This window comes from Natator depressus, chromosome 11, assembly GCF_965152275.1.
Source record: "Natator depressus isolate rNatDep1 chromosome 11, rNatDep2.hap1, whole genome shotgun sequence".
NCBI classification, from domain to species: Eukaryota; Metazoa; Chordata; order Testudines; family Cheloniidae; genus Natator; species Natator depressus.
The window spans coordinates 5765350-5837438 of NC_134244.1; the positions used below are offsets into that span (position 1 = coordinate 5765350).

General features: G+C 43.3%; 1 protein-coding gene across 1 annotated transcript; it reads right to left on the reverse strand.

Annotated features, from left to right (window-relative positions):
- Positions 1-15057: 15057 nt before the first annotated feature.
- GYPC (glycophorin C (Gerbich blood group)) lies at positions 15058-54077 on the reverse strand. Its single transcript, XM_074967061.1, has 3 exons — positions 53872-54077; positions 25118-25168; positions 15058-19572 (listed from the first exon to the last, which is right to left on the reverse strand). The coding sequence occupies exons 1-3, from the start codon at positions 53903-53905 to the stop codon at positions 19376-19378; spliced, it is 282 nt and encodes a 93-aa protein (XP_074823162.1). The 5' UTR covers positions 53906-54077; the 3' UTR covers positions 15058-19375.
- Between the last annotated feature and the right edge of the window lie 18012 nt (positions 54078-72089).

Here is a 72089-nt window from a genome sequence, read left to right on the forward strand (position 1 = left end):
GCTGCATCTCACATTAACCTATGGACTGCACACAGTTATTCTGCTGAATCAAATTTCTTATATGTCCATTAATGTCTTGCTGCCTATTTATACAACTTAGCTGTCAAGCCTAAAAAGCGGGTCATTTATTAGCACACAGTTTCTGAACAATATGTAAAAATATCCAATCAAAAGAATTTTCCTGCTAAATTTGTTCCCCTTTGGTCTGATGTATCTATTGTGGTGTCGTACCCAAAGTACCTGTTCACTTTACACTGTTTCATTTAGAACAAACAGATTCTCAGAAATGAATTGGCATTTATGGTTACATGCTCTCATTATGACACTCAGGGCCAAACCTTCTTTGCGTCACACCTGCGCGTGGCATGGGTTTCATTGGGACTACTCATGTGAGTAAGGCAAGGAGGACTGCTTAGCTGGAACCAACTGGTGATTGGATAGGTTGAAAGACAAGCTATATACATAGTTTGTAGGTCCAGGAATTGAACTTTGTATTTGTTAGCAAGAGGCAGATATTGTAGTAGCATGAATCATGGGACTGGAAGGGACCTCGAGAGGTCATCTAGTTCAGTCCCCTGCACTCACGGCAGGACAAAGTATTATCTAGACCAGGCTGACAGCAGCTTGTCTAATCTCCTCTTAAAAATCTCCAATGACAGAGATTCCACAACCTTCCTAAGCAATTTATTCCAGTGCTTAACCACCTTGACAGTTATGAAGATTTTCCCAATGTCAAAACTAAACCTCCCTTGCTGCAATTTAAGCCCATGGCTTCTTGTCCTATCCTCAGAGTTTAAGGAGAACAATTTTTCTCCCTCCTCCTTGTAACAGCCTTTTACGTACTTGAAAACTATTGTTATGTCCCCTCTGTCTTCTCTTTTCCAGACTAAACAAACCCGGTTTTTTCAATCTTCCCTGAGAGGTCATGTTTTCGAGACCTTTAATCATTTTTGTTGCTCTTCTCTGGTCTTTCTCCAATTTGTCCACATCTTTCCTGAAATGTGGCGCCCAGAACTGGACACAATACTCCAGTTGAGGCCTAATCAACATGTAGTAGAGTAGAAGAATTACTTCTCATGTCTTGCCTACAACACTCCCACTAATACATCCCAGAATGACATTTGCTTTTTTTGCAACAGTGTTACTTTGTTGACTCATATTTAGTTTGTGATCCACTATGACCCCAAAAACCCTTTCTGCAGTACTCCTACCTAGGCAGTCATTTCCCATTTTGTATGTGTGCAACTGATTGTTCCTTCCTAAGTGGAGTTCTTTGCACTTGTCCTTGCTAAATTTCATCCTATTTACTTATGACCATTTCTCAAAATGCTCATACAGCTACAAAGTTTTTCCTGTATCAGGGAACATTTCTCATTAGATTTTTTTAGTTACCCTTCCCTAAATTAACTCAAAGCATTTCACTTTCCCTCTCTACTCTGCGTGCATGTGTTTGAATGACATTTTCTTTTCCTCAATCCCCTTTTACTTTGGGTAGCTACTGAATCTGTTTCCTTCTCCCTTATCTGAACCAAATAGCTGGGAAGACAAACCCCTTTTTGAAAGCTCTCCCCAGCTGAGGCTGTTTGCTAAACAGGAGAGTATTTGCAGCTAAACAAGCCACCAGGCTGGAGGATTAGCTGTGTGTGTGCTGAAAGCCTGCTCAAGGAGTGAAGTCCAGGTGCTGTGTTTGATTGCAAACCACAGGTGAGCTGTAGGAGTCTTGCTTTCCTGATGATAGCAATATTCTGAGGAATGCAGTTCAGGTGTCCAGTAACTGGGTTGGATTTAAGAAGCAGGACATGCTGGGTGTTGAGGACCATACATAAAAAGTCTCACCAAGCTGGGAGCTAGTCTCTTAAACCCAAAGTAACTCTGAAGGAATACTGATTGCTTTTTAGCCTAGTGTGTTTTAGGTATAAATGTATTTGCTTTGTCTGAGGAGGTTAGTGATTGAAAAGTCCCTTTGTCAGTTTCATCTGTGAAACACAAATAATTCCTTTGTTGTCATTAGCCCTATTTGGTAGTGAATAGAGACTTTCTTACCTTTCTCTAGATCTCCTAACTGTACATGCTTAGCTCCTGAAAGCAATGCTTGTTAAAAGCAATGGCTAGCTCTGACTCTCATTAGTCAGTAGCTAGTGAGAGGAGTAGTCCTATGACCTTCAAAGACAGGGCCCAGTTCTGCCCTGGGATGTAATGATCAATGCAGGGACCTTTGGGTTGATTCTGTTCTCAATTATACCAACCTAAACTGGGAGTAACTCTGTCAAAGTCAATTGAGCTATCACAGTATGAGACCAGAATCATGTCCTTTGTGCATCTGAGGACAGAATTGCGCTCTAGGGCATTTTCTCTTCTAAAAAACCTTCCCCAAATCACCTTTGGGCTGCAATCTTAAAATCACTTTCACTAAGAAGTGAAAGATAAACCTATTTTAGGGGAGTTCTGCTGTCTGGTGGCTTATTCATTATCAAATTAAAATTTTTAAAGAAAAAAACAGTAGAAAATGAATTCAGCGATCTGTGTAGTGACTGCACCTGGTACTGTATCAATACACAGATTGCAAAATGCAGGGGGAAAGATGTTAGTAGAAGACTCTCAAATGTAAAATCAGATTAAAAGTGATGTCTCAGCCCGGGGGCATTCAGGTTATAGATGAGAAGTTGGACCAAATTTTATTTTCTAATCTCTTGTGGCTAGCATCACATTTTAGTATCTTTTTTTTATCTGCCTGACACAATCCCTGTCTATGCCATGTAAACACTGCTAAGGATTTCCAAGCATTATAGACCCATCCAATAATTCATAGATCTCATGATTTCAGAGACCGAGTTAAATTACATTGGACCCTTAGCACTGGGCAGCAAGTTAAATGACATTGGATCTTTAATACTGTTGTTTTCCAAAATAATGACTGTGGCAGTTTGGATTCAAAATAATTTGATTGATAAAACCTGCATTTTTTTTTCTTTATCATTTATATGTCTGGTTTTCCATTACTGGAAGTAAGTTGTTGCTGTTTTGTGTCAAAGATTGACTTCAAATCAAGATTGGATGTTTTTCTAAGGGACGCTCCCAGTCAACCCCAATTTGGGCTTAATGCAGCAATGGACGCATGAGATTCCTAGGGCCTGTGTAATGCGGGAGGTCAGTCTAGATCATGGTGATTCCCTTCAGGCTTTAAAATCTATGACACAAAGCTCTCAAGGGCTTGATCCAAAGCTCTCCAGATATGCTCATGCTCCACAGACTTCTAGTGATTTCCACTAGCTTTCAAATAGTAAATAGCGCATCAGTAAGTCAACCATTTCCAATGGGCACAAGAAGTCTACACAAAATATTTTCTATCTAGAGAAGTATTTTCCCCTTCATAAACTTTCACGGGCTGATGGTAACTGCATTGCCAGAGCCATCTTCAGACAGCAAAAGCCAGCCTGTTATGTATGCAGAACTAAAATTACATATTTCAAAGGCTTATGTGAAAATTGCTTTGAGTGTTAATTACCCAAATGATTCAGCTTTATGAGAACCTTTCTTACGCAGTCTGGTATGTCTCATAGCTCCCAGCCTGCCAAGCCTTACTGGACAGCAAGCTGTGCTATCTCCCCAGATGTTTGAAGATGATTTCCCCCACCCCCGCTCCAAAACCAAGAAACCCTTAAGAAATTGTTTAATGAAGTAATTGATGCACAATAGTTGATTCTTTCATTTATTCCACAAAAAGAAAAAAATCTCAACAGAATGCATGAAAGTTTGTTTTGGCTTTTAATTACTGGAGCAGATTGTCAGATTAACTGTGCCCAAGAAAGATAAAACAAAAGCCAGAGTTTTGGCAGGTTTAAGACTCTCTGCCAAATATAATTTAGAAAGGGTCCAATGATCTCTGCATTCAATGGATGTTGTTTACTTGTGGTGCTTGAGGCCATCTAACCCTCCAACCCACCCTTTGCAACCAAAATTGTTGGTGGAAACAGCCATAATCCCATCCAGCCTAAACTCCTAGATTCAAATACCCCCAAGCTTTATCTATGTTCTGATCCACAGCTGAATTTTGCAGTAGACTTATGGGGCTGATCCTGAGCAGGAGTAAATCAATGCAGTGCTTCTGAAGTCAGGGGAGCTCTGTTGAAGTCCATGGAGTTACGCCAGTTTACACCAACTGAGGATCTGGCTTCACATTTCTATTAAGGACTGAACCAAAGCTTTGCATCTGAACAACAAAACCCACTGAGGTTCAGGTTCTTTGCTTGCAGTGGACATCCACATTTGCCCTCTAACTGTAGAAGTGCTAAGATGGGAAATTTAAAAGGGGAGATTTTCTAGACTTGTGGGGATAAAATGTTTGAGAGCTGTTAGGATATAGATATTCAGGCCTGTCTGCAAAGGCCTGTACTTTAAGAATTTAGGTGTATTCTTATCACTTGGCTAGTTCTAGAGGTATAAAATAAAGAATCAAAATCACTGTCTGCTCGTGTAAGGGCCTTCTCTTTCTGTGACAGTCTGAGGCCCTGTTCTTAGGCTAAGGCTTTTGGCTAAGCAGCAGAGGCAGCCATAAGCTAGGAAGCGACCGGTCACATCCTCACATTCCAAACTAGTCACATTGAAAGAAGGTGCTATTGGGCTGTTAGGAATACAATCCTGTCCTGATAATTCCTATCACCTCCAGAGAAAGGGAAGTGCCTAGAAAATGTAAAAGGAAACAGCATCCTGTCTGGCAAGAACTCACTTATCAATACTGGGATGTGAAATCCTCACTTCTGTATTGTCTTGTCATTATAGTTCCCACTTTGCTATTGTTTGTCTGTATAATCTCTGTCTGGTTCTGTGAATGTTCCTGTCTGCTGCATAATTAATTTTGCTGGGTGTAAACTAATTAAGGTGGTGGGATATAATTGGTTACATAATCTGTAGTCAATGAGGAAGTGTGTGTGTGTGTGTGTGTGTGTGTGTGTGTGTGAGAGAGAGAGAGAGAGAGAGAGAGAGAGAGATGGGAACAGGGAATGGGGGTAAGGAAATTGGAATCATGTTTTGCTAAAGGGGGAGATGGGAACAGGGAATGGTAGTAGGGAAACTGGAATCCTGTTCGGCTAAAGGGGGAAATGGGAACAGGGACACAGGTGTAAGGCTCTGTGGTGTCAGAGCTGGGAAGGAGGATACTAAGGAAGGAAACTGGAATCATGCTTGCTGGAAGTTCACCCCAATAAACATTGAATTGTTTGCACCTTTGGACTTCGGGTATTGTTGCTCTCTGTTCATGCGAGAAGGACCAGGGAAGTAAGTGGGTGAAGGAATAAGCCCCCTAACAAGAGCCACAGTTTTTGGTCTTCACAGAGTATGTCTGCACTATGGAACCTATGCCAGCAAACCTAAACCGGATATCCCCCTCGGGTAGTTGAACCTGCCCTGACAGAAGGCATTTTTCTGTTCATGTAGGAACTAGCTATACTTGTACAGAATCTGTGTATAGACAAAGGCCTCAGTCCTAGGACAGAACCCCTAGCCCCTGCATTTGCAACGTCTCAGGGCCTGTCTACGCTTATAGCGACACAGCTGTGCCTCAGTAGTGCTTAGTGAAGATGCTTCCTACGTTGATGGAAGAATTTCTCCCATCAGCGGAGGTACTCCACCTCCCTGTGCAGTGGTAGCTGTGTCAGCAGGAGAAGCCCTCCCATGGACATAGCACTGTCTACACTGGGAGCTCGATCAGTAAAGGTGTTGCACAGGGGTGTGGATTTGCCCTGCCCCTGAATGATGTAGTTATGCTGACGTAAGTTTGTAGTGTAGACTAGGGGTCATTAACCCTGTTGGTTGTGGCTTCCTGGCTGGCCTTTTGAACCTGGGCCATTTGGCTCACAATCCCTCTTTAAGGACTCTTCTGGGAGTATCCAATATTCCTATGGAGGATTCCTCCTACCTCAACAACTCTTAGGGACTGGCCATTGCATAGCCCCTCTGCAGAGCGATGAACTTGATTTGGTAAATGGGGGTCTATGGGGTCTATTCTTAAACTTAGGTCAACCTAACTACATTGCTCATGGCTGTGAAAAATCTCACGTGTTTTACAGTTCAGGCGTGAAACAGTTTGGGGGTTTTACTGTAAAACGTCACAGTAAAACATTCTCATCAAAACATTCGCTCTCTGCTTGCCGAGGTGCTGTTTCTACATTTCAAGTATGATTCACAAATATTAGGAGGCTTTTCTCATGGGAAATACTGTTTACTATAAATCAGGAATCTTTGATTTATAGGGAGACAATGGGGAATGGAGTAAATGCTCCAGAGAGGGAATGGCAGCTTCTTTCATAATGATTTTGCCCGGAGAGTCACTAAGGCAACCTCTTTGCTGGAAAATGCTCACCTCCAACACACTTTTTCTTATACTTCTCCGTGAAGTGCATCTTCTTTTAATCACAAAGGGCTTTATTGAGCAGACGGGACCTGTGTGAAAAGCAGCATGACAATAAAGCACAGGCTAGCAAAGGTCTAGCATCTGCAAAGGCAGCCATGGTGTTTTCCCTGTCCTCCGAGCAGGGTAAGGGCTATGTTGGGTTCATGCAATTTCCCAAGCACATTATGCAGCTGGGTGGAGCCGCACAAAGATGATTTTCTAGCTTCATTGGAATAAAAATATTTATTTATTAATTAATTCACCACTGTGGGGAGGAAGTGAGAGCAGAAGGTTCACATTCTTATTTTAACACTGCTAATTGGCAGAGGAAATGGCCTTAGTGTTTCTAAGAGGGCTGTGTTCTGATGGGCAAAGATTTGCCATGTACCCCCTTGTATTTGTATATGTGTGTATGAAGTGTCTCTTGGCTCCTGACCAATACAGCCTGATACTGGCTCCTCACCAGAGTATTTAGCCCTTTCGCTCAGACTGTAAAAGCTCTTGCTCTGAGCTCATTCATTCTTCATTCAGGCCTCTGTGCCTGGATATCATCACATGGGGAAAAAAAAAAAAAAGATTGCTTGAGCCCAGAGTGTCACTCACAGTACAGTGGTCTCTGCCCCTTTGCCAGTCAGCAGCGAGATATAATAATCTACTTGACTCTTCCCTTTCTGTGTTTGAAACTAAGCTGTGCTGGTGATGGACTGAATAGATGTTAGCTGAGCAGAATTTCCGAGCCCATCACTGTATTTAAACATAATATTCAGGGAATATTAGAAAAAGCTATGGAAAGCCCCAAGCATCACACTTCTGTTTATAATACAAGAATTTATGAATGGAAAAGAAAAAGAAGATATGCACTGTAAAGAATGTTGTTTGCCATGTTGTCGCAGCCATGTTGGTCCCAGGATATTAGAGAGACAAAGCGGGTGTGGTGGGGTCTTTTATTGCACCAACTTCCGAAAGAAGAGCTCTGTGTGAGCTCAGAAGCTTGTCTCTTTCACCAGCAGACGTTGGTCCAATACAAGCCATTACCTCCCCCATCTTGTCACTGTAAAGAGTGGCAGGAGGTACAGTTTAATAGAAATACAATATAAAGTGCAATTTGGATTAAACGTGACCATTGTAAAAATGCCATTGACCACTCTATTCGGTGCTAGAGGGGGAACGGATGATGTTTCCTGGTAACATAGTGCATGGTATTGGGATGCATTTTGTCAGCATGTGTTAAATTGGGAAGGATTCCAACTGATCCTGCTAGCAATTCCCTTGAGAGATTAGATTCTTTCTTTCTAAGATACTGGAAAGCTGTTACATCTTGCTGATCATTATCCAGCCAACAGGAAGTAGTGTACTTCCACTCAGCCAGGTCCGACAAGACCGTCTGTGGGAGATTTGTTTTTGTTTTTTTTAGCTGAAATAGAAACATTAATCAAAAGCTGTCCTGGAAGCAGGTTGTTTATTGTAAGGTCTGGACCCTTTTCTTATCCAATGCAATCAGAACTTTCCATCCTAACCCCCTGTCCCAGCCCTAGTGATAGAAGCAGTGGGAAGTGCATCATATTAATGTATTAGACGTCTCTTCCGAATTAGCTCCGGGCTGGTGGGAAATCCAGAAGTGTGCATTTATTTTGGAGAGTAATACATTTTGCAGAGTTGAATTCCGTTGCTACCAGGGGCCAAGTGTTGTTGCAAACAGTGGTTTTCAGTTCCTTTCCTTTTGATACTTTTCTTCTGCTTTGTTGTACAAACCTGGGGTAAGCTTGTCAAAATCAATGGGGTTAAAAAAGGGATGAATTTGGTCCAATGGACCTTTTATACAGTTCCTGGCACACAAGCCACAAACAAGGGGCCAACACAACACAAGACTCTGTTTTGACTTACTCTCCCTGCAACCTCTCTGATTTCAGTACAGGTCAACACAGAATTTGGCTGCTAGTGCATCTCCAGGTGTAAATTAGGTACCATGAAGATGAGTGATATACTTCAGCCCTGTGGGCAGGAACACCCATGGGTAGGCAGGGCCTGATTTGCATACTGGGCTTGCACATCAATGGAGCATCCAATGGCCACTGTTTGGTGGGAACACTGTTCTTGCACTCTACCAGTCCTGCACTTGGTGGGCACTGCATGGGGATGAATGTCTGGATGGAGGTAGCATCATCAGACCTTCCCCACTGACTCCAGGGATGGTACAACTTATTGACACACAGCTTTTTCAGATACCACAGCCCATGGAGCGCGACTTCTCCACCTTACCCAGCACAGCTGTGCCTCTGAAGGGCTATAATTTGGCCCAATTAATGTATCCCATGGAGCAATGTGTTGGAGAAACATGGGTTCAAAATAAGCAGAGGGCAAACAGAACATATGGTATGTAATGTCAATAATGTGAACCCTGAAGGAAACTAGATGGGCAGACTATCAAAAATGCAGTTTCAAGTATCTGGGTACCAGAATCTGGGGAAATGGAGGATGAAATTAGAGCTAAGATTAAAACATACCTCGCTCAAATATATAAATATAAATATAAATATAAATATATATACAGAGAGAGAGAGAGAGAGAGAGAGAGAGAGAGAGAAGTGGTGTAGTATAGGACAGGAAAATAGCAGTCAGACTGAAAAAGGAACGTCTATAAAATGGGGGTCTGTCCAGTTTTAATGTCTGACCTTGTGTGATGGGCAACAAAGAAGAAAGATGAGCAAACGATCTTTTCCACAGAAATGCCAATGTTGAGTTGGGTGTGTTGGGTAAGCAAGAAAGACCATGTGAGGAAAATGTATGTTTTGAGACATACTCCCAAGAACACCCATAAATGCAAAAAATGAGGGTGTCCAGGCTTTGGTGGTTTGGTCATGCGAAGTGCAGTCCTGAAAACTGCGTGTGAAAGGGAGTCCAGAAGATCAAGATTGAAGGGAAAAGATAAAGAGGCTGACCCAAGAAGAAGTTGTGGGATGTGTGACGGGGCAAGGCCAGATGGCTATAGAAAAGTAGTGGGAGATAGATATATTAGCTCCAGGCTAAACAAATCCCTGGTACCAGGATAAGTGAATTGGCAGCTGCTCCAGGTCAATTAAGACACCTGGGGCCAATTAAGAACTTTCCAGAAGGCAGGGAGAAGGGTTACGTGGAGGGTCACAGTGAGCCTCTGAGGCTAGCGAAATCCGCTAGGAAACGCAGGACCCACGGAGGCAAGGACAGAGCTTTGTCACAGATGTTATAAAGGACGACGTTAGCATCCAGGGTGATAGAGGATATGGTATTGAACAGTGCACTTTGGAGAGAGAGAGAGACTCAAAGAGCAGACCACATTTGATGGGATTAACAGGGGAAGATGAAGAAAGTACCCATGAAATGCCTGTTAGATTCCACGGGAGTCTTTCCATTAACCCCAATAGTCGCTGGATTAAGCCACCTATTAAAGAAGACTTGCACAAAAAAAGCTACAGTATGTCTTATTACAGATGCATCCTCCTATTAGCCTTTACTTAGGGATATTGTAAATTCACCTTGATATTTTACATAAGGCAGAAAGAACAAAGCAGACACCTTCAGACTTGGTATGGTTTAGGTGGATGGCATGTTGTCCACCACGGATAATCAGTCACATTTTATAAGCCTGTCTCGGTTGGAGTCCCTGCACAAACTTTTTCAGAATACCTGAGGTCTATTAAATATACCAGCATGAATATCCACAGTGAAGACATCAGAAAGGTTGTGTTCTTTCTCTTGGCATTATGAGTTGATTTCTGATTTGAAGATTGAATCCTGCGTTGGTCTAAAAGCTTCTATCAGTACACCACCTTGCTCCCCAGCATTCTGCCTCTTGAGTTTACTCACCTGATTAAAGAGGAAGGCTGTCTTAACTAGAGTTCCTTTCTTGGACTTGCACTCATAAGAAAACAACATAATTGGCAATTCTGCTTTAGCAACAAACTCATTCTTCCCCAAAGAGTTGCAGATATATAATAAAAAGAGAACAAAAATGGGGAAAGACGCTCCTTAGATACAGAAAGTGACAATTTTATTTAAAAAGTATACTTTGTTTTAAATTTCTTTTTCCCCATTCAAAATATAGTAGATTAACACCAGCAGTTGATTAGTAGCTTTGTTGACTAAAAACATAATAGTCTGCCTTAACATAAGTATCAGAGATAGCCATGAAGTAGAGGCATATATGAGTGAACTCTGATTGTTCTATGATCGTCTTTGTCAGGTTAAAGTAGGTTTGAATTGCAAACATTTATGTAAATACCACTTCAAACCCTTGCCGGCAGATATATATTCTTGAAACAAAAAAGAACGATGAAAGAAAACACTAAAATGTCCTGAGTGCTGAGTCATTATAAAGGTTTATCCTTTGTTTTAGTGTATTCTTACTGAGATATATAAGGACTATAGTTCACTTCCCCAAGAATAATAAACACAATGGGTGAAATTCTGCCCAGGGACGGATCCCTCTGGGACTTCACTAGAAATACCCCCATAGAATGATGACACCCCCAGAGAATGATGATTCCCCATTTACAATTATTTTTTGCAATCTATCCACTAAACCAGTTTTTAGACCATTTAATGTGGGCTACAATAATTTTGTATAGTGCTATTTTTTTAAATCAGAATGCCATATGGGATGAGGGCAAATGCGTGGCAGAAGTCAAAGTATATTATGTCATCAAAGTTACCTTCATCAATAAAACTTGTAATGTTATCAAAACACAGGATTATTTGCTTGACAAGACTTTTTTTTCCCATAAAACCATCTTGACTGGCATTAATTATGCTACACTTTTAATTCTTTACTGATTGCATCCCATATCAGCATTTTGCCTATGATTGGTGTCATGCTAACCAGCCTATAGTTACCAAGTCATCCTCTTTACTCCTTCTAAATATTGGCATAACATTAACTTTTTCCAGTCTTATTGAACTTCCTGAGTGTTCCCAGAGTTTCTTGGCCAATTCTGTTAATTGTCTTGGATGCAAGTTACTTGGTCCTGCCGATTTTTAAAAATATTTAATTTGAGTAGTTGCTGGTTAACATCCTCCCTAGATATTAATGGAATAGAAAATATTTCCCTATCACTATAAGACATGAATATATCATTCTGCTTCTTTTCAAATACGGAACAGAAATATTTATTTAATAGTTCTTCCTTTTCTCCATCATGATTGACACTCTTACTGTCCTTCACTAGTATTGGACCTACAGCATTGTTTGGATTTCATTTGCTCCTAATATGATTAAAGAATTATTTTTCATTGTCCCTAACCCTACTGGCCATAGATTTTTTCATTGATACCTTTAGCTTTTCTTATCAATTGTCTGGGTTTCCTGTCAATTTGTAGTCATTGCTCTCAGCTTCCCATGGTTTCCATCCATGCAAATTAATATTGAAGTCACCGGGAACCTGGAAGAGTTGCAGGACTGGGCCCTTAACTCTTTTTTTTAACACGATAACAAGTCCCGCTAAGGGTCTGCGACACGCTCTGTTTGAAACACACAGCGCTCATGAAATCTTATTGCTGTGGGTGAAAGGCGGTGTGTTCATGCTAACTGCACACAGAGCTGCTTATTCCCGTGGGCTAGCTGGGATTCACACAGCTGTTTGTTTTTCAGTCTGTAAACCCACTTCGCTAGATTTTCCTGCAGGTGAATAAATTGAATGTCTATTTTCAGTGACTGAGCTCTCCTGTGAGGGGGGGGATATAGGCTTAGGAGTGCATTTCGGTACATATGGTTCTGCATATATACCTAGTTCAGCTCGGAGGGCTTGTCTTCACGGCAATTATCAGCTCGTTATTGCCCTCAAGTTATTCCACCTGCGCTAGACTAGCGCGAGGGCGTTACCACATTGGGAAACAACGCTGAAAACAGGCGGAGGGCTTGGATTAGTGGCACAGAGTGATTGGACTGGCAACTGAGGAGTAGTTGTAAATCAAGATGCTGCATTCCCACCTCATCAGCGGCAGCACTCAAGGGGCAATCCATCCTGCCGGATGGGCCAGCTAGCTCCGGTTTAAAGCACCATTTAACTCAAGCTAGAGGTTTGTGTGTGTGGACAGGAGTTGGTTAAGGGGCAAAACTTGAGTTGTAACTTGAGCTAACAATGCAGTGACGACAAAACCTTAGATACTATGGTGATAGGTCCTAGCACCAGCCCTGAAGAAAGACAGAAAGGTGATTTATCCATCCTTTGTTTTATAAGACTTTGACATTATTGAGCAAGATCCTCAGCACGTGTAAATGAATGCAAGTCTACAGAAGTCATTGGAGTGATGCTGATTTACACCCGCTGAGGATCTGGGCCCTTAGTTATTTATTTATTCTTTGCAGTTTGTTTTGAAGGAGGGGGAGGTGTGTTGGGAAAAAATATAATATTTGTGCCAGCCATTCAAGACTATCTATGCAATGTTTGCCTACATGTTCCGCGGTCATGCAGTTAGTTAACACTCCAGAGGTCAAGGCTTCTGAATGAAGAAAGCTTCATAAGGTTGGACATTCATCTGCTTCCTCGTTGATCTCATTCAGCAGTCTGGGATATGCACAGGTATCTTGGATGCTTGGTACCAGCAAGAAGACAATAGGCCATATCCCTGGCTTGGTACAGTCAGTATAGAGAGAGCTCCTTCTTGGCTGGTTCCCCCTCCATTTTAAAATCTATTTTAACCACTGGTAAATTCAGAGGAACTCCACTAAGTCAATGGAGACCCTGAAGTTAATGGAGTGCCAAGCTGTGTAAATCAGGAGCGAGTGAGAGCAAATGTGGCCAGATGTTTCTGTATGTTGCCATAAAAATACACAGCCTAATCGAGAGTGGCAGGCTGCAGGGTTGGTCCCAGAGACGCTTGCAGATATACCATTAAAACAGAGCTAAATTGCACAAAAATCAAATTTAGGGTCTGTAATGAAAGATGAAAAGATCTAAGCAGCAGCAGGTTTTCTTTTTCTAATGTGAATGGCAGGGTGGCATTTAAGCTATGACTGATCTCTAGCTTTTGGCAAGCTTGCGGTTTTCGCTCCGCTATGATAAAAAATATAGCTAATAGGATAAGTGTGATTAAGTGACTCTGACAAGCAATTCGCAGTTATCTCACATGGAGAAGCACAAGCAGGGATCCAGTGAGCATTATTTCTGAATCTACAATATGAAGGCTTTCCAGCTTTGTTTATGCCACAGACCAAGTTCTGCTCTGGTTACTCTGGTGTAATCCCAAAGTAACTGTTGAAATTGGTAGAATAATTGTGGATTTAAATGTATAGATTTTTGAGGCCAGAATAATAGAATATCAGGGTTGGAAGGGACCTCAGGAGGTCATCTAGCCCAGCCCCCCGCTCAAAGCAGGACCAACCCCAACTAAATCATCCCAGCTAGGGCTTTGTCAAGCCGGGCCTTAAAAACCTCCTAAGGAAGGAGATTCCACCACCTCCCTAGGTAACGCATTCCAGTGCTCCACCACCCTCCTAGTGAAAAAGTTTTTCTTAATATCCAACCTAGACCTCCCGCCCTGTAACTTGAGACCATTACTCCTTGTTCTGTCAAGGAGGGACTGTTTTTCATCTAGTCTAACCTCCTGTATAACACAAGCCATAGAACCTCAAGACTATGCAAGAACCCAACAACTTTGTCACTGAACCCATAACATTACACCCTAAGCCCATCTGGAACATAGGAATTGCCATACTGTCTCTGAGTTGTCTGGTCCAGTGTCCTGTATCCAGCGTGGCCAGCACCACAGACCAGTCTGGCCCTAAGTATAATTTGCCATGTTTACTTGAAACTAGATAAAGCAGTGAAGAAAATGCCCGAAAGGTGGCCCAATAACACAATGGTGCCCTTCTACACAGGAGGCTGGTGACAATGGAGATTGGGTAGGGATAAATAGACACAACAGTGCCATTCACAGTCATTTTATGAGTCAAAACAGGTTAGAGATGAAGCTCTTCCTTTGTCTGTCCTGAGGCAGCTCCGCTGTCTTTTAGTACTGCAGCTATTAAGACCTGGATTCTGGAACCTTTTGTGAGTCTTCCAGCTCCCAGGTACTGGACAGAAAAGCATCACAGGCATTGTCCCTGGTTGGAGACAGTTTGCTTTGCATTCTCCTCCTAATGATTTTGCCTCAGAAGGCATCTGTGGGCTTGTGTGTCTATTTGGCCAGATTGACAATACTGTCCCTGAAGTCAATAGAATTGCATGGGGCAGGAGATCTGGCAGAAATTGACCAAATGCCTAGAAAGAGAATGGGATGCATTCATCTCGGTTGTTACTCCCTCACGTTCACTGATGAAAGTGGGCCAAGGTGCTGGGAGCACTAACTATGTAACGAAAGGGTAGGGCACAGCTTCAGTGTCGAAATGCTGGCAGATTGTCCCACATTGGCACCGATAGTGGTTGGCATCTGGGAATGCTTAGGTAAGCATTCTCATCAACAGGGGAAGGCAGGGCCGCTACTGGGACTGAATGCTTATGGGCCAAATTCTGTTCTCAGGAGCACTGGTGTAACACCACTGCTGCTAATGGGGTTACACCATTATAGCTAAGCACCTATAATGTTTGCACAGCCCTAGACTAAACACCAGTATAAGCTCAGGTGTTGGTGCCATGTAAATCCAGTAGAGCAACAGATGTCCACGTAACTCACTTTAATCTAGACTTGAGGATGGATTTTGAAAATAGCTTTATTTTTCTTCACAAACAACACAGTGTTTCAATGAGACATGTTTAAATCTCCAGGGTTCACAATCTAAAGCCCACTGACATCAACAGGAATCTTTCCAGACAAGTTTTTCTAATTAAGTTATCAGCCTCATTTCTTAACACTAACGATTATCTTATTTTTAAAAAACCTTAATGCGTCCACAACAGCATCAGTTTGAAAAATAGCAAATAGTTGAGGATTCGATACAAAGTTTCAAAGGCACTGAAAATCCGACTGGTGCTTCGGAACAGAGGCATTATGTACAAAGTGGTCCCTGCTGGACCAATGGCTGTCGGTTATTACAGAGCACTACACCAGGAGCATCTGTACCAAACTAGAGCTGGGCATGAAATGGCTTTCCTATCCTGTGGAAATTTTTGAGATTTCTAAAAATTTCCCATTCTGCACTGGGATGAAGCCAAGACTGTTTTTTGATCGTTTTTTTTTTTTTTTTTGATGGGAGGGTAGAACCCAGAAGAAAGAGAGCTAGATTACCCTGCCCCAGAATAGCCTAGTGGCTTAGTCACTCAGCTCAGGTGTGTGAGACTCAGAACTGTGCTCTGACTGATATAGAGTAAGGACTTGGACCCAGGTGAATTCAAGCAGCAGAATATTCTGGAGTGTTTCTGGTTTTGGACCAGAAACTCTATCCTGGACCCGAGAACTTCCTAACAAAAGTTTTTTGTCAAAATCAACCCTTTCCCACAAAAAGTTTGTTTTGACAAAGTGGCATTTTATGACAGAAAACAGTTTTGTCAAAAAATTCCCACCCAGCTCTGTACCAAATGTATAGTTGGCATTCGCTCATACAAAATGTCTCCTATTTCCTGAGTTGGTGGCTACAGAGTAATGGGAGTGAGTAACTAACTGGAAACTTTTTTAGTGCTGTTTTAAAAAATCTATCAGCTCTTTTTGATCCAAAGTTACAGCCACCCGCCGAGGCACCTCTGTATTGCAAACTGTGTTCTGTTTAGCACAGCATGCGGCTTACAGAGAGGGAAGTTTTGCAAATTAGCCCAAAAAGTTATGAGAATTTTGTAATGCACTGATTTAAGGCCAAACTGATTGAAGACAGTGGGAGTATTGTGTGGGTAGAGGATGAGCGATTGGGCCTTTAGAGCTCTGCCAATCTCATGATACTGTTAAATGTTGCTCTTTCTTTACAAAGCAATCTTTGATTCCTACAAAGTCAAACACAAAAACCCCTCAGATCCCTGCTCTGCTCTCTGTTCTGGGTGCGTGAGTCAAAGCCTCTGAACTTGAAAAAACAGTGAAAAAACAACAACTGAAAACATAACTAGCACCAAAGTTACTTTTCTAAAATATTCTAAAAGGCTTATTGGTGATGGGTAGATGATGTAGTTATTGTATACTTGGATTGTTCAGCTGGCTGCATGAATATGGGGAAAATGGCATACAGAAATGAAGTAACCTACTAAGGAGGGCCATAGCCAAAGGCAGTAGTTGCAGTCATTTCAAATTTGAGGTCCTAAATAGTCACATACTGAGCCAGATTCTCAATTGATGTAAATCAGCATAACTCCATTGAAGCCAATTTACACCACTCCTTTATGACTAACAGCTACTTGATGGCCATCAGCCCCACAACTGGAGATGACTCTCAGGCTTGTTTGGCTTGGTCAATCCATCCCCATAACAAATAAAAACACACCCTGGTGTACCTTGTGCAGCTGTTCAGGTATCCCATGGTTCCTTAGTAGCTTATAACAATCCCAAGCCGTGAAAAACGATTTGTTCCTTGCAACCTCAATGAACCTCCCACCACCACTTCATTTCTGCTGTGTGTCCATCCAGAAGATGGCTGCTCAGATGAGAATTTACTACAGTTCCAGTCAGCCACTAGAAAGGCTTCAAACAAACCTTTATTGAATAAGTTCTTCCTCGCAGCCACAGCTAGTGGCTGATGTGGGGCTGGATTGATGCAAGGTAGAAATAAGGGGCTATACGGCTGACTCAGGAAGTTTACTTTAAGGAAAAGGCTTAATAGGGCCTGGCCCACTAGGCCTCCTGGAAGGTTTTTGGGGGGCGGGGTTCCCTGGTCTCGTGTATGACATGGGATGTAGTTCAAGTTGTTCCACTCACCTCACACAATGTAGGGAATGTCTACATTGTTTCCAGACTGGGTTCCTGGGCCTATCCAGGGCGTAAGCTTATGTATTTTTTTAGGTCTATGAAGAATTTAACTTCAGAGTAGATACATGAATTCTGCACATTCAAGAAGAGGATGCCCCTGTCCTCCCCACCCAGCTCCTTTTCTGGCAATCCAGGCACAGAAGTGTACACCCGCTACTAAGGTTAATCAGTTGCCTCTGCCCAAAACAATTATACAAGTTTATTCCTATTTCAAAAGCGGTCGTGAAAGGATTAAAATGGCAAAGCGAATACAAAAATCAAGTACATGACACCATAACATTTGAATTGTGTAAGTGCTGGACTATTGGATTTTCGCATCGTGTGGGCTGATGTATGTGATATGGCTGTACAATGGTCTGTGGAATTTGGTCCCAAGCTTTTCGTAAGTTGGCATGGTTTTGATTTTCTTTGGCTAAAAGCATACAGCAAAGATTCAACATTAGCCAACATTCAATCTTTAGGACTCTCCTACTGCAAAGTCCTGCTCCTCAAGGTACTGAGTGGCCTTGAGGACATAATTAAAGAGACAAAACTATCCCCTTCCTTCACCAAATCTACTTGATTCCTCAAGTATTTTCTCCTGGAGATCTGGTCTCCCTCTAGTGGTTGTATGGCCAACGCTGGTGTATTAAGCTGAGCTCTAGGAGCCAGTCTGGCTCCCAGTGTCATAAAATGAAGATCTTTGGAGAAGATGAAGCCACCAAGTTGTGAAAGCACAACTGTAGACGTGTCTCTCTATAATATTTTTTTAAACAGGAAAAACATAGAAAACTATTGATTTAAAACAGGGTAGTTGATCGAAGGCACATTTTATTATTTATTATTCCCCACCCCCTCATTTTGAATAGTTAAGGGCATAAACCTAGCTGGTGATAAACAGGTGCAGAGGACAATTAATTCTATTTCCAGGACTACCTGTTGGCTTCTGTGAGACAGAGGGCTTGCTGGAGTGAATAAACTCATCACAATGAATTCTTATGTGATGAACAGGAGATTTCATTTTACATATCACGTCCATTTTATTTTTTTAAAGAGCCAATGCTCAATGGAATTTTTTGTATCCGAGGCTGCCTGAAAACCAAGATATATTTAAAAGCTGGGAGGGGCACAAAAGAGAGAGAGATCAATACGACAGAATGGGATTCAAATGGACAAACTGCTCCAGGGTAGCATTACAGGTACACTTCTAGCTGTTATTTATGTCCGCATTCTGACTCCATTCTCCCAAATGTCAGCAGGTTTTTGAAAGAATTCTCCAATGTGAAATAAATAAACAAACACCAGGGCCAGAGTCCTCATTCCAAATCTAGTACTGGAGAGCATTTGTTTCAGAAGGTCTGCACTAGCCAATAACTATTGACCTACTTATGTATGCAGGAAAGGAGCCTAATAGCTATTTGGGATCATTTTCTTAAGTCTAGTGGTTATTACCTACTATATACTGTAAATTCTAACACTTTCCAATCCTCAAGTCACCATGCAGAGCTAGGTAAAAATAAAAATCCTTCACTCTTAAGTGTTCCATATTTTTCTTATAGGGTTTGTGTGTGTCATGTCCTTGATTTAAAAACAAAGTGCGGGGTGGTGGGGAAGGAAGAGGGCCGAAGAGGAAAAAATCACACCTGGCAAAGTGCACATTTAAGGGAGGGGGGAGAATTCTGGACTATAGACCAATTTTTGTTCCACTAACCCCAGCTTTTATCTGGTTTAACACTTGTTCTATTACCACTGAAAATGCATTTTCAGGTAGTTCTGTATAACATCGACGTAGGAGGCATCATTAACGCTAAGAGGATGTCTTCCATTGGCATCTGCTATTTTGACCAAATGTCAAGGTTTGACATTTGATTTCATTATCTGGTATCAGTTTATCGTTCAGACTGAGATTTTGTTTCTTCTGATCTGATATTGAATTCAACTGTGACCAGCTGTGTGGCTAATAAAATCGACAGCCAGGTATCCGGTGTTCTGTTCTTCATGGGAAGCAGGGGGAAGTAGCATTTCAGTTAGGATGCTTGCCTCTATCCTTGCAATATCCATATCTTAGTGCTTTCGTTGATGTAGTGTTTCTGACTGATTCCCTTGGGGAAAGAAGCACTCAGACAGTCTCAGTGTGGATTCCCTTTGCGCTCAGATGAAATATTCCTTCTTGCTCTCATCCACAGCCTCCTGGAGAGCCGGGTCATTTTTCAGAGCAGCATCTGCACTTTCGGCAAATTCAGTTCCCTTTGCTTCATTCGTGTGGTAGGTGCCCTTGTGCCTGTACATATATCGGAGCATCACGATCAACAGGCAAATTAGGACAATAGCCACCACTGCAATGACACCTAGCAGGGAAGAACCATTTGAATTGTTTAGTGAGCGATAACATATAGCCTACATTTTACACTGGGACATAATGGAACCTGGGGTATTCAGTAGGGGGGAAGTATATGGATAATTAATCATCATACACTCAGACACGGCAGGGATGGGGGGGTCTACATAAATATCTTGATAAACAGAATTTCAGCAATCCAGGCCTGAGTAAGAGGACTGCAGAAATCCATGCAAAAATTCAGACTGCTTCCAAATGAATCGGTTGATATTCAATACTTAGAAACAAATTCATCCCAAATTGAGAAGAAACAAGACAATCCAAAGGGAAAAAACGTGTGAGCTGGTTAGCACCCCGGTGCTAATTCAACTTACTTCCAGGTGATTCTGATCATGCACCATGCTGAATGCTCTCAACTCCCTGTGACTTCAGGAGGAATTGAAGGCATGGAATGTTTCGAAGGTGGCACCCCGCACGGGGTAGGAACAGACTCCTTGATGTCCTTACACTGTTCTGTATTTACCAGCTTCCACATCCCTGTGCTCTAATTAAACAAAGACCGTTTCTAGTGACTGGTGAAGTGACACCGGAGATGAGGAATCCTGTGTAGATGCTTGCTCCCCCAGGACTAGCTAATAGCTTGCAATGCCTCTATCAGACCAGAAACTCTGCTTCCTAAAGGCACCCTGAACGTGCATGTGAAAAGGCCCTGCACAGAACCTGTACCGTTGCAGTTCCTGCTGCAGGAGCATGAAGCCAAGCCATGGGGAACTCTGCATGCCTTGGCGCTTCAGAGCTCTTCCCTGTGCTGTCTCTTTCTGCAGCAAAGAGCCAGGAAGGAGATGCTGGGGAAGGAGGGATAGCTCAGTGGTTTGAGCACTGGCCTGCTTAAACTCAGGGTTGTGAGTTCAATCCTGGAGGGGGCCATTTAGGGATCTAGTGCAAAAACTGGGGATTGGTCCTGCTTTGAGCAGGGGGTTAGACTAGATGACCTCCTGAGGTCCCTTCTAACCCTGATATTCTATGATTCTAAGCAGTACTGCCAACCCCAAGCATTCATAAGTCAGACCCCCCCTCTCTCCTGAAATAATGAGACTGGCTTCAAAGTCATGTGTTTTTTTTTAACATAATATATTTGGGCTTTTTATTTGCCTTTTGGGTTTTGAGCCTTTGGTCTGCACTAAGGTCACAGATTAAACTTTTCCCTGCAACCAGGATGGCTAGAAACTTATTTTGTTCTATAATGATGGCCAAGATTATCCTGTGTTCACATGACTCCAGGGGCTGGAGCTTTAAGGAATATGCTAAATATTACAAAAGTCATAACAAAACCATGAGAGTTGGCAGTACTAAGGCATAAGCATGCTTAGCGGGTCTATGAATGATGCAGACCCACTGGGCAAATCCCAAGCACAAAGGATGATGCCAATGTGACTCCGGGTCTGTCCCACATTCTGGATCCAAGGCAAGGGGCAGGAATTGGCCTCTGCTGACTTCTGTGCTCATCACCCCATGCAAAGCCCATTTTGAACCATATTTAGACTGTGTATGCAATGTATGAGCTGTATGAAATCTGTAACAACACACACGAGAAAAGTCTGTCCCACTAGACAAGCAATCAGGTCATGTCTACACAGAGACCTAATGTGTGGCAAGCCAGGGAGGAAATCTGCCATTCGCTAAGCCTGTCTTGGTCCTGCTACCATGGAGTAAAAGTTTCATAGTGCTCTTTGACGTACTGCAGCAGTATGTCAAACAGCAATATGTCAAAGCACACTAGGGGACTTTTAGTGTGTGGTAGCTGCCACTTAGTACACGGCAAGCGAGTCTGCTGTAGATTTATACCCTGACTTGCCACACACTGAGTCTCCAAGTAGCCCTTAGATAAGGATATGAGCAGCATTGATTGTCTTAACTCAGAGGGGGGAAAAAACCCGGTCATACTTATAAATTTTATTTAAGCTAATGTTAAAATATTTTATAATACGTAGGGTGAGAAAAGAGTGTCTGTACATCTGGGTATGGTGCTTAGATTTAAAACAAACTTTGTATTTGTGGATAAAGTCATATGATACATGAAAAGGAGTACTTGTGGCACCTTACTCTGAAACCTGTCATTATGCAAGGCACTGCATTTAGCCATATGGAGTGGAAATCTATCAACTGCATGAAAAAACTTGTACAGATACAGACAGACATCATCTTCCTTTCCAAATGCAAACGGATGGACATCGTACCAAAATTGGTTAGTCTCTAAGGTGCCACAAGTCGTCCTCCTTCTTTTTGCGAATACAGACTAACACGGCTGTTACTCTGAAACATGATACATATAGTGCATAATACCAAAATAGCAAAAGGGTGGATGGACTTTACAAGGGTATCTCTTCATTGCAGAGTGAGCCTGAGCTCACTTGTAGGGATATGAGAATGGGGGTGAGTAGTACGAGAATATTGGCATGAATGGTGAGGGGAGAATTTTGGCAACTCTTCCGGGATTAAGGCAGGAGACCATTTTATTTGTACCTAATTATGTTAACTAGTTCCTCCAGCTTTTATGGTGACTGAAGTTACTGCTCTCAGAAAGAGAATTGCTCATGTAAAGAAGTGGAGGTTACAATAATAATGTGATTCCACCAGAGGCTTTATCAATTTTTTTAGGACTACATTGGTATCCCTTGACACAATGAGCTTTAATAGGCTTTAGATATGGCACAGTATTAATAAGCCTAAGACGAAGCACAATTCAATTTCCCTTCCACTGATTCACAGGAAGCTGAAATTAAAGTTACAGGAGCTAGAACCAGAGGGAAATACATCAGAACCTCACTAATTTGCACTAATGATTGGGATACCCCTGGTGCATTACTGAAATGAGCGAGTTAGCAGGGAAGTGAACAAACACAAAGAAAATCAAAAGACTAGGATAATACATTTCTCCATGTACAGTGCTTTGCTCATTTAATCCGACAACTGTAGTTAGTTTAAATGTATGAGGGCGTGAATAGAACTCGAGGAAATGTGTTGCCGTATGTTTTGTAAAAATAATGGGCCACATCATCAGCTGCTATAAATTGGAAGAGCACTAATCAATGAAGCTACCCTGATTTACACCAGCGATGAGCTGGCTCAGTGAGGTAAGAGTTCACTAGCGTGCCCGACTATTTGTTCTTCGTTGAGCTGTGGGGCGAGTGTCATCATTTGTGGGGCACTAAGGTCTGTAACTCAACAAAGAGTCAATTTCTGAGGTTCTGCCATGATCTGGAATCTAGACACAGATGGATGTGGAAGGTAATAGATTTCAGAGTAGCAGCCGTGTTAGTCTGTATCCGCAAAAAGCACAGGAGTACTTGTGGCACCTTAGAGACTAACAAATTTATTTGAGCAGAAGCTTTCGTGAGCTACAGCTCACTTCATCGGGTATTCAGGGTGACTCCAGTCAGTGACTGGGGATCTCAATCCTTATGGCTTAAGGTTTCCCCTTCTTGAAACCCAAAGCAGCTCCTCCGCCCCCCGAAACCGCTCCTCTCTGAGCCTTCAGCACGCCTGGTCCTCATTAGGCCCCCAGCATTTTACTGCTCCCCAGTCACTTACTGCAGGAAGCGCCATCCGTGGGGTGCAGTACATCCCACAGCTACAACCAGTTGTCACAGAGTCCCCGGGCAATGCTCTGGAACTGCTCCCTACAAAGCCAGATCTGCTTTGGGTTTCAAAAGGGGGAAACCTTAAGCCATAAGGATTGAGATCCCCAGTCACTGACTGGAGTCACCCTGAATATCCGATGAGGTGAGCTGTAGCTCACGAAAGCTTATGCTGAAATAAATTTGCGAGTCTCTAAGGTGCCACAAGTACTCCTTTTCTTTTTGAAGGTAATAAAGTAGCTCTCTTCGGAGACGAGAGGGAAATGGTTTCTAGTGGCCATACTTATCCCTTCCAGATGCACAGTGAGGTATTTGAAAGACATATACCAGTCAGGGGAAGGCTAAACATCACCCTTTTCACCTCCTTCTCTGCTTCCCAGGGATGGATTTTGGGGTACAGGTGAGTTGTGCTGGAGCACAAGCAATGAATTACCAGCTCAGTGGCATCATCCCGCTCCAAGACTGGAAATTCTGCAGACATATTGTGCCAAAGCGAATACAAAGCCAGAAGGGACCTTTGTGATTATCTAGTCTGACCTCCTGTACAACGCAGGCCAGAGAACTGCCCCAAAATAATCCCTAGAGCAGATCTTTTAGAAAAAAACATCTCCTCTTGATTTAAAAATGGTCAGTGATGGAGAATCCACCATGACCCTTGGTAAATTGTTCCAATGGTTAATTACCTTCACTGGTAAAAATATACATTTATTGCCAGTCTGAGTTTATCTAGCTTTAGAAGAGCGAGGTGTTATCATTACCATTAACATCTGGACAGCCCCTGTGCATTGAAACCCTAATATCCAGGCAGATCCTGGAATATTTTATTCCCTCCGGGAAAGCATGGCCATATATTTAAAATTCCCCCTAATTCTGCACCTGAAACATGACCTCTGTAATAAATTATGCACGGGCAATGGCAGGTGAAGTAATTGCAGGTGCAAATGTTGGATTTAAGTGTCCTGATTCTGTTCTCATGCCAGTCTCACACACAGTGTAACTCCATTCACCTCTTCCAGTCACTCCTGCTTCCCCCTGGCATAAATGAGATCAGAATCAGGCCTCAGGCCATTAGATGTCTAAATTCTATCACTTTTCTCCTCAGTTGGCCACAGGTAAAAAATTAGAGGCTGGGTTGAAGCTTCTTGGAAGATTTAACCCTTCTAGTCCGTGACTCTATAGAACATAGTAACACTCTGTCTCCTGAGAGGGAGCGAGCGAGAGAGAGAGAGTGCACTCGGGGGCGCTAATTCAGCAATGTATTTAAGCACATGCTTAAGTTTACGCATGTGAATACTACAGAAAATTTAAAATTCAGCATTAAACATCCAAATTAAGTCTGTGCTTAAGTGTTTTGCTGGATTGGGACTTTTCTGATTTCATTTTTGAATACTGCATAGTACCTGCACAGTGTTGTCTATAAAAAGCTGACCAAGCACGGGATTTTATAAGATGACGACAAGAGCCCTGTTTTCTTTTCTTCTAATGCAGAGGTTCTCAAATTTTAGCAACCCGAGAACCCCCATTTTGATTAAAAAATTTTCACAGAGCCCCCAAGCTCACCACTCAGCCCCAGGCTCCACCCCCACTCCACCTGTTCCCCCAAAGCCCCACCTCTTCCCACCCCCATTGTACCCCTGCCCCTCCTCTTCCCTGCCTCTCTGCCCCCTTCCCTGAGTGCGCCTCATGCTTGCTCCTCACCCTCCCTCCCAGTGTCTCCTGCATGCTGCTGAAAAGTTGTTCCCTGGCATGCAGGAGGCACTGGGAGAGAGGGGGAGGAGTTGAAGGAGGGAAGAGGAGGAGTTGATCAGCAGGGCCTGTGGACCCCCTGGAGTACCCTCGCAGATCCCCAGCGGTCCACAGACCCCATTTTGAGAAATGCTGTACTAATGGAACTTTCAAATACAGTCTAATACTTACCTCCAATGACTGCCATGTCTACTGGAGCTGAAGAACCCCCGAGATCTCCAGCTACAAATAGAGTAGAATATAGAAAAGTTAAATAGATGAAACGGCTTGGATGATGTATGACTACAGCTCCCCTATTGAAGGGTGCGATAGTATTTTAACCTCTGTAACATGAAATGTAGCACTTCAGTGAGATCTCTGATTTAGCATTCGCAAAAAGAAAAGGAGGACTTGTGGCACCTTAGAGACTAACCAATTTATTTGAGCATAAGCTTTCATGAGCTACAGCTCACTTCATCGGATGCATCCGATGAAGTGAGCTGTAGCTCACGAAAGCTTATGCTCAAATAAATTGGTTAGTCTCTAAGGTGCCACAAGTCCTCCTTTTCTTTTTGCGAATACAGACTAACACGGCTGCTACTCTGAAAGCATTCATAAAATATCTAATTAGAACTGGGTGCATGGTAGTGATTTTGTATCAATATAATGCTTGGGAAAGAAACAGCCAGCACATAGTGCAAATTCTCTTGGTCATCAGGGAAACACACCTACTGTTTATTATGATCACTTACCTGTAACATCTTTTGATGAATGATGAAATTAAGAGTATCTGGGCAGTGTGATTATTCTTGGAAAGTCAGTATGGGGACAAAAAAGTGGTGCCTATTTTGGACAGGATTCTCATTTGGTATAAATCAGTTTAGTTCCATTGACTTTAATTACCATTATATCTCCGCATCATCATCATGTTTATTATTTTTAAAATGTATATTTGGATGAAAGCCAGACCTGGTATGAGTACGGTATAACTTCAGTGGAGTAGCATTTGCTTGCACCACATCTGAATGTGGCCCTTCGAAGCCAAATTATAGATTATAACTTCTAAGCAGATAATCTTGCAATTTAAAATCATAAGAAGAAGCTGACCATGTCCTTTTGAGTATCTGATATCAGGAATTCAGTTGAAAAAGTCAAACTGCTGAAAAAAAATAGCATTTACTTAAAAAATCCAAACCAACAAAAACCCAACAAAACAAAACAAAAAAACCCAGGGGGTGGGGGGACAACTAATGAGAAGCTGTAGTGTTTGGAGAAAATACAAAACAATGAAGTTTCCCCCTCCTTATCATCTAATATGATACTTAATGCAACAGTAAATTGAGATGAAACTGATATTTCCCTATTGGCTTCCCTGGTTGGACATAAGCCAAAGTTACCAGGTACGATTCTGTACTCAGTTCCACTGTTTTTTACTCTGGTGTAACCCCACTGACTTCAACTGAATTATTCCTGATTTTTCACTTGGCTCAACCTGTGTTTATTCTCAGAAGGAAATTATTACCGTGCCCGCCTAATAATTAATTTTGGAGGTAAATTTGTAGCAAGCATTTGACTGGCAGCTTCTCCTCCTGTCAAGAAAGATAAGGCAGATGGTAATAGGTTTTAAGGCCAGCAAGGACCACTGCAATCAGTTAGGGCTTGTCTACATTACCCGCTGGATCTACAGGCAGAGATCAATCCAGCAGGGGTCGATTTATCGCGTCTAGTCTAGACGCGATAAATCGACCTCTGAGCGCTCTCCCATTGACTCCGGTACTCCACCAGGGCGAGAGGCACAGGCGGAGTCAATGGGAGAGCGTCAGCCATTGACTTACCGCAGCGAAGACACCGCGGTAAGTAGATCTAAGTATCTCGACTTCAGCTACATTATTCACAAAGCTGAAGTTGCGTAACTTCGATTGACCACCCCTTCTCCCCAAGTGTAGACCAGGCCTAAGTCTGCCCTCCTGCATAATATAGGCCATAGAACGTCCCTGAAAGAATTCTTGTTTTGAACTACAGCAGATCTTTTAGAGCACTGAACAAGGTGATTGGCTTTTGGAGGTTTCCCATGCTTTGTATAGCACAGAGGCTCCCTTCACCTGGATTGTTGTTGTATTGTTTATATAATTACAACGTCTGTTGGTTGACTAATAAGACAAATTGTATAGGATGGGGGATATCATTCCATCAGGGTACAACCTGAGTAGCTGGGAAGAGTCTGTTTATGCAGAGAAGGAAGACACCCACAGCCCAGGTCCTCCCACAGAAGCACCAAGACTGTGATAGTTCCCAGAACATCCCAGACCTGTGAAAGGCAATGTAACACATTGGCAGGCCCACTGCTTCCAGCCCCTGTCTGTAGCCCGCACCTGTCCCCTCGATATCAGAGCACAGTAAACTCACTGGAGCTGGGGCACATACCCACACAGCCTCAGATCCTCTCCTCCCATGGAGTTGCACCTGGGGGCGGGGGAGGGGGTGGTCTCTAAAGTATCTGCAGAAAGGTCTAGGAATAGGATTCTTCCAAACACAACGTTACCCGATCCCATTCAAGCTGTGCACTGATGAAGGGTTTACCCCATTCCATGCAATCTGCACACTTTTATTACAACCAGGTCCACTCCAGCCCAACTGTGCTCCCAGACCCGCCTTTAATACATCCTGTCCCGCCCATTGTAGGAGGGGTAAGCATGACCTGGCTCCACCCACCAGGGCTCAGTGAGGGGTTCCTCTCCCTCTGCATCTGTGAGAGGCCACAACGCCTCACTACATTCCCCCCGAGCTCAAACTGTATTGCCTTTCTTTATGCCAGATGCACATCGACAAAGAACACTCTTCCATTATATAGCAGGTGCCTAAACGTGTGAATCCTGAAACGTTTCCCTAGGTTACTGCAATATCAAGCTACAAAGGGATGCTTCCAAATATTAATTCCAGATCAAATCCTCCTCGCTTTAATTATAAAGATATATGAGTAACTCTCCATCATTCCTGGCATTCCCAAGGGCCCTTCTGATTCAGATAACAAGCAGATGCCCTATCTCCAGCCCTTGACATAGAAGTGCTTTTTGATAAGGTATTATTGTATCTCTGCTTTAAGATTTAATTTTGACACTGGACTTTTTAAGCTTTTGGAAGAATGTGGGCCAGATCCTCCACTGGTGGAAATCGGCATTGCTCTGCTGAAGTCAGTGCAACTACGCCAGTGAACATGGTTATGTGTCTATAACTGCCACAGATCTCAGTGATTGCCAACAGGAGAGTCTCCACTTTTGCGTTAACGTGTCCTCCTCCCACAGTGAGATGGGGTTGTTATCCTTTCATTGGGTAAACTGGAGCTGCTCTAATTTATACAGCAGTAGAGAATTTGGATCAGAAATTTGGCCCATTTCCCTCCTCACTTTCACTGATGTAAATCAAAAGTAACTTCATTGTCATAAATAGGCCACTTCCTTGCTTGAGGATCTCAGCTGACAACTCGGCGAACGAGCATGTGAGGGAACTACCAGACCTGCTATATTAATAGGACTGAGGGCATTATAAAAAGCTACCATGACTGGTCGAAGTGTTGGGCATGTAAGAGGCTGATGAGCACAGTGGGTTTGCACTCATGAAATGAGATGACCTGCTCTGAGTCTGAAAGAGAGGTGACCGCCATAATCTGGAGCAGATGTAGAACTCTAAACCTCCTCGGCTATGCACAAGAAGTATACTCTGTTATTTTTGGGCTGAATTCCCTACAGTGGCAAAGACTCCCATGCTCTTCCAGGAGTTTTTGCCTGGGTAAGGACCACAAGGTGTGACACTCTATGAATTCTTTATTCCATTCAGCTGCAAGTGCAAAGGACTCAAATGCCTGTGTTTACTGAGTCTTTCTGTTGTGTCCATTTGGTTATTTTCCTGTGTTTCACAGGGGGACAGATTTTCAGGTATTGCCTATTAAATTGCCCCTGCAAAAATGCATCCCACCGTTACGCTGGCTTGAGTGTCTTTTAGGCGCAATCTGGCCCATTATGTGTTATATAGCACTGTAACTCAAATACTGCATCTGGGCACTGTATGGCAGCGCTGGTTATTAAAACATACAGAAATGAAGAGAGCTGGAAAAGTTCCTGTTCATAAAATTTCCTACCCACCCCAGTGTATTAAACAAATCAAGACAACAAACAAACCAAACAGCCAAACTAAATGTTCAGCCAAAAGCCAGTATCTTTGTTGCATGATATGAAACTCATCAAATTCCAGCTCTGGGGGATCAAGTTCCAGAAGCAGGGGTTTGCAACAGATAATGCTTTGCTGCCAATCTCATCAAGCCATGTCCCAGAGATAGACAGAGGCTTTGTCCCAGCAGACCTCAAATATCATGATGGAACTTAGGGGAAGGGAGTGACCTTTTGAAATATCTGGAGTAAGATAGGTTTCAGAGTAACAGCCGTGTTAGTCTGTATTCGTAAAAAGAAAAAAGAAAAGGAGTACTTGTGGCACCTTAGAGACTAACCAGTTTATTTGAGCATGAGCTTTCGTGAGCTACAGCTCACTTCATCCGATGAAGTTGCTCAAATAAACTGGTTAGTCTCTAAGGTGCCACAAGTACTCCTTTTCTTTTTTCTTTTTTGGAGTAAGATAGTGGGAGATGGATCCCAGCTATTGTACATGGAGCAAGATTATACCAGTCCATAAGTACAATTCAGTGATTATATTTTAATCCATGCACTGATTAGGGGGCCCAAAAATCTACAGGGAATGTTGCAAGTCCACATAATGCCCCTGAGGGCTAGATATTGCAATTGGATCTTTTGTTTAGCAGTGTCAAATTGCTGAATACTTTCTAATATATCAAAGTTTGCTCTTCCAATAAGGAAACAGAAACAAACCCATGTGACTTGTGTTCAATCACACAGCTCACGGAGCGAATTCCAAATATCAAATAAATGATTGCGGCAAAAAGCATTCAAGGAATCCATAGGCTGAAACATGTCTGCACAAAGCATCAAACAAATGGGATTGATTCATAGATATTGTGATCTGTTTAGGTGGAGGAGAGAGGGCCAAACTGAATGGATTAGTGGCTTGAAGTGAATAATTCAACCAGCTCTGAATGTAAATGAAAGCAGGATTTTTCCCATTCTTAATACATGGATCCTTGTCTCCCATTTAAGCCGTTTATAGATTCATAGCTTGGAAGGCCAGAGCATTTAATCTGACCTCCAGCATAATACAAGATATCAAACGGAACCTACTAATACCTGCCTCAAGCCCAATAACTTAAGACTATATCTTTTTAATATGACCTCCCATCTTGTTCTAAAGACTTTGGCTGGGATTTTCAAAAGTGCTCAGTATTCGCCTAACTTTGCGACCAGAGAAGTCAATGGTAAAATCCCTCATTGGCTTCAATGAGAACATGTTAGTGAGGCCGACATTGAGTGCTGTAGAAAATTCCTCCATCAAGTGAGGAAGAATCTATCCCTGGTCCAATGGGTAATGACTCTCAGTTATTATAATCTTTCCTCTCCCGTGAACTCTTCTTCTCTTGTGTACTTTCCTGCATTCAACAATCGCTTGAGCTCCAAAAGTAAGTCTGAGTTAGCAGGTCTCTATCATCACCAATGCAAAATCCATCCTACCCGTTATTTAAGACCCAAGAAGTAACATAGTCTTAACGTATACAACAACCCATTTTTTATGCAATTACTGTACACCCTTCTTGCCCTTCATGTTTGTGTCTTGCCAATACATCACATTCATGAGAAAATCATTAATCTATTAACCTTAATTTACTGATGTAATTTGCAAGCTACAGTTAAATCTGGTTTACTGAGGTTTTATGTGTAAGAATGAACAGATCAAACTTCTTCAAACTTCCTTTAAAAATCTCTCCAAACAGTCTCTGGACTTGTTTTGTGAAATATCGTTTACATTAGATACATGCCTTTCTAGAGTTAAAAATCTTTATCCATCATGTGTTTAAATACTTTCTACTAAGGATGTGCTGCCCCACTGGAGCTGGCATCTCCTCTCATGAAGGGTCATCAGTCTAAACTCATCAATCTGACACTCTTCGTTGAAAAACCCATCAGCATCTCCCATTAGATAGTGAAACTCATCAGTGCTGCTCTTTGAAAATTAAGGAACAGTTTCTCATCTGTCAATCTGGACAGGAGACAGAATAATTTGGCTTCCATTTATATGCTAAATTATTACAAAGATAATAGTGGGGTGGGGAAAAAAAACAAAAACTGCATGATCGTTTAGGTGGCGAAATGGGTTGCATTTAGAATTCACGATAAAAATGTAGATAAGCATGTGATTTGTTCTAAAAATAAAACATGTAGAGCCCATTCTTGTTCCCTGCCAGCTCAGTGGGTGTTTTGTCATTGACTCTGAAGGGAACAGGATCAGACCTTTTTAATGTTTGGGGATGTAAATGCTTAATTGGAACAATACCAAAATGAAACAGGAAGGAGCTGGCCATGTGAGGATGTTTTCTCAGCTAACATAGTACAATGAAGCAACGGGGTGTTTGCAGAATTAGTATAATTATGTTAATTGAGTCCATACAATCTCAGCAGTTCACCTTTTGAATCTGAATTGCAGTGGAAATGTCTGAATTTATTTCCTACCCCCAAAACAAGGTCTTTTAGACAAAATATCCTCAAATTGTATAGATTAAAAGAGAGCTTGCAACAATTAAAGGCAGCCAAGACTGCCCAGGTATCAAAAAACTCATTACCATCTGGGATCATCTATTGATTGTGAAGGTGAGGCAAACTTGGTTCTTTGTCCCCAAAATGTAGACGTGGAGAGTCATTTTTAAGTACTTGTGCTATTTAGTGGAGGCTGGCTAGACACCAAGAGTGCTAATTCTGGTCACAGTGAGGAAGAGAGCAGCCATTGAGAACAGCAAAATAATACCATTTTCTTAATAACTTTATGGAAAGGAACAGTATGAAGGCCAGATTCAGCATGATCCTTAAGCTTGGTCATAACTCAAAGCATGTGAGTATCCCCATTGACCTCAGTGGGGCTACCAATGTTTTTCAAGTGAAACACATGTCTGGGTATTTGATTAGTTGGGACCTAAGGGCGTCGTCCGGCGCCTGTTGAAGTCAGTGGAAAAGGATCAGGCAGAAAATTGGTAACACTGAGAATTTAGGCTCCATAAATGTCCTTAGTACAGCTGAGTGACAATTTTGACATTTTTTAATGAAGAAAAGGGATAAATTGTTCACAACACTTTTTCCCATTTATCAACCCATTCTACTCATTAGGTACCTGTGCTCAGGGGACATTCCTAAGCATTGTCTTAGGACGTTGGTGAAAATAAACACACAAAGAGCCAATCTCTGCTACCATGTTACTAGGAACTTGATTAGAATAAGACAAGTAGTCATATCTCTAAAGCCATTGTGTCTAGCTGTGTCACTGTAGGATTTCTGCTAGAACCAACCTCAGCTGCCCTCCTGCTTCGGTTATAAAGAAACTGCAAAGTTATCTTCATCGTCATCTGAATGTCAGAAACAATAACATTAGGAAAAGAGGCTGCTTGTACATAGAACTGGAAGCTTCGTCTCTCTGCATTGCCTGATATTTGCAGTGTGCTTACCACATCCTTCCAGGTACTGAGAGCCTTCCCATTGCTGTGGCATCTGCTATGTTATTTCCATACAGTGTTATGCTTAAGTTTTCTCAGAATATTATCCTAAGCTCTGGTGGACGCCTGTGCAAAATGAGGTGGGGCTGTGGGGACAATGAATTGCCAGTGAAATTGGCTTTTGTCCAGCTGTTATAACATATCGTGTGCTTTTTACTCCCTAGACTGGTGCTGTGAATGCTGTTCACAGAAGTGCTACAGTGGCCTGACACTTGGGAGTGGTGGTGAGCACCTGTTGAGGATTGCTGGGTACTCTCAACCACATTGGCTTCAATGGGAGTTAAAGATGCCTTGAACCTCACAGGTTTGGGTATGTTTAATGCACCCAGTCCTGCATTCTGACCTAAAAGTCTATCCAATGCCCAGAGAAGGACTTTCATTGACTTCAGTGGACTTTAGATCAGGCCTTAAATTCTGAATACTCAGGCAGATCTCCCGTTCTGTAACGGAAGGGCTCAACATATGGTGTGTGTGTGTGTGTGTGTGTGTGTATACTTCGTGGCCTATATGACTATAGCTTATAGATAAAACAGGGGTTCTGTGGGGGAAAATAGTATGTGATCATGTAATTAAAGACTCTTTCATAATGCATACACAGTGGGAGCAGAATTGAGGTTGCCCAGGCAACCATAATTCTGGTATTTCCTAACTTTTGAGTACTTGTCTTTGCAATTTTAACATTCTTTTAACAAAGGGTTTGGTTTTTGTTTGGTTTAGTTTTTGGTTTTGGTTTTATGTAATATATCCTTGTTGGACTAGTATAAAGAACAACGAGGAATCCTTGCGGCTCCTTAGAGACTAACAAATTTATTTGGGCATAAGCTTTTGTGGGCTAAAACCCACTTCATCAGATGCATGGAGTGAAAAATACAGGAAGCAGAATATATATCATAGCACACGAAAAGATGGGGATTGCCTTACCAAGTCGAGGTAAACATTAGTGGTGCTGACCTTAAAATCCTGCATCAGTAGCATATATTGGAAGATTTTCAGTGATGGCCTTGAACTGTTGTGAGCACCGTTTTACATGCACAAAAAATTTCCCACCCTCAACAACGAGCTAACGAGCCAATTCAATTAAGGTGGAAGTGGCCTATTCTCAACAGTTGACAAGAAGGGGTGAATACTAAGGGAGGAAAAATTACCTTTGTAGTGCTAACGAGGCCAATGCAATTGGTATTCACCCCTTCTTGTCAACTGTTGAGAAAAGGCCACTTCCACCTTAACTGAATTGGCTTGTTAGCACTGACCCCCCCCCCCCACCTTGGTAAGGCAACTCCCATCTTTTCATGTGCTATGATATATATTCTGTTTACTGTAATTTTCACTACATGCATCTGATGAAGTGGGTTTTAGCTCATGAAAGCTTATGCCCAAATAAATTTGTTAGTCTCTAAGGTGCCACAAGTCCTTCTTTTCTTTTTGCGGATACAGACGAACATGGCTGCTACTCTGAAACCTGTAATTGTGAAGATGACCTCAAAAGAAGACTTGGTCTAGCCTCTACTACATTCGGAAAACGTTGCAAGATCTGGAAGGGTAAAGACATTTCAATAAAAACAAAAACCCCATGTATATGAGACAATTGTCATGCAGATACTGCTGTCTGGGTCAGAATGCTAGAGTCTGAAGAAAGCCGATGACTGACAGATTTTGACTGCAGAAATGAACTGGCTGAGAGGAATGCTGAGTTTGCAAAAAATAAAAAAATGAAGAGATAATTAAAGAGCTAGGGCAAGATATAATGCTGTTACACGAGATTCAAGAAAGAGGCACACACGTCAAGAGTGGACCCCTAAGGGGATACCATAAATAACGATACGTGCCAGAGTGCCAGGAACTAGAAATAGAGGAAGACTGAAGATGTATTGGGTAAACATGGTGAAAAATAACATAGAACAAAAATGCTTAAAGATCAATGAAAACATGAAGCTAGTACAAGATAGAAAACGGTGGAAAGACTTCATTTGTTACTGTTGCTGTTGAGCTGATGGATGGGGATCAAAGAGAAGAGGAGAAGATCTCCTTCTTTTGTTCTTCCGGTTCATTTAAAATGCATCCGCTTTCAAATGGTCAGGACAAGAAAGATTTTAAATAATTCCAGAAAATGCATTTAGAAGAATCTTTAAAAGTAACATTGACAATCAAGGAAATAAAATAGGAAGGCTACTTTCGCAAAGGGTGAGGAATAAAAATACAGAACTTGTCCCTGTGCTCAACTTACAGGTGAACCCTGGAAAAAACCTAGAACCTGATTTAACACCTATACCCATGTATTCCTATAGACATTGTATGGGAATCTTTCCATTAGACTTCAATGGACATTGGATCAGGCTGCTATTGTGTATATATAAAAGCACAGTAGCAGCTTTGCTAAAATATGCACTTTGGTTCACCCCCATAGTTTGTAGCAGAGCTGACCCATAGGTGATAACTCTTGGAAACAGGAATTCTCCCCCTCCATGTTTGTTTTAAATGAAATTGCATTCAACTACTCCCATGTCCTGCTCCAATTCTTGCCTCAGGCCATGTCTACTAAAAGCATCACAAGTTGAAATATCCGGATGTCTAGCATATGCTCATTAGGGACATGAAATCCTGTCCTGGGATGCTGAAAAGCATAATATTATTAATGAAGATATCTGTAGTGGAAACAGAAGATTCTGAATTTTTCAATGTTGAACACATGAAAAGGAAAATAAGACATTCCAAGACCCACTGGAAACTTACAAGGCAAACAACAGCTTGGAGCAACAACATTCTCATTCTCCAAGGCTTTCGTAAGGAATGCGCAGATTTCATTTGAATATATGCTGCATTTGAAAATTGCTTTTATAATATGAAGGGCATTAAAAAGAGAAAAAAAGAAACCTTTTATTTGACCTTTATTAGCAAAACTTCTTTAACATCTATCATTTATTTGAATCGTCATATTCAGATTGTGTGATAATTACTATAAAAGAAAGGCCAACTCTAATATTTTTCTTGGACAACTGGCTGGTACTAGCGGTTGAAAACATTAGCCGTGCTGACCTTAAAATCCTGCATCAATAGCATATATTGGAAGATTTCCAGTGATGGCCTTGAATTGTTGTGAGCACTGTTTTACACCGACAAATAATTTCCCACCCTCAACAATTTGCAAGTTTGAATGGTAGCACTTAGCTAATTACCACTTACTTCAAACACCCATTGAAGTCAGCGGGAGCTTCTCCACTGACTGCAATGTTATTTCATTTTGACCTTTGTTTGGGTGGTTACATTGATAGATTTGGGTGCCTAAATCTGGCCTAAAAAAATAAAGTGGTTATTATGGAGGCAAAATTATGCCTTGAAAATTTGAGGATGGGTAGAATCGTAGCTGGAAATGAGCTCATAAAGTTTAAAATTCTGAGCAAAGAGAGATTTAGGATAGTCGATTCCTGTTTCAAAGAAGGGTAGATTCAAGTGCACTGGGAAACTTTTTGTATGTAGCAGCAGGGTCCATACAAATAGTTAGTGTGGCAGGCTAGGGAGGGAGCTTGCCACAAACTTAAGTGTTCTTCTAGATAAGCCCCAGGAATCATCAGGGAGTGCCCAGAACTCACATCATGGGATGGGAGGGATAGCTCAATGGTTTCAGCATTGGCCTGCTAAACCCAGGGTTGTGAGTTCAATCCTTGAGGGGGCCATTTAGGGATCTGGAGCAAAAATTGGGGATTGGTCCAGGCATCCAGGAATAGGACCAGGCATCACTGATCTCCATTTGTGCTGGTATTACGAAGGGCACTGGTTCAGCATCATTCAGTGGACGAAATGAAATACCAGTGTTGTACATGGAAGGTGGGATTTTCCAAAGCATTTTGTGTAGAACTAGTCTTGCTCCCATTGAAAGCAAAGGCTCAACTTCCACTGTCTTGCATGTAGAGCTGGTCAGGGATTTTTCAGGAATTTTTTTTGCCAATTCATCAACATGGAACCTGTTTGCTAGAAACAGTTGGTTTCAACAAATTTTCCAACCTGAAAACCTATTGAGGTTGGTTGGTTTGTTTGTTTTTGGAATGAAAAGGTCTGGGGGGTTTTGGTTCAAAATGACTTTTCACTTCAAAAATTATGCTAAAAAAAGCATAAACCAAAGAAAAAAGGTCAAAATGGAAACAAAATGTCGCAAAATTATGGAAAAAAGTTTGTTTTTTTTTTAACCCTAGCTGAATTTTTTTGAGTTTGTCTCTTCACCAAAGTTTTTGAGATTTTGACTTTCCATCTCACTTGGAGGCAGGAAAAATTGTCTGAACCTCAAAATTTTTCATGGGACAGAAAAACGGTTTCCATCCCAGCTTTAGTTTAATGTAAGTAAAGTTAGGTCAATGTTGAGGACTTTTCAAAATCCCAGCTGGACAGATATCAGAGAGGGGACAGAACGAATGACCAGAAAGCGGATTTTTTGCTCGGGTTGCTAGGCACGGACAGTCCCGGTCGTTCTCGCTGATTCTCCAGCTCACAGACGAATAGAACACAGCCTGTTCTACCTCTTGTTACCACACTGGGTCTCTCTAATCCTAACCATCTATGGAAGAGATTGCAAATTTTTCATATCACTTTGTATCTTGAAACCATTTCAGAGTAGCAGCCGTGTTAGTCTGTATTCGCAAAAAGAAAAGGAGTACTTGTGGCACCTGAGAGACTAACCAATTTATTTGAGCATGAGCTTTCGTGAGCTACAGCTCACTTCATCGGATCTCCCCACTGTATTTTCTACTGAATGCATCCAATGAAGTGAGCTGTAGCTCACGAAAGCTTATGCTCAAATAAATTTGTTAGTCTCTAAGGTGCCACAAGTCCTCCTTTCCTTTTATCTTGAAACCATTTACCATTGCCTCAGAAGAGATCTGCTTTGGAACAGTGTGAGCAGGTCAAATTATCCCTGTGAAACATCTGCTGGGGTGGAGGCGGGGAACACACAGTGCTGGCACAGCTCTGGAAAATATGAAGTCAACTGTAGAGTTCAGCCACACCGTACTTACATTAAAGCTTGGTTACGAGCCAAATTCCACCCTCAGACATGCACGTGCAATTCCTGTTTACTTCAGTGGTAGCTGTGCTGTGCTTATCTAAGGGCACAGCTTGGACGAAGTATTTATCTGTTGAGAGTCAGGGTCGAGAACAAACACCACACACCCGCATACCTTTTTACAGCCACATTTTTGGCTCTTTTTACAAGCCTCCCTGAAGCAACACCCCCAGGCCTGAATTACAGCCCGGGACACCAGGGAGCAGAAGACAAGGTAGTCCCTTTCTGCATGAGGAATGTTCTCTGTGTTTGGGGCTCATTGGTTCCACCCCCCTTCTGGTTTTTCATTGTGCGGGGCTGTTTTCTCACCACAGGCTGCTGCTTTCTAGTTTGCTGCCTGACTGCTGAGCACCCCCACCACCCGGGGCCAAGAATTAAGCACAGAGAGAGAGAGGCTAGGCCCCCACCCAAATCATGCCATTTGTTGGTGTTTGGGGCAGGGTCTGTCTTCTGAGTTATTCGCCTGAGGGGAAACCATCCCCGCAGCAGCAGCCAGCAGGAAGCGTTCCCCTGGATTTGCAGAAGTGTTTTGTAATAAAGGTGGAAATAATCATTGTTAATAAGCACCTAGATGGGCATTACATCTTTAGGGCCCTTTCCAAGATGCTTCTATGAGAGTGTTAAGGGTTCAGCGAGGGTGGACAGCTCTAAGCCCCTGCGGGCTGTGTTGATGGTGCCATTCCTCCACCCTGCACAGCCAGCAAAGCAGGCCTCCCAGTGTAGAGTGGAGGACGAGCTGCAGCCCCTGCAAGGGTATAATAGTGTCTGTGTCGCTGCACAACTCCTGGGGGCCTCGTGTCTGCATGAGGCTTGCACTGGCTGGGACAATGTGCCCCCAAGCTACCCCCATCACAAGCTGTGATTCAGAGACCCTGCCAGCGCTAAAGAAAGAATTACTGCAATTCCAGGGGGAAAGTGCATATACAAAAATGGGGCAAGCAGGAAGAAGGGGCTGAGGGCTCAGTCCTACTTTAACTTTAAGCCCTACTGAACCTAATGGGACAGCATAAAATTAAGCACGTGCTTAAGTGCTCTGTTGGACCAACCCAGACCGCTCGGCACCTTGCAGGATTGAGCTGATGCTGCCAGACCTTGCTTGTTGTCATACTCTGCAGAAGGACAGGGGTGGCAGGTGTCTTTGGCAAAGGAAGCTGCTGTTCCTGATGGATTGGACAGGAAAATGGAAACAGTCCAGAGATGTATGGGGACGAGAAGGAACATTCCTTTTCCCCTTCTAGCCTGAGACGTGTAAATCGTACCACACCAAGAGCCAGGTAGAACCCTGCAGGTCCGCTGGGAGAGGTGAGGGAATGGGGCAAAGGAAGCGTCTTTCTCCACCCAATGTCCCCACTCAGTGGCTGAGCAGGATTCCAGCCCAGTGCTCTCTTGACCAATAGTTTGGGGGTGTATGACCAATTTACCAGCTGGCACACCAGGGCTACACAGTGGTATGATTTGGTGCATCAGGGATAAGGTTAGGCATCTAGCAACTCCTTTGCATAGAGGGACACATTTCCAGCTGGTGTAAATTGGTCTATAGCTGCCAGGGGAAGGAGGATCCAGCTGAGGATCAGGCCTGTGTTTTCTTTAGCAGCAGACACTGTAGGGAATCTCACCCTTTGACTTTGAAAATCGGGTCATTTGCATCTGCATCTCAGTTAGGTGACTGACGGTATGTTCAAAGGGCCACAGCTCTTAGCCCAAGTACCTGGGTTGGGAGCCGGGGAACATCCTTTGTGGGGCTCAGGAGAGACAAAGGACTTTATGCCCTTGACAGCAGAGGGAGAGTGGATCCGATCTGTAACTGCTGCTCTGGCCTCAGTTCTGGAGTAGTCTTTATGGGGCTTGTGATCCCTGTGCTCTGGGGGTAGGGCCTGAAGAGCTGGTTCTGCATGGCGGTGGGTCCTTTGGTCCTACATCACCTTGCACCCAAAGAGTGTTGCATATGGCCACGCAGGAAGTCCTCCAAGGAGCAGTGTTCCAGGTTGCACTGACACCCTTCCCTCCCCACTAGGCAGTGCTGTTACAAAGGTTTGTTTCATGAGCCTCCGAGCCTATGCTCACACTGAAGTCAACGGCAAAACTCCCAGTAGGGTTAAGCTCAGGAAGTTGAATTTCTTTCACAGTAAATACCTACCATGTGCGGCTGCACCTTACTGAGGTGCATTCCTTGGAAATTTTATCAACAAAGCTTAAAGGTGCTACTTGGCATCAAGGCAATTGTTCCACTCTTAAGACCTACTTCTACTCCCACTGAAGTCGGGGTAGTCCTTTCCCCTCCCCCCACCTTATTTCAGTAGCAACAAGATCTGACCCCTTGTTTTCTGAGAGCAAAGGAATTGCTGGGCCAGATCCTCAGCTGCTGTACATCAGCATAGCTCCTACACCGACATACAGCAAAGGTTCTATCCCATCATCCTGCGCTGTTCGCAATAGAAACATTCGAACACCCTGATCTCAGCCTCTACACCTAGAAACTGCAAACAGTGGAAGAGAAAATCAGTTGTCAAGCTGGGTAGAAGCTGCCATTAGTAACCCATCAGGAAGTTTCTTGTCAGCCATCCTGCAACCTCTTCCTTTGCTGTTTGCTGCTGAGTCAGCTAAAAGCTACAGCCTAATAGCGTAAGTCAACTTTTCTCAAATCTCTGCAAGGCTTCCTCTGGTGTGAGCTTTAAAGGAAAGGTACATGGGAAATAGTATGTGCTAGGGTTGCTATCCTTTACACAGAGATGCCTTGTACTGTCACTTCTAGATACACCCCGGTTGGAATAACTCCACCATGGGCTATGGAACAGATGTGATGAATGTATGATTAAGGAAGCTAGCATTGGGTACAGTTACAGTATCTGCTAGAGTCAATTTGGAGTATATTCTCTGTAAGAGATAAGAAAGTTATACACTTAGGTGGATATTTCAAAAGTCACCTGTGGACTTTGGATGCTCATTTCCCATTAAAATGAGTAAGACCAGGTCATCCAAGTCTCCATAGCCTCTTTGAAAATCTCCACCCTAAGGAAGAGGGGCTTGATCCAAAGCCAGGGAAATCAATGGAAGGGCTCCCCCTGATCTGGGTCAGCCCAGGTTTAGCAAGAAGAGCTAAAGAGTTTACAGTAAAAGTTCTATTTTTACTGCATCCTTGAGATTAGAGAAGACAAGGTGGGTGAGGTGATAATTTTTATTGGACCAACTGCTGCTGGCGAGAGAGACAAGCTTTTGAGCTACACAGAGCTCTTCCTCGGGTCTGGGACAGGTCCTCAGAGTGTCTCAGCTAAATACAAGATCAAACAGATAGATAGTTTCACATTAGTGGACAAATCTCAAGGATTAACTTCTAAAGCACGACTTCATTAGATATCCAGTGGTCTTCCATTTTACACCCTCACTGTTGTGAATGTAATCGACATCAGACTAAAGGACACATTTCCACCCAGTGTTGTTTGCACCCGCAAACCAGTTAGCTAAATGCCTCTATTCTTTTGTCTGAACCTGCAAATGACTACATCTTCGAGATTGTGTTCACAGTTGATTTCACCAGCAAAGTTGCAGGTGTACTAATATTTTCTAAATGGACAACCAACCTAATTCTCAGTTACTGAGGGACAATCTCCACTTGTTGATATATTTTGCTTTCCACAACCAAATCTCTATACAGCTTTTCATGAGTGATGAACCCGAGTATTCGGATTCTAATATTTAAACTGTATTGTTAAATCTATTCACCTAAATTTGGGTTATTGCTGATTATGTACTCTATGTATCCTATGACTTTTAAAAACTAACTTTATATTTGTGGATAATCTGAGCACTATACCTAAATGTACAGACACCCTTTTCCCAACCTATGTATTCTATACTTTTTTTAAACATTAATAATTTTTTAAAATCTATTAGAGAGCCACATTAAAGATCCGCTGAAAAGACAGGTCTTAACACAGAATTTTGTTGAGAGCAGCTAGGCACCGTCTTGTTAATTTTTAAATTCACTAGTGGCAGAGGAGTGACCGGTCTGGTTTTATCAGATGCACATCTGTTGTACACCAGGAGTGCTTGCAAGGGCCAGCAGTGGGGGTTGGATGTCAGAAGGTCTGGGATTTACTCCCATCTCAGCCACGGATTTGCTGTGTGATCTTGGGTCCTTGTTGCATCTGGATTTCTCCATCTGTAGAATGGGGTGAATGATATTTATCCAGTATGTTTAAAGAACTAGGAGTAAAAGGTGCCATGTGAATGGAGAAAAAGGTGTCAGAGAAGTTACATATCTGACTCTCCTTCCCCTTGATTTAAAAAAAAAACTACAAAAGAAAAGGAGCTCTTCCTTTTTTGGGGTCGAGAGCTGGTCTTGTAGTAGGCTGGATCTCGGAAGAGATGGTTCCAGTTCCTGGCTGTGCCACGGACCTCCTGTGCGTATGTCTACATTGCATTGTAAAGTCAGGCTTAGACTCAGGTTTGAGCCCAAAACCCCCTTCCATCCACCCCAGAAATCAGTCTGACTCAGGCCAGGAACCCCTCTGGATTTGAGCCTGCAGATCCTGCTGAGGGTGGATGCGGGGTTCAGAGTCCCTGTCTCATTGAGACTCAGGTCCTAGCCCTGTGTGGATGCAGCTCAAGCCACAGACCAAAACCAGAAGGTCTGCATAGGCAGTGTGGACATGTTTGCAAGGCTGTGAGAGCCAAGTCCAGCCACTGTAAGCCCACAAATGCAGTATGGACACTCAAAGACAGGCCTTGCTCTCTGTCGTGGGTTGAAGCTCTGAGCTTTTACTACCCATAGGCATCTCATGCCTGTGTTGTACTCCGCAACATACCCATTCACTGATTCCTGCTGATGCCTTTCTATTCCTGTTTTCAAAGTTACTTCTGACTTACGAGGACACTATGCGCGACTCCTGTGGAATTAATCATGAACACAGTCTTTAATTACAGGACATGTGCTGTGGATACCCAGCTACGGTTGCAATTACACCCCTGACAAAAATAGTCCTGTAGAAATTCAAAGAGACGGCTAGGATTTCACCTCTGCGGGCTGCAATTGGCCACCTTTGGGCAGCTGCCACCACGTGTAAGCCACGGTGCTTATCTGCACACTGTTTAAAGAGAGGGCCTTTGGTGGTGCTGCCTCATTGATTTGGGAGAGGGTCCGCTGAAAAGCAGCACCGTTGAGCAGACACATGGAATCCATGCTCCTATCTGCTCAGTTAGTGCCTACAGGGGAAAACAGGACACAGGGTTCACTTCCTGCCTAGATAATGTTGTTAACAACCCAAGGCAGAATGTATGACCCTCCTCTTAAAGGAAATGTAACCCAGGAAGCGGGGAGGGGGAATTCTTTGCCTCAGGGGGCTTTTTTTTTTAAACCAGCACTGCACAATGGAACTCAATCTAGTCCTCTGTCTCTCCCCCATCCCCCAGCATTCATCCATTCTTTGTATTTACTCAGCAAAGCAGCTCTCCAAGCAGCCACCAAGCCCCTCCTTGTTGCTCCAGCCAGGCACGAGTCCTATGACCAGAGTCAGATGCTATCAGATCAAAGGCTGTATTCATCGAGAGCGAAGCCGATTCGGGGAGGTAACCAAAACGCAGAGGGACTTGGCAAGCAGTTTGTCCTCGGGGGGAGTGCAGAGTTCAAGAAACTCCTGAAGCGCGTGGGAGGAGGAAGACGAGCCTTTGACATGGATTCAAGCAGCGTGATGGGTTCCAGAAGGGAACACAAGGGTCTTTTTACAAACGGGAGGTAGTGATGTGCAGGGGGAATCTAAAATCATTCATCTCCTGAGTGCCATTCATTCCAGCTGATCCAGGGAGGTGAGATTTGCTCCCCCATGCACCAGCCTGGGCTGCAGGGAATATTCACCCGCAGGGAGAACTGCCTGGTGTACCAGAGCCCTCCTCTCTCACTCTAAATTGCTGTCAGAGCCTCCCCCTCTTGGACCGTGCTGGCCCCTGGCATGTCCCCCACAGGAGAAGAACAGCCCCAGTTAGCTTCCAGAGTTCTTTCTGCCTCAGCCAGGGCCTGGCAGAAGACAAGCAGGCCCTAAGCTGAATCTAGCCCTCTGAAGGGAGCTAACATTAAAAGGGAACTAAGATCCCAAATCAGCCAGACCCTGATCCAAAGCCATTGGGATCTATGGGAGTCAGCTCAGAGTCCAGGAGCTGATCCTCAGCTAGTGAAAACTGCTATAACTTCACTGACGTCAGTGAAGTTATAACAATTCCCCAAGTGAACATCTGTGTAGACTTAAAGGTTCGACCCTCTCTAAGCTCAAAAGCTTGTCTCACTCACCAACAGAAGTTGGTCCAGTAAAAGATATCACCTCCCCCGCCTTGTCTCTCCAATATCCTGGGACTGACACGGCTGCAACAACATGGCATGACCCTCTCGAATGCCTTTATTTACCTGCCGAGACCTCAGGACAATGAGCCTAAGTTTTCCCTGGTAGAGACAGAGCTGTGCGGAGAACGGTAATTCCATTTTGCAGAAGATTTTGATATTTTGAAATTTGGTTTTGTTCCGATTCAGAGTGAAAAACAGACTAAAAATGACTGTAATCAAGTCAAACCGCAACCTTCTCTTTGCTAAACTAAATTTAGCTCCTTGAGCCTATATTATCTATATGGTCTAGGAAATATTTAGTCCTGGCATGAGTGCAGGCGATTGGCCTAGATGACCTCTTGAGGTCCCTTGCAGTCCTATGATTCTATTGGTATAAAGCATGATTTCTAATCCTTTAATCATTGTCAGGGCCCTTCTCTGAACCCTCTCCACTTTATCAACATCCTTCTTGAATTGTGGGCACCAGAACTGGACACAGGGTTCCAGCAGTGATCGCACAAGTGCCAAATACAGAGGAACCTCTCTCTTCCTTCTGGAGAGTCCCCTGTTTATGTATCCAGGGATCACAACAGCCCTTTTGGCCACAACATCACACTGGGTACTCATATCCACCATGACTCCCACATCTTTTCTAGAGTTACTGCTTCTCAGCATAGGGTCTCCCATCCTGTAGGCATGGCCTACATTCTTTGTTCCCAGATCTAACATTTACATTTAGCCATATTAAAATGCATATTGTTTGCATGTGCCCAGTGTACCACATAGTCTAGATAACGTCTTTAACCCATTTACTGTGTGCCGTGTTAATTGTATACTGTTCCAGTTATTTAATCAAAATGTCACGTAGCACCAAGTCAAAGCACCAGAAGTCTACGTATATAACATCAGCACTGTTACCTTTATCATCCAAACTGGTAATTTCATCAAAAAAAGAGAGCAGGTTAGTTTGACAGGTCTCTTTTCCATAAACCCATCTTGATTGGTTTTAATTAAATGACGCTTCTTTAATTTGTTATTAATTTAGGCCCATATCAGCTGCTCCTTTATCTTGCCTGGGATTGACGTTAAGCTGACAGGCCTATAATTACCCAGGTCATCCCAATTACCCTTTTTAAAAATTGGCACATTAGCTTTCTTCCAGTGTTCTGGGTCAATATAGCTGAAAGAACCACACCCCGACTGACATAGCTAGGCAGACCTACCCCCATGTAGACCTACCCCCATGTTGATCGAAAAAATGCTTTACTTGATGTAACTACCATTGTTGAGGGAGACTGTGTTCTTACAGTGCTGGAAAAACCCCTTCCATGACTGTAGGCTGTGTCTACACTACGTGGTTAAGCCAGCATAGCTACACCAATGTAGCCAAGGTGGTGTATTTCCCTAAGGGTACATCTTCACTACCTGCCAGCTCGGCGGGTCATGATCGATCTGTCAGGGATTGATTTATCGCGTCTCAATAGACGTGATAAATCGATCCCTGAATCGACGCCTGTACTCCACCTCGGCAGGTCGACTCGCTGCTGTGAGGACAGCAGGGTAACTCGAACTAAGATACTTCGACTTCAGCTACACAAATAGCATAGCGGAAGTTGCGTATCTTAGTTCGAACCCCCCCCCCCCGCCCCCAGTGTAGCCCAGGCCTAAGTGTAGACACAGCCTGAATCACAATTTGTTTCCGGGTCAGTTCTGGGGTGATGCAGCTACGTAGTACTCTTTCTTCAGCACAAACTGTAGTTACTGCAATATGCAGTACTATAGAACTTCTGCCTCCATATGCGTATTTACCAAAATGTCAATACCTTACTGCAGCAAGACTGTGTGGCTTCATGGTTAGAGCCCCAGATGGGGGCTCCAGAGTCCTGGGTTCTAATCCCAGCAATTTCACTACCCTGCTGGGTGACTTTGGACAAATTACTTCCCTCCCCATGCCTCAGTTTTCCCATCTGTAAAATGGAGCTAATGATCCTTTGTAAACAGCTTTGAGATCTGCTGATGAACAGTGCAATATGAAAGCTAGGCATTATTCTTATTTAAAATAACTAAGTGTGATGAGGAAAAGAAAACTAGCTCAAAGTGCAGTTTAGAATCCCGAATCCAAAAGCAAAACCTGCAGGTGGTCAGTGAAAATGAAAGGGAGCCTGGTCAAGATGAACTCCATCCGTCCTGCAACACAGCGAGTAAAAATGCCCCAGAATACAAATGAGAACTCCTACCTGACTGCAGGAAGAAAGTGGAGATGGAGATATTTTCTGCTCTAGCGTAGGCTCCAGAGACCAAGACAGAAATCTTTGGAGAAGGGAAGGGAGGTGGGAGAACTCCCAAAGGAAAGGAAATTCTAGGCTGAAAAAGGAAGATTTATGTCTTCCCAGCATCTGGTCCTGGCTTCCTCTCCTTTCTTCTCACTGCTGAACGTACGGAATGCCCTTGAAGGACAGGAAGAAACAACTGTTCATTAACAGTTATGATCTTCACAAGAGCCCCCAGTTTGGATGTGGCAGAAATTCCTGAGGAGCTAAGACAGGATGAGATCAGAAAAGCTGGAAGGCTTAGAGGGGAGCAACAAATGTCAGTTGACCGGACAGGCAAATCAATGGTAGGGCAAACTCAGGAAAAGATGGTTCAGAGACCACTTGAAAGTCCATGTGGTCGCTCCATGATGAACACCAAAAATTAATTTTCTGCTGCCCCCAGCCTGCTATGTAATGGCCAACCAACTGGGGAGCAGTAATAATGCCACTGGACATAGGTGACCAAACACAGCCTGAAGAACAAATCCTGATCTTCTAGTTTATTCTGGTCATTGCAACGTTTCCAACTCATGACTTTATTGCAAGGCTTGCAAGCACCAGCTCCTGGATAAACAGATTGCAGAAGAACCTCAGCTTTCATTAAAAAATGAATTTCTAGCCCTCCTGGATGCCAAGAAAAGCTTGAAAGTGGGCCTCAGTTGAACCCTAAAGACTCCAGAAGGAGACCCAGGACGAAGATACAAATAATTCAACATTTATTTTTCTTAAACAGTCTCATGATTTTCAAGCCAATCTCCTAATCTGTTGAGGCCCGACTCCTAATATCTGACTGCTTGGAGCTGGCAATATTGTTCTTATAATGTGCTTTTTGTCAATGAGCTCATATAGAAACTTTGGGACCTGCTTCAATTATCTGGCATGAGTTGTTCATCCACAAAGCGAATCTATTAATCAATATGTAATCTTTCAACAAATATTTAGACATGCGCATTTCAGATGCTAGGTTGTTCATAGACTGTACACCTGGACTACTCTTTATTTGCTCTATGTGATAGTTGGTCACACGGTATTGCTTCTGCTCCTCGATTGGATAACTGAAAGTTTTGAATAAGTACCAGAAAACAAGCATTCTTATTTGCATGAAAATACAGATGTTGGCATGGACAACACAACCCCATTTGTGCAAATATTTGTAAATAGGGAATAAGGCCTTGTCTACACAAGGGAAACTGACTGACAGATATTCTGGAATAACTATTCTGGTATAATTTACCTTTTCTGGAATAACTTCCCTATGTGAATACTCTATTCCAGAATGAAAGTGATTTCATTCCAGAATAAGTATTTTGCTTCCAAAGCAGAGCAATTACTCTGGAGTAAAGTCAGCTTTATTTCAGAACAGAGTGTCCAGATGGGAGTTATTCTAGAATAGTTATTCTAGAATAGTTATTCCAGAATAGCGGTGCTGGTCAGTTTCCCCATACAGACAAGAAGCAGCCTGAATTTGGTTGACATAAACAGCTGTTTGAGATATGCATGTTCAGAACTGCTCTACGTTCCATGGTTTGTAACAGCTCCCTAGGGTCATAACACAAGCTGGAGATCACTAACGTGCTGCATGGTCGAGCCACACCATCTCCAACCACTGATGCACCTGTGGTGGTCACCAGTCTTGTGACTGGTCCACAAACAATTTCCATTAACTTCAGGGAGTGTCAAGCATCACCAGCACTTTCTAATCCATAATCCTGGTCTTTAAATAAACTCTTCCTGAGGCCTTTCCGTTTGGAGGCCTATTAAGGCTGTGCCATTAAGGATGTCCATAGACAACTGGCTCATACGAAAATGTTTAATATTTCCATCTTATTTTCTACCATCTTCTTTACACAGCCTAGGATCTGATTGCCTCCTTGCTGCTTAAAAAAAAAAAAAGTGACTGTACATTGACCGGATGACATCATCTTACTTTTTACAGGTTTTTAGAGGCATCTAAGTTATAAAAGGGGAAGGTGTGAGCATGTGGACGTTGGGCGGCGAATAGTGTCATGAATAGAGAAATAAAACATACTCACTCCAAGCGGAAGCATGAGAATTGAGAAAGATACACACATACATTGAAAACCATTTGGTAGGTTCCATATACTAAGTGACTGACTAAAAGATATTCTCTGTTTAAAATCAGTGTCTATATCAGAAGGCTTTGTAGGTCTTCTAGCTTAGACGGAACACACACACACACACACACACACACACACACACACACACACAGCTGGTATTGACTCTGCAATATACGGCCTGTCACATGTTCTCTTTTATAATGTGGACTGTCCCATAAAGTAGGACATTTTAAACATGAGCGCTGCCATTAAGAAACTGAAACAGTCGCTTATCAGTCACAGGATGTCATGGAGCTGTCTCAGGGTGTGCTTGAAAGCCCCCCTGCAACTTACTGATAAAAAGCTTAACTCCATCTCAGGGCTTATCTGAAGAAGAAAGAATTAGACCCTCATGAAATAACAGGGTTTTTTATAAGCTAAAAATAAGAGAGCGAGAGAGAGAAATCACTTAAAAACTTTATAATACAGCAGAACGAGTTTAACCTGCTGTGATTTTCAGCTAAGGTTTCTGCTTCATCAAGAAAGAATCCCGTTGTGAAACCTATGTCAAAAGAGAAAAGATGTGAGAGGCTGCTCTCTTTCGTAGATTAGAAGATTAATTAAAACAAAATCACATAGTCAAATGTCTTACTGGCAAAAACACACACAAGGCATACCACTGTGTGTATGCAATATGAGAGTATGGAATGGATAATCACTTTCAATTGGACTCTGATGTGAACTGGATGATGCTGATTCTTGGGAGAAACTCATGGAATATGGATCTTATTTCTGCCACACGTTGCGATCTGCCAGCCTGCTATTTTTGCACTGCAATATCATTGCTGAACGTGGTTGAATTATTGGTTGCAAATAAATTATCCAGCATTGCCTTTAATTTTTTCTGTTCATAAATCATTTGCAAACCAATCCTGATTTCTGCAAATGTCATCATTCCTCTACCAGATAGTTTGCAGGAACAGTTATCAGCCTGCGGGTAAAATTTTCAAAACTAGTTAAGTGACTTAGATAGATGGATCTATCCTATCTATCTAAGTCCTCTGTTCAAAAGTTTTATGGGACTTAGGAGCCGAAGTGCCTAACTCACTTTTGAAAATGGAACCTCAATCATCTGAGCAGTGATGGATGCACTGTATTCCATGAGAGCCCAGACTTAAAGATGCAGTGATAACAGCTATGTGACAAGGTTACGATGCGCCATGCAATAGTGCTAATAGGCCTATAAATTTAGCTAGTTATAACCTGGATCATTCAAATCTGCTGTATAATATGTATATTTTAATTGTCGGTGGCAGAGTGATCCCGATAAATATCAAGGGTCATGCACTTGCAGAAAAGCAGAGACTTACTTGTATGGGTATTTTTTAACCTACATTTGTGTGTCCAATTACTGCAATTTTGTACATACATCAAGTCTTTGCATTTGCACATTTCCATATAGATACCTATGAAGATAGGCATAATATAAGAGCCTACATAGAATAGACTAGGTATATCCAGTTTGCATTCAGAGTCATGGGAATCATAGAAGATTAGGGTTGGAAGAGACCTCAGGAGGTCATCTAGTCCAAACCCCTGCTCAAAGCAGGACCAACACCAACTAAATCATCCCAGCCAGGGCTTTGTCAAGCCAGGCCTTAAAAACCTCTAAGGATGGAGATTCCACCACCTCCCTAGGTAATCATTTCCAGTACTTTACCACCCTCCCACTGAAATAGTGTTTCCAAATATCCAACCTAGACCTCCTGCCTGCAACTTGAGACCATTGCTTCTTGTTCTGTCATCTGCCACTACTGAGACCAGCCGAGCTCCATCCTCTTTGGAACCCCCCTTCACGTAGTTGAAGGCTGCTATCAAATCCCCCCTCAGTCTTCTCTTCTGCACACAAACACAGGCATTCAATTTCACATGCATTTGGGGGTGCATTTTGGGCCTTCTCTTTTTAAAAATGGGGTCAGTGTAATACACCATGGTTCCTGACTCATTAAATACTCTCAGTGCTTAGCAGAGAAGTACGTTTCCTTATTCAATAGCCTCCAGTCTTATTTAAAATGTACTGTTCCAGACAGAGCCTCCACTGATGAGAAGCAACAAAAAAAGTTTAGGTCCAAGTCATCAGATTGTCCAGTGAAGGTTCCTCAGGGACTGACTGTGGCTTTGCCACAAGCCCAGAGTGAAGGGCAGCACAAGAGACCAGCTGGTGACTCTGGTCCTTGAGTTTCCCCTTGCTCCAGAAGGGAGGTCATGGACTAGCCCTTTGCCTAGCACTTCCCCCTCCAAGTTATGCTGGATGGTGCCTTGCATTGGGAGTACCAAGGCTCCAATCTCTCTACACCCATCAGCACAGGATAGGAAATAGCCTCATGGACGTTGTTCTCTCCTTCCTGCTGCTCCAAACAGCCAACATGGGGCATTAGAGGCTGCACCCTTTGAAGTATACACCCAGGCTGGTGCTCAAGGGCCTGTCCCTGCTGAGTGCCTTCTCTCCAAGTTGCTGAACACCTTCAGCTCCCGGTGAAGGAGATGGGAATGGACAGAGTTCAGCAGCTTGCAGGACTGATCCCCCATTCTGCAAACCCTTACTCCTGCGAGTAATCCTCACTCACATGAGCAGTCTCTTTCTCCTTCAACTCCCCTGAAAAAGTTTAGCAGGCCTGGGCTCTACAGTGGAACTGGAAATCTCCAGAGTCCGGGTTAGGTTTTCTAACAGCAATCCACGTGATGACTGTCTACACCCACTGCCTCCTTGGGGGGTGGGGGAGGGATATGGCTTCACCACATGGTTCCCTTACATGCCATGATCAGAAGAAGAGAGGCTGAGAATTTATTTTCCTCCCATATTCCTCTAAGTTCATAAAGCTGGGAATTTTAAAATGGAAACATTCCTCTTTCTGTTATGCTCTTTCAGGACCATTAAGAATATACTTGTATACAAAGAAAGAGTGAGTAAAAATCCCTTATCATTCATCAGTAAATGCAAGAGGCTCACCAGAGCACCCTAGCGATTAGGTTACCCAACACCATTCTGTCAACCTCACAAAACAGCTGTTACCTGGCATCCCCAGCCAGTATCAAAAAAATTAGTGTAAGATTAGTCTGATGTACCGCTGATGCTTTATGGATATTTGCACCAGCTTCAATACTTTTCACTCTGCTTATCAAGCAATGCAACTTTGTTTTGCCAGACGCAGTCCTGCTCTGTTAAACATCTGTTGTCTGTACTGTTACAGGACCTCTCAACACACCGGACTTTAACATCTCCTTGATTAGAAACTGACTGATGCCAAAGCTACTGGATTTGTGCCAGGAAAACAAAACAGGCCCACATGGAAATAATGCTCTGAACTTGCATATGTAGTCACCAGAAGGCTTCCCCTTTAATTGAATTTGGTTCTTATTTTGTTTTTTAAACAATGTGGCTCACATTTACCATGATGCAAACTGAAACAGGATACAGGAACATCCTGTCTGAATCTGCAGGAGAAATTGCGTTCAGAGAGTCGGAAAGCAGACAAACATTATTTCAATTCAACACTAGGTAAAGGAGTGCAAGTTTTGTTTGTAACCATCTATAGTTTATGGTTGTAAAAATGGCTTTCAGAGTCTGACATGGTCAAAAACTGAGAACTCCTTCCTAGATGTTACAGAAAACAAAATGATTTGATGGATACAGTTGTTTTCTCATTCTGTACTGTTTTGAGATACTGACACACTGAATTAACACTTTTTAGACAAATCAAATGTTGGGCCTGATTCTTGAGTTCACTTACGCTACTTTTAAACTGGTGGCACTCCACTGATTTCAGTGCAGTTACTCCTAATCTACACTAGCACAAGTGAGATCTGAATCAGGGCCTGAGAGTCCACTCCTAAACGCCTTAAGCAGGCAAAACTCCTGAGTAAAGCTTGGGCTTCTACATAGTCAAGAACACTGCCCAATCAATAATGTGCATTTCAGCGAATGAGTGTAACTCCCCCATCCCACAAGACATTTGAGAGCAATAGTTATAGTAATTTACATGTCTGAAAATAAGTGTACAGAAGCTCCCAGACACCGTAGCATCTTCTTTGGGTTTTTTTCCCCTTCTACTAGCAGTGAATAGGCTTAAATCTTGTCAAAGTTACTGGAACCGACAAAAAAGATGGAGATGATTTTTCAGCTTTTAAGTTGGTTTCTACTTGCAAAAAGACCAGGGCAAATAAAAATCTTCGGTGAAAATTCCAGTGATTCTTTTCTTTCAATATAACATTTCTGCTTGATCCATCTATATCAATTAAAGCTTGAAAACCATTGTCAATTTCAAATTTCATATAGACCAGTTCATCCAACAGCAATCCTGGGACCAAGAGTTGAGGATGGCTCTTTTCCCAGCACTCCCCTCTGTATTGTGCTTTTTATTACAGGGATCCATTGTGAGGATCAATTCCGTTTTGATGGGTTCATTAAAAATTTGCTGTGATGTTACCAAACTGGTTATATTTGAATTAAAATGGCAAGCCTCTTCCAAAGCCATTATCTGGACTGTGGGTCACAGTCTGCTGTCAATTACACCATTGAAACCCAAAGTATTTCCATAGGTGTCACTGGAGTTACTCTAGATTTGCAGGTTTCAGAGTAGCAGCCATGTTAGTCTGTATCCACAAAAAGAACAGGAGTACCTGTGGCCCCTTAGAGACTAACACATTTATTTGAGCATAAGCTTTCGTGAGCTGTAGCTCACTTCATTGGATGCATTGAGCTGTAGCTCACGAAAGCTTATGCTCAAATAAATGTGTTAGTCTCTAAGGGGCTGCAAGTCCTCCTTTTCTTTTTTCTAGATTTGCATCAGATCAGAATCTGGCCCTCAATTTTTTAATATTACCCCCAAAAATATTTTACCATGGGGTGATTAAATGGCATGGTCACTAGAACTCCCTGGGCCAAATTCTCTCCTGTGCCACTCACTTGTGGCTGACAGAACTATGTCAGCATTGACTTTTCCCTCCTATAACGTTACTGTGAGAGAACCATTCAGTTGCCCTAAGACTGTTTCTAAAGTTCCCAAAGCAAACATGCATTGTAACTTTAAATATAGACTGACCGTTTTTGGCTTGCATCTCATATTACATACAGTTTGGTGTCTCTAACTACACGCTAGGCAGCACCGTTAATATCTCAGAAGAGAGACACTAAGCCTTCTGAATGCTCTATATTTTCATTCCTTATGGGGAAAGCATTTACTTTATATTTTCTCTAAACTAGCACTTAGAATGAAATGTAACAAATTTTCATATGCTATATTGAGGAATTAAACTGTGCAGAGGTCTGTTTCAATTCTCTCTGTATCACACACACACACACACACACACACACACACACACACACACACACACACACACACACACACAGTGTTTCATCGATATCTCTTTCCTTTAAGAGGACCCCAGGCAAATTGTTTTGCAGAACTTGAACTTGTATTTTTAAAAATCAGCTGGTTAAACAACAGACTTGTAAATTCACTGTTACTGCAGGGAGGAGGGGGGGAAATGGGGTACTCACATGGTGATGGTGTTCCATTTTTTTGGTCATTCATAATTTACGCCTTCAGAAATGCCTTATTTGTGCTGACGGGTTTTTTCCCCCCCGTTCAGAATCGCCGGCTGGATTAAACTGAGCTGCTAGAAAGGCAGGGAAGAGACCAAGGACCCAGGAGAATGCCGCACTTGTTCAGACACTCCTTGCCGAGTTCCTGACCCCTTTGCAACTGGAAAAGGAAACAGCACATATGTCATTCTTTTTTGCCTTTCCAGCTCACATGAGCGGGGAGGGCCCCCCCCCCCCTTTCAGATAGCAGTAACTGCTTGACGTATCCCAGCCCCGCTGCCTTCCAGGAACTTTGAATCTTTGACAACAAGTAGAAATAAAATGCTCTTAAAAGTGCTTGGTTTCAAACACAATCCAGCCCAGCGTCCTGGGCCAGTTACCAGCCCCATGGATATTAACACAATGGTGGATAAGTCACGGCCAAAAAAAGTGGAGGAATGCTGGGATGATTTCACAATGGGGTTTTCAAGTTCCATTCTGGCTTGGCAGCCTCTGCCATGAGATTCTAATTGACCCTCTCATTTAACGGGTGTAAATCAGGAATATATCCACTGAAGTCAGAGTAGTTACACTGGTGTAAATAAGAGGAAGGCTCAAGCCAGTGATTAAAACACTCGGCTTGCTATTCAGGAGAGTGGGTTTTAATTCCTACTTCAGCCACACATTTCCTGTGTGACCATGGACAAGTATCTTAGTCTCTCTTTGCCTCAGTTTCTCATCTGTAAAATGGGGGTGATAGTACTTCTTAGCTCCTATACCATTTCTTTCTTGTCTATTTAGATTATTAACTCTTCAGGCAGTGTTTTTTTACTGTCCGTACAGCACCTAGCACAATGTCTTATCTCGGTTAAGGCCTCTAGGTACCACCAAAATACAAGGAATTAATAATAATAATAATTAATAATAGTTCATTAGACTCAGACCCAAGTGGCTTTGTCAAGAACTGATCAATCCTCAGTTCTCATGGACTGCGTGGGTCAGTTCGAATTCACAGCATGCCTTTGATGTCAACCACCCAGTAACAGTTTGACTCAAAGTCGGGGGGGGCGGTGTGGGGGGAGCCAGGAAAATCAGAATCAAGACTGAAGCTCCCCCTGTTATGCAGCTTGTTTCTGTTAAGTCAGCTAAGTGACCTGCTGCCAAATGCACTGCTATGTACTTGGCTCTCAATATTTATTCTATAATGGTAGGGTGGGACGAGTGGCGACGTACACGACAAATCCAAATAACTTAGCCTTGTGTGCGTGCACCGATACTGTAAACCACTTATATCAGCAGCATTTGCAACGGACTCTCACGGTGTGTAGAGAACCCTCGAATACCCCCTGGCATGCAGAGCACAGCAAGGCAAGGGCCAGAGGGACAAAAGACCCTGATGTGACCCCCCTAGCTTCAGTAGAGCTACATCAGTTTATACCAAATTAAGGTCTGATTTAGAGTGGACAGACACCTGTGAACGAACGGAAAATACTGACGAGAATTCTGCTTGCCGTTGTCTTCTGCTTCCCCATTCTACACCTAAAACACGCTGCATGCCCAGGGCATTCTGGATCTACACAGAGGGAGGGAAGGAGGCTGAGGTGCTGACAGGCACTTAGGGTGTGTCTACACTAAGGCCATGCTGTAGCATCATAGTGTAGATGCGTCCTACCTCAGTGAAAGGGGTTATTCTGCCAGGGTAAATAATCTGCTTCTCTGAGAAATTCTTCCATCCCCCTGCCTACACAGGGTGGTGAGTCAACCTAACTATGTCACACAGGGCACAAAAGTTTTCACAGCCGTCAGCAATGTAGCTAGAGTAATCTAATTTTAACCATAGATCTGGTCTTAGCTTCAAATCCTGCCTCAGTTCCCATCCTGAGTAATATGTCTGGACACTGAGGAACTCTGTTGTGAGGAAGGAATCTGACCTGCCAGGCCACAGCTAAGCCAAAGGAATGGAAGATCCCTATATCTATCTAGTTTTAGGTACTTACTATTAATCATGTTTATTACAGCAGTGTCCCTGGACCAAACAAAAGCAGGACCCCATTGTGCCAGACACTGTACAAATAGAGTAGTGGACAGTCCCTGCCCTGAAGGGGTGATATGGTCCCCATTATCATAGTACCTCACAATGTTCTTCATCATGTTTGCTCTAGTTATCCTCATAACGTCCCTGTGAGGTAGGGAACTGCGATTATCACCATTAATTTTACAGATGAAAAACCAAGGCAAGACTAAGTCCTAGGTCCTCAAGGTATTCAGTCTCTGAACTTCCTCTGAAATCCGTGGAAATACCTTTGGAGGATCTGAGCATAAGTGACTTGCCTAAGGGGGCACACAGGAAGTCTGTCACAGAACAATGAATGCAATCCAGATCCTCTAAGGCAACGGAGGCCACCCTAACCACTGGACCAGCCTTCCTTTCTACTGAATTTTCTATCCCCACTTCCTGCTTGTCCGCTGTGCTGGGAGCCCCTGTAAGGGTGTGGGGCCCAGTTTGCAAGGCCCCTGGTACCCTGTCCTTACCCGCCATGGAGCAGAACCTCAGCGATTCTGCTGGATGGTGGACCTTTTCCATCCACCAGTATGGGAAGGGTCTGAGCTTTAAAGGAGAGAGAGCCCACCCAGTTCTATACCACCTCCCGAAGAGTCTGGGAGAAGAATGTTGAACATAGAAAGGCATCGTGTTCTCTCTCCTTCTGACCCTAGAGCCAACTGCCTTGAGGGGAGCAGAGGCAGCAGGGAAATCAGAAGCATGGAGGGAAGTGGGGGGAATCAGACAATATGATTGACCATTAATGTCCCCCGTGTCTGAACCCCTCCTCTCACCCTTACATCCAGTGGCTGCTGTAGGCAATGAAAACTATATGGAAGAGGGCAACTAAAGAGTAGTTTCAAGCCTTTTTTGGTCAAAGGTTACAGTATTTGTCCAGAAGCATCCAATCTATCTGATAGCAAAGGTATGTTGAGAGGCCTGCGTGACGGCCTTTCATTGGCTGATACCTCAGCCGCCTTGGCCCACAGTATCTCCATTAACCCACAGAGGAAAGGGCAATTTAACTGGTTGTGGGTTTTTTTTTTTTTTTTTGCCTTGGTGGAGACATTTGTTCATCTGTCGTCTGTCTCTGAAGCCTTGAAATCCTTCCTGAAAATATGGAAACAAAAACTCCCTGTTTGCCTGTATAGCACCTTTGTCCCAAAGGATCATAGAGGGCTCTACAAACTATGTGCCATTCTATTACAGAGGGGTCACACAGGTATGGCAGTGCGAAACACACACACACATCTTTGACCACCTCACCTGCACTCTGCCCACTAATCTACCTCCATCGAAACTACTTCTAATAGCCCACACTACCAAGCAGCTTCACTTAGCCTACATTTTTTTTAAAATTCAGTCTCTTTTATACCATTGGGAAGGAGAGACCACAACTGTGGCTATTTTACAGGGAGCTTAAGTGACTTGCCCAAAGTCACACAGGAAATCTGTGGCAGAGCGGAGCATTGAAAGTAGGTCCAAGCTAGCATTCTAACCGCTGCACCATCCTTGCTCCATTTCATTCACCTAACTTAAGCTCCCAAATTGCCAAAGCATGCTCAGGAATCTCGAACATGTCTGGAGATAGGCACTTTGTAGAATTCAGTAGTAAGTTGAGTACTACATTTTTATCAAGAATATTTCATGCACAAATGAGCTGTTAAATCAGAGGCCATTTTGAAAAACGGTGCTCATGGAGGACAGTGAACATATCACTAAGTCCACTTGATGTGGCTGTGCAGCTTAATGGGGCCTTAAAATGGGAGCAAATGGTCCCCTGAGAATACCTGCCACACAAAGGGCCATCCCGGCTGGTGCAGAGAGGCAGTAAGGGCTGCAAATGGCCATGCTCCCAGCCCTCTGGTATAGGGTGCAGCTTAGGGGCGGGGTGGGGACAATGCCAGAGTCCACTGGATGATGAATATCTCTTCTTCTCAGGGCCCAGAGGAGGCCATGGGAAGCACAGCATCTGCTAGAGCAGCCTTGAGGCTGTTCTAATTTACCCCAGTGGCCGGACAGGGCCTTGCAGGGCAGCAGCTCAAAGACACTTTTGCTTCCCCCCACAGCCTCTCCTCCCTGTCCCAAGTGCAGCAAAAGAGTAACCTGAGAATCAGGCTATCACAGGCCATCTGGCCCATTCAGGGGATCAGGGCTCAGCCTTGCTGTGGCATAGCCGTTATTTGCCGGCTGATCCTGAGGGGGGTGGCTTAATTACATTAGTGATCCTAGCTGTGAAAGGGTCAGGGTGGCCAGGGGAGTTCCCTCTCTCTGGGAAGGACTTGCAGGAGGCAGGCGGGCAAGCTGGGTAGAACCACACGGGGCAGGATAGGCCTGTAAAAAGCTCCTGGAAGAAGCTTATAGTTTCATAGCATCTCTAAGGCTGGAAGGGACTGCTGTGTTCATCTAGTCTGACCTCCCACATAACACAGGCCGCAGAACTTCCCTAGAATAATTCCTGCCGAGTCCCCAGGGAGGGGAGGCACTGGGGCTGGAAAGCAGGGCATCTTGGGAGGCAGGATCCCGCCGAAGCAGCGAAGCTGGAGCCCTGGAGTAGGGGTGTGGAGTCAGGCACCTCATTATCGTCAGAGAGGGGCCAAAGGGTCATTTGTTTGGATTCTTTAGCTGGACTTTTGTTAGCCTGGAAGGGGGCTGACCTTAACCGTGACATGCCTGGAGTGCTGGGCCTTGGAAGTTTTAAACAGGGGTCAAGGCAAGCAAGTAGGATGAATGTAGGTGTAGACGTGGTACATTTCAAATTTCTATGTGCGCCGCCCCGATCAGCTCCAAGATGAAATCTGAGAGCCGATTTTGGTCCATGGAGTTTAAAATGAAGCACTGGTATAATAATAGCAATAAGGTGCATATTTCTGGGCCACTGATGAACTTTGGAGGTGGCTGAAAGAATGACTTTTGATTTCATATCTCACTAATGTGTCTCATGTGAGTACCGATAGCCTGCACATCCTGATATGGTTTATTACTTAAGAGCTAATCCTGCAAAAGGCCCAGAAGGCACCACTTAAGGTGTAATGCCACCTCGGTACTGACTATGACTCCACCCTTCCTCTAGGTGCGCCAGTGCTAGATACCGACACGCCCCGGAGAACAGGGCACCAAATTATGTCTGCCTCCTATGTCCATGCATTGGAGGAGAGGTTCCTTCCTCCGTTCCCCTCTCTAATGCACCTACCACATCCAGCCTCCACTAAATTCCACACGGGTGCCTGAAGGGCCAGGGCAATAATTTGTAGTTATCTATCAAAGCAAACCAGGGCTTGAAATATTTTGGTAATTTTTGCAAGGATTAGATTAACATAACTGTGCCCGGAGATACTCATCATTATGTGATGTTTGAACTCGCAGGCATCTGTCTTGGTACCTGTCTGCCTTTCATTGCTTCATGTTCATCATAAAAGCAGAGATATTTCAGTGCAAATTAGACTGTCACAACCCACCATGCTAACACAAAGCCCATCTGTGCTAAAATAAGGACTTAGTTACAATGGATAAAAACAAAGCACTGAGTGAATATCTGTAGCAACCCAAAGGCCCCGTTTTGTAGTACGATTCCTATTAGAGTTTTTATAAATAACTCTGTGGTAGCCCTAACTCAGTGATGTCTGAGTGGCATTTTCCACACTACTCATAGTTGTGTTATTAAAAAGACACATTTCATTTGGATTATTTTTCTTCTTTTTATAGTTAAATTTCTGATCTGATCAGTTGTTTACTGTCAGGAAAAGCAAAATATGATTCAGACTCCAGTCTTGCAGACACACAGATGGTTAACGCAATCACATGATGGTCTTGTCGACTTCGTGCATGTGTGTTGTCCCATTGATTTCATAGGGACTACTCCCATTATTAAATCTAAGCCTGTGCTTAAGTGTTTGCATGATCAGGGCCTCGGGAAGGCGGGATTATTAAAGACAAAAATGGGAGTGAAGCATCCAACTCCAAGTGACCTTCAGTGGACTCTGGGGCCCAGGTCCTTACAGGTAATTTTATGCCCAGTTCTCATGGATTTCAATGTGCCTAAATTCCTTTGAGGAGCTGGGTCTGGGTGCCTAGTGACTTTTGTGCTTTGAAAATTTCTCCTTATTGACTTAGTGTAGTTTGCTCAAGTGGCAAAATTTTCATTGAGTTTAGGCAACATTCAGAACATACTGATCAAAAGCTAAAATGTTCAGGCTATTCCGGGGGATAGGGGGAAGAGGGGGAGAGAGTTCCTCAGTGTGTGTAACTCAGCATAATGGATATTGCAGGCCTTGAGCACTGTTTCCCAATGGGTCCAGCTAAAAATATATTATGTTTTTAAAACTGGCTAATCTGTTGTCTCTTTTCCTTTTCCTTGCTCAGGAGTCAAATAAGTTTAAAAAATTGGATATATGTGTCTGCCGTGATGAGAGTAAAGATGTAGCCTGGCCTGTTCTAATAATAAATTGCATGCTGATCATATTTTTACTGCAGCCAGGGCATAGTTTAGCTTTAACTGATTGGCTCTAATTCAAGATTTTTGACTTTCAGCAGGAGAAGAATACACAGTAGTGAGAAAAGCACTGCAATGAGCCCACAGTTATTATATCCACCCATGACAAATTGGGCTCCAGAAAACACAGAGACAATATTTGATGACTGATATACACACTATCTAAAGCAGCTTTTATAATGGCCATCTGCAGATCTTTGCTTCTAGAAACCACATGCTTCATTGTATGCACATATAGCTTTTAAAGTAGATTAAATTAATTTTTTAAATTAGACCCAATAATGACAGACACAATGGTCATCTGAGGTTTATTGATCATTTCTGCACTGACTAAATTCCCAAAGTCCTGCACTGGCATTTTAACATCTCTGGTTTCATATCGGGCACAGAGGCAGCTAACATGGAAACAAAACCCAAGACGTTCCAGGAAACAGACATTTGCTCAGAGATCACTCTACCAGCATAAGTAGATCCAGCCACTTCCATTCCTTGTAACAAGGCACTACAGTTTCTCTTACTATAAGCATGCACCTGGCTCAGTGTAAAACCTGACTTGGTTTATTTCAAAACAGCTGCTTCTTTGGTTTTCTCAAAACCCTGGTCTGGGAAATGGAGGGGATGTTTGTGGGACAGCACTTATCCCAACAATCTACAGAAGAAATAAGCATTACTGAATTGTCCTCTGCCAAGAACCCTAATGTATGCTTCCTCTAGTGAAGTCAGGTGAAAGATGACGTAGGTGTGAAAGAGACTGTTCAGGTTTGAATCTGGTTTAGGGTTCAAGTGTTCTTGGGAAGATTTTAGCCCAGAAATGGCAGGAATCTCATAAGATTATTTGCTCTTGTGAGATTTCAACCACATCCAAATCAGAACTGGAGATGTACATCACCTGGGCTATGCCTGCATAGAATCATAGAATATCAGGGTTGGAAGGGACCCCAGAAGGTCATCTAGTCCAACCCCCTGCACTACTATGGAAGCCCAGGGTTTGAATTCAGGCTCAAGTCTAACTCCGCTTCCATCCACACACAAATTGTGCTAACCCAGGGCTCAGACCCAGAGTCCCACGACTGAGTCTGTTGCCCTGGATTTGAGGGGTGAGCGTACCCCAGATTTTGATCACACTCATTGCAACCATACTGTGTGCATTCAGCCACCACGAATTAATAAAATAGACCACCACCTAGTTAAGGATTAATTTTAACAAGCAGGGTTTATGGAGGCAAGGTCAAAACTAGCTGCAGGCTTGCAGTTTCTGCTAATCGGAATGAGAGGAGGTGAGAAAAGAGTCAACAAATTGAGACTGAAAGAAAATTAGTGGATGGAGACCTTTAATTTGAGTGCCTTTGATATAAATAAGCTTATTATGGCTAAAATTGTGAGAAATGTCTGTTGATCAGCAGTTTATTTAAGTTGGAAGAAGTGATGACCCAGCCGGGGTCACTGTGAGCTGTGTGGTTTATAAAAGTTAATTATAAAAAGACTAGATAGTAGAGTGTAGTTTGGAGTAGTTCTCTGAAGCCATCCTGAGAGACTTTTTCCTGACACCCTACTCCCCGACAGGGAAACGACCAGCCAGTATGGTCCTGCTGTCAATTACTCAATAGCATCTCCAATTTGAGGGAATAAGTTGGGACGTTCTAACCCTATTGCTTATGTCTGTGTGTGCTTAAATCTAATACACTGTCATTTTAGATAAGAGCACGCTCACTTGTATCAATTTTCATCAGCCAGAAGTGCTGTGCTCCCATTCATTTATTCCTGATGCTGCCTGGAGTGAAATAGTTAAGTTACCACTGCTTTGGGCTCAGAAAATCCTGGGTAACAAGTCAAGCTGGGAGCCAGGGTTCAAGCCCCGTTGTTTTGCAGTGTAGATGAGGCCCACACTGGGCTTGTATCCTGTGAATCTGCCAGAAGTATCCTACAATTTTTTCGTCCTCTTGACAGTCAAGTTTGGTGGACAGTCAAGTTTTTCCACACTGCATGACGAAGAAAGGACTAGAGCGGGCACATTTTAGGAGGATGCTAGGAAGTCTGGGATATGGGTGGTTGGACTCGGGTCTGCAAAATGCAGTGTAGACGCTGGAGCCACAGGTTATGACCCAGGGTTCAACAATTCCTAACTTGGGGTTACAAATGCATGTAGATGCTCAGGCTGTAGGTTAACTAACCCAGGGTCTGCTAACTCGAGTTCTACTGGGCTTACATTGTGGTGTAGACATACCCTTACGTTTTAGTATCCCATTTGGCACTAGAACTGCAGGGCCAAGTCCAAATCTGGGCATTCAGGACCCAGTTCAGCCAAGCACTGATATGTATGCTTATGTCTACTCCTATTCACTAAAGCACTTAAGCATGCACTTGAAGTTAAGAAAGTGCTTAAGTCCTGCTTCAGGTTACAAGCATACTTCCATGTTTTTCTGAATGGAGATGATTCCCTGTATGAGGGAGTGAAATCTGAATATTCCCTCTACCTCTTCCCCCAAATTCTTTTTGTCGTGCTCATCAAGACAAATCCCAGAGGGACAAACCCTCCTCCAGACTGAGCACCACCTGGATCGATCTCAAGCTAGCATTTTCTGATTTCAGTCTCTCTCTACAATTCATATCTATTAAAGAGGGTGTTTTGAGGATTAACCAATTGCAGAATATTTCCACTTATCTGAAACCCTATTATCCGAACCTCCACATTATCTGAATCCCTTCCTTGTCTCATGTGAGGGGGACAAGAAAAGGGATTGGATAATGCTGAAGTTTGGATAATAGACCAGAGACCCCCCCCAGTCAGGACTGCAAGATGGAAGAAAAGGATGGGCTCCTGGCCACAGGGAAGGCCACCCAACTATTGAATGGCTGAACGACTCCTGCTTGATTATCTGAAATCCTGATTATCCAAATAAAATCCCTGTCCCCATGTTATTTAGATCATCAGGAGTATACTGTAACCAGTGTTTGCAATATATTCTAAATTCCTCAGATGCAAGGTGGTATAGAATCTCTCTCTCTCTTTCTTTCTTTCTTCTGGATGTTTCTATCAGGATCTGGGCCGCATTGTGCTAGGCACTGTGCAGACAGAGTTAGACACGATCCCTGCCGCAAAGAGTTCACAGTGAAGAAGATGAGCAGCATACTTTAGTTGGGATAAGGGTCAATCCCATACATATTTTAATTCCTTCTAAAGGATGTGTAAATCAATACTCTCCCCCGCTCTACTCCCCATCCCTATTGAACTGAATTTCAATGTTCCACCTATTGAAAGTGGAACTGTCATAATATTGGATTGTTCTTTTGGACTACAAAGGGAGGTTTTCTGACATCTTCCATAAATGCCCTCCCTACAGCTTCATCTAAATGACATTATACTTAGTGCTGTAAAAGCGTTAAATGCCAACAGAATAAATTAATTACAGCCCAATGAATTCAGAATTTTTTACTCATTCTTGGGTTCCTTGACACTAATTCAAATCCTGAGCTTTCTCTGAAATCTTTTGCTAATTTTGTCACGTGTTGGCATCTTTGTTAATATTCCCATGAGTCAGAATGGTTGTTTCAGGGCTAATCTGTGTAGAAATGAGCTCAGTCGTGTTAAGAGAAAAGGAGGACTTGTGGCACCTTAGAGACTAACAAATTTATTTGAGCATAAGCTTTCGTGAGCTACAGCTCACTTCATCAGATGCATCAGTAAAGCAGGTAGCACGCTACCTTGTCACCTACACTGTTTGAAGGTGAGATGAGGTTAGAGGTCTTCTGACCAAAGCCCATAAATTCTCTGAACAAACCAGTTAATTTCCAGAACAAAGAGTAGCTACCTTTATGAATACTTTCTCACTCTCCTTGATAGACTAAAAACTCAACCATCCTCTTTCAACTACTCACAATCAGCCCCAACCTGCTGCATCTGGAGAAGGATCCCAGAGAAGGTCCTCGAGAAGGATCCGGTGTTCTGGAGCAAGCAGAGCTAGAGGGGGTTGCTTACTGGGGAAACTGCTAGTCAGTACTGGCTGCCCGGGCCCTGTGAGAAAGTAGAGGGATTGGCTTTTCTCTCCTTTTTCTTTTTGGAGTCCTGGCTCAGGCATGGCTGTTTGGAGACACAGGGGATAAGGACCTCAGATCTCCTCCTCCTTTACACTGTGTGAGACCACGGGCACCTGGTCTTTTTATGGGCTGTGGAAGTATTTTGCCTTTTTTGTTCATTTGAACTACTTTACAGCCTGGAAAGGGGCAGACTCTAAGAGTTGCAGTTAGAGGGCTGCACCCCAAACTCTGAACTCGAACCACAGCAATGTCATTACCCAGAGAAGGATGCCTGGGACAAGAGAGGTGCCCATCCTCATGCCAACGGGGTATTAGGGTGGTATAACCTATTGCAACATCACACTTTGAACATTTTTGCACAGTTACTGTGCAATGCATTGTTATGCCCATTTTACAAAAGGGGAACTAAGGAAGAGGTGGCAAGAGGTTTGTGCAAGGGCACGGAGAGGAGTTAGTGTCAAAACCAGATCTCAAAGGCAAAGGAGACTCTTTGGCACAAGTATAATAAGAGGAATTAAAGGCTGAAGCTTTCAAAGCTCAGGGGATTTGAGCACCTAATTCTCATGATCAGGCTTTGAAAATCTCAGACAACATTTAAAAGAAAAATTGTAGCCTGAGGACTTTTGAAGTTTAGTTTTTCTGAGTGGAGGACAAGGCAGTAACTACCTTCAGCTTTGTCTACACAAAAAAATTGCTCTGGTCTAGTTAAACCAATTTAGCTAAAGCAGTGCCAGCCCCTGTGTGGACACTCAGGGTATGTCTACACTGCGCACACGCACACAAAGCCCCACAGCAGCCAGTCTCGCAGCTTGGGTCAACTGACTTGTGCTTACTGGGTTTGCACTACAGGGCTAAAAACAGCAGCGTGGACATTCCTGCTTGGGCTGAAGCCTGGACTCGGAAACCCGGTAAGGGGCACTGGTCTCAGAACCGAGGCTATTTTTAGCCCCTAGCGCAAGCCCGGCAAGCATGAGTCAGCTGACATGGCTCTGAGACTCGCTGCAGTAGTTTTTTTTTTCTTTTTTGCAATGTCAATGTACCTTTATTGTCTTGGACACCTCAGGAAGACAAGACAAGACCCCAGGAATGTGGCTTATCCAGGCCAGAGCTTTATTAAATAATGCATCTGGGAATTGTCTGGCAATACCTCAGCCACTCGAGGTCATCCGTACATTGTAATTCATTGCACTGGATGGAGGGCTTTCATCAGCTCCCCATCCCTCCATTTCATCTGGTCCAGCACCATCAGTGGGTCACCATTACCCTCCCATCATACAAGAGTTAAGGGGGTGGGGAAAAAGGGTTGTCTCCTCACCATACCAGACATTGGGAACCCGAGCCCCATTCCTCACCTTCTTTAGGAGGTTTCAGAGTAACAGCCATGTTAGTTTGTATTCGCAAAAAGAAGAGGAGTACTTGTGGCACCCTAGAGACTAACCAATTTATTTGAGCATAAGCTTTCGTGAGCTACAGCTCACTTCATCGGATGCATACTGTGGAAAGATCTTGAAAAGCATGAAAAAATGGGTGCTATTACCAGCAGGAGAGTGGGGTGGGGGGAGAGAAAACCTTCTGTAGTGGTAAACACCCATTTTTTCATGCTTTGTGTGTATAAAAAGATCTTCTATACTTTCCACAGTATGCATCCGATGAAGTGAGCTGTAGCTCAAGAAAGCTTATGCTCAAATAAATTGGTTAGTCTCTAAGGTGCCACAAGTACTTCTTCTTCTTTAGGAGGTGCCTTCTCCTAATCCACTTGCAATTCTGGTGTATCGGGAACTGGACTCCCTATGGAACTGGGCACCTGCCAAGGTGTGACACACCTAACCTACCCTGCAGGTTGAAAAGAGGAAGATGAAAACCCCCACACCGCCAAGACCAATCTGACAGTGAGGGGGAAATTCCTTCCCAGCCTCAAAAAAGTGCCTCGCAAGATGCCTCAGACCCCAATCCTATACCCAAAAGAGGAGCTTTTCTGCCCTGCAATTACCCTGACACTGAGACAGGTACACTAGTAAATGTGCCCGATTCCTGTTGCCATCTTGTTCTCCCTACAAATGCTCCTTGATTTTACTTCCTCTGCTCCCTTCCTTCATGCTGTTTTCTCCCTTCTTCTTCCAGTTCCTCTCTAAACTCAGGACACCTGCATGGAATTACAGGGTGCTCAGAATCCAAGAAGGGCCCCAGTGTCATAGTCCCTAGCTCACTTAGCCTACTTGCAAACTCTTGCTCATGGCAGCTTGTAGTATCATTGACCTCAGCAGGGCTGCAGTACTGCCAGCCCCCGGTGTATAAAACTCGGCTTAAAAATCTCTCTATATATTGACTAACCAATTTATTTGAGCATAAGCTTTCGTGAGCTACAGCTCACTTCATCAGATGCATCCGATGAAGTGAGCTGTAGCTCACGAAAGCTTATGCTCAAATAAATTGGTTAGTCTCCAAGGTGCCACAAGTCCTCCTTTTCTTTTTGCGGATACAGACTAACACGGCTGTTACTCTGAAATCTATATATTGAGTTCTTGTTATTTGCCTTCTGGTTTCTGAGCTTTCAGGATGCATTTGGGTCACATTTCCAAGCTTTTCTCCATAACTATGAGGGCTAGAAACTTCCCGGTTTGCAAAATGAAAGATGAGATGCTCACATAGTGACATGACTCCAGCAGCTTTGGCTTTAACAAAGCCACCATGTATCATAAGACTTGCAATAAACTCATGAGAATTGGCAACACCGGGACTTCTAGAGTAAGTTTTTTTTTTTCCTGGGGCCTTGCAGTGAATGGTAAGGGCTGCATACAGGAAACCATTTGCAGGGCATAACTACATCGAACCAACAAATGTATGAACAATACAACATTGTTATTCTTATGTACCACTAGATGGAGAACTTTATATATATAAATAAACTATATACACACTCAGATGGACACATCCTTCTTTATATATTCAACTCTTGTAAGACTCTAACTGTTTTTATTTCTCTGAAGTATTGGAGGCCGGGTCAGACAGGGAAATAACACTAGTCATCAATGGAAGCTGGTATTGGAGGGAAAGGCTGACCATTTAATGCAACTCTTCTTACTTTTCACAAACGCTGGCAGTCTGCTAGAAATGGAGCTAAAATGAGAGGTTTGGACTCATTAAAGAAACAGAAGATCTGTGACATACCCAATGACACTGACAGAACCTTTGATGAATTCTTTAATAATAAGAAGTGCTTTTCATCAGTAGATCTCAGAGCACTTTACAAAGGTCAGTGTCACAATTGCCATTGTACAGATGGGGAAACTGAGGCACGGAGCAGTAAACTTCTGTGGCCTACGTTATGCAGGTGGTCAGACTAGACGGCCACAATGGTCCCTTCTGGCCTCAGAATCTATGAAGTGACTTACCCAGCGGCAGAAGCAGGCCTAGAACCCAACTTTCCTGAGTCCTAACACGGTGCTCAAGCCACTAGGCCACGTCTTTGAAATCAAAAACAAGCACATCCTCCCCACTGAAAGGTCTCTAAAAGGAATAAACCTGCCTGTAATGGCCCAGGGTTGTATCAGCCATGGAGGGCTTGCCTATATACACAAGTCGCACCAACTTATCTTTAAATGAGTTTAAAAGCTCAGTTAGTTTAACCATTGCGACCCCCTATGGATCCTGTTGCATCTGTTTAAAACTGGTTATATTGGTTTTGCTTGTGCCTGTAAATTTCCCAGTAGAAATCGAAGCCACTCAGCCTGGCATTCAGTCCCCCTCTCGTGGTGGATGGGTCACAGATAGAGGTTGATGAGTCTGCTACAGCTTTGGCTAGCAGAGGTGGGTCTTCTAGCTCAGACAGTAGAGGGTCATGCATTAAGATCTTGAGGTTCTAGGTTTGATCTTTCCTGCCGACGACCCACCCAAGGGCACAACGCAACACAAACTAAATGGATTCAAGCCAGGTTTAAACCCGTTTAAGATGTCCACATCCAAGATTGCACTGGGTTAATTAAATCAGTATAAAATCACACCTTTTAAATTGAATTGGTGTACCTTTATGATAGACCAGTCTGGAGGCAGCAGGCCCAGAGATATTTCCCAGGAAGGCTACTCTGTTGTAGTCTTTTCTGAGATCACATACTGCCTGCATCACAACCAGATCTGGCTGGCTATGTTTGCTGATGTGTCTCTCTGCTCAGCCTCTTAAAAGCAGAGTCCCAGACCGAGCCTTGAGATATTAAAGAGAACTAGAGTTGCTGAAGTCCTGTTGGCTATTGGAATATTGATATCAACCCAATCACTGAAACGAGGGGGCTTTTCTACTTTTCATCATAAATCTACTGCTGAAAAGATGAGAGGTCTTGCCCTAGGACACAAAAAAGGAAAACCTTTAGGCCTTTAAGGCAATAAATGTTATTTATCATAAAGAAAGTGTTGGGGACACTGGGCACTACACTAGGTAACTCGGGAGGGTGGAAGACCACGAGTGTCGATGAAGCCCTCCTGCTCTAGGCCCGGATAAACCAAGGCCCCTTTGCTTCTTGAACCCTCTGTGATCCTGCATAACACTGAGGAAGCTAGCACACAAACAGACAGGTTTGCACACGGCTCGCCAGCCAAGGCCAGCTTCGGCCTGGGAAACAGATAGATAAGGCAGAAATGTTTAGCAAAAACTGGTAACAAATAGGACCAAATAAGGCAAGGCTCGGGCAATGCTACTGAGGAAAAACACAACTGGCTGCTTTAGCTGATTGGCTACGGTATTGTACGGGGCAACAGGTAATTGGTTGCATAAGCTTGTGTAGTGAAGTAGGAAAAGGTATAAAATAGTATACTGGAATCTGCTGCACTGGGGCAGGATTTGAGACAGCTCAGTCTCCCTGCGCCCTATTTGGAGCTCCAAATAAATCTCTGCTTCTCCACCCCGTTGTGGTCATTGCTGCGACGCATACCGGGCAACGAACCCAGCTGTTGCTTGCCTCGGGCACTCTCTGCCGGCAACAAAAGTGAACTCCAGAACAAATGAGTTTAATGTAAGTGAATTACCTTCTTTTTACAGACCTGGAAAAGTTGCCAAGAATACTTACAATAATAAAGTTAAGTAATAAGAAAAAAAGACATTCACTGAGATCAGCGAGGTGGCTTTTCCAAGAAGGAAACCTGCTGACAAGGCTGAATATTATTGCCCCTTTGCCTTGGGCCCATTTTCTGATGAGACATGTTCTCTTCTCAGTTAAACTGCTGTAAAACCAAAGTAGCTTCATGGAAATCGATAGAACTACTCCGCGTTTGCAGCAGGGTCACTGAGATCAGAATCTGATCCTATAGATTTGGTGACTGGGATGTCTCATTTGCAGTACTAAGAAAGGTGTAAATTGGAGGTGGGCCTGAGCCATAAAGTTCATCTATATCTGGAACCCCATTACAAACTCCTCCAAAGTTTGGGGTAGTTCAGATCTGGCATTTTGATTCAGGGCCATCTCAAATGGAAATGGAAAAAACACATATATTGGATTAAATAAACCCTACAGGACTCAGTAAGAGTAGAATCCCCCCCCCGCCCCATTGTCCATGGCTCTACTTTGCAGCTCCATGGTCTGGCTTTGGTGGTAAGGACAATGCACAGAAGACTATGAACCAGGAAAAAATTTACCCTTTGACTCAAGAAGTAATATTCTTAAGAGTTTTTGCTTCCATTTTGACAGAGAGTCAAATCTTTGAATCTTTTGGTTCTGAAATTATTGGGTTCTTATTGGAACCGAGGCAGAAATCAATCCATTGAAGATTATCAGACAAATCAAAACAAAATAAAGGGAAGAGGTGGTTTGATCACAGGGTATAAATACTTTCAGGGGAAGAAAATACTAGGTACTAAAGGGCTCTTTAATCTAGTGCAGAAAGGCAGAACAAGACCCAGTGATGAAGTTGAAGCCAGACAAATTCAAACTACAAATAAGGCACAAGTTTTTAAACAGTGAGGGTTATTAAACTACTGGGACTACGAAGGGAAATGGTGGATTCTCCACCTCTTGACATCTTCAGGTCAAGACCTGGATTTCTTTCTGGAAGATACTCTTTAGCCAAACACAAGTTACTGGGCTCCATACAGGAGTAACTAAATGGAATTCCACGGCCCAAGTTATACAGGAGGTCAAACTACATGATCTAATGGTCCCTATGGATCTCTGAGTGAAACTCTATGGTCTGTGTTATGCAGGACGTCAGACTAACTGGTTGCAGTGGTATCTTCTTTCCCTAAAAACGATGAGTTTATGTAACTATCCATACTAAGGGCAGGTCTACACTACAGGGATCTAAGTTATGCAATTTGAGTTATGTTAGTAGCGTCACTTAAGTCGACATAGATTAGATCTACTTACCATGAGGTCAACACCATGCTGAGTTGACGGGAGAACTTCTCCTGTCAACTCCCCTTACTCTCCTCGTTCCGGTGGAGTACCAGAGTCGACGGGAGAGCGATCGACCCCCGGTGGATCGATTGCCATAGCATCGATCCCACCGGGAGTGGAGACAAGCCCTAATTTACACCAGAATTCTCTATTGTGTCAATGACCAAGAAGTCTCCATAAATTCAGTATTTAAAGCAAACTATCTTTGTATGTTTTGTGTGTTTTGAAAGTAAAGCTAAGACTTTTAACAAAGGGCATGTTTACACTACGCGCCAGATCGGCGGGCAGTGATCAATCCAGCGGGGATCAATTTATCATGCGATAAATCTACCCCCGAGCGCTCTCCCGTCAACTCTTGTACTCCACCGCCGTGAGAGGTGCAGGCGGACTCAATGGGGGAGCGTCAGTAGTCGACTCACCATAGTGAAGACACTGCGGTGAGTAGATTTAAGTATGTCGACCTGAGCTACATTATTCACGTAGCTGAAGTTGAGTAACTCAGATCAATCCACCCTCCCCACCCCCCCAGTGTATACCAGGGCTTAATCCCTGAGAACAGAGGTCGAGGAATGTCATCTGGCAGGCTATCAGCTCATAATCTGGAGTGACATTTTAAAGCTGTTAGCTGATTCCAAGTGAGATGCAAGGCTCTCTACATCCTGTATATGGGCTAGGAGGCAAATATTAGGCAAAATGGCTGGCACATCAGCAATGGGAACTTCTACTGGAAAAGTAAAATAGGCTGCAATATCAGGCTGTGAGAGTACAGTGTTAATCAAAAAAAGTGAGGTTTAGCTTCCAAACAACACTGTAAATTCAGAATCCTTAGTGGTTGTATTTGGTTATTTCTCAGGAATGACAGGACTGGCCGGGCTCATTGTTTTCTCAGCTAACATTCAGGTTTCTGATTTCCCAAGGATACCAGCTTCAGGCAACCTATTCTCAGAGGGTTTTGTTTGCACTACTAGCCACTGTCAGTCACTTTTTCAGCACAAGGAGGAAGAGCTTCCCATTAAATGACGAACTAAAATGTAAGTAAATACATGTAAAATTTTTAAAAACTCTGTTTTAGGTCCTGGATCTATCTATCCCTTCATTGATCTCCAGTGGCAGTTGTGGAATCACTGTCATTGGAGATTTTTAAGAACAGGCTGGACAAACACCTATCAGGGATGGTCTAGGTTTACTTGGTCCTATCTAAGTGCAGGGAGCTGGACTAGAGGTCCCTTCCAGCCTTACATTTCCA

Bases quoted from the DNA above. Each gene is read 5' to 3' on its own strand.
- GYPC (XM_074967061.1), bottom strand. From the start codon at position 53,905: ATGAATGACCAAAAAAATGGAACACCATCACCAT. The intron at 25,169-53,871 runs GTGAGTACCCCA...CTCTATTTGTAG, and splicing joins AAATGGAACACCATCACCAT to CTGGAGATCTCGGGGGTTCT. The intron at 19,573-25,117 runs GTAAGTATTAGA...CTTCCCTGCTAG, and splicing joins AGACATGGCAGTCATTGGAG to GTGTCATTGCAGTGGTGGCT.